This window comes from Pavona decussata, unplaced genomic scaffold (genome assembly GCF_977016875.1).
Source record: "Pavona decussata unplaced genomic scaffold, jaPavDecu1.1 SCAFFOLD_166, whole genome shotgun sequence".
Taxonomy (NCBI): Eukaryota; Metazoa; Cnidaria; class Anthozoa; order Scleractinia; family Agariciidae; genus Pavona; species Pavona decussata.
The window spans coordinates 1,053,117-1,125,205 of record NW_028145577.1 but is presented as its reverse complement, the minus strand read 5'-3'; the positions used below and the strand labels follow the sequence as shown (position 1 = coordinate 1,125,205).

The following is a 72,089-nucleotide window of genomic DNA, read 5'->3' as shown; positions in this document are numbered from 1 at the left end:
ACATGCACAGACTGGTGACAGTTACCATTCACTCGGGATCACGCAACATGAGCTTGGTGACTAAACTTCTGCTCTCCAGTCAAAGCAGACCGCGTTAGATGTTAGAAGAAAACTGTTTGGAGAAGAACATGCACACACCGCTGATAGTTACCATTCACTCGGGATCACGCAACATAAGCTTGCTGACTGCACCTCTGCTCTCCAGTCAAAGCAGACCGCGTTAGATGTTAGAAGAAACCTGTTTGGAGAAGAACATGCACACACTGCTGATAGTTACCATTTACTCGGGATCACGCAAAATGGGCTTGGTGACCACACCTCTGCTCTCCAGTTACAGCAGCACGCGTTAGATGTTAGAAAAAAACAGTTTTGAGAAGCACTGACAATTACCATTCACTGGAGATCACGCAACATTGGCTTAGTGATTACACTTTTGCTCTCAAGTGAAATCAGCACGCGTTAGATGTTAGAAGAAATCTGTTTGGGGAAGAAAATGCAAGGACAGGTGATAGTTACCATTCACTCGGGATTACGCAAAATGAGCTTGATGACTACACTTCCGCTCTCCAGTCACAGCAGCACGTGATAGATGTTACAAGAAACCTGTTTGGAGAAGACCATGCAAAGACAGCTGACAGTTACCATTCATTCGGGAACACACAGCATGAGCCTGGTGACTACACGTCTTCTCTCCTGTCAGACCAGCACGCGTTAGATGTTAGAAGAAAACTGTTTGGAGAAGAACACGGAAGGTAAAGATGATAGTTACCATTCACTAGCAGTCACACGATTTCAGCTTGGAGACTACACCTTTTCTCTCCAGTCGTCTCAGCCCACGTTGGATGTTAGAAGAAAACTGTTTGGAGAAGAACACGAAAGGACAGCTGATAGTTACTATTCACTCGGAATCACACAATATCAGCTAGATGACTACACCTCTGCTCTCCAGTTGTTCTAGTACACGTCAGATGTTAGAAAAAAAGTGTGTGGAGAAAATCATGAAAAGACGGCTGACGGTTATCTGGAACTGTGGTTAGTACAACTTTTGTCAGATCTAAATTCGCGAACAGTGAACTATAACTAAGAGATATAACTTTACGTTATGTTGTTGTTTTACAAACTTCTCGCCATTCTGATGTAAAAACGAAGTCAATTGTGTGTTTCTCACACCCGTTTTCTCGTGCCAAACGCCACTTACTTGTATTTGCTTTGGATTTGAATGCACCGTACCGAAAAAGATGACAACTGGTACATTTATCCATAATTCTTAGCAAAGGAAAAGTCTAAACACGATTAAAACGCAAATAAAAAAGATACTAAAACAGCTACAAATCTCAAACGCAGTTTTCACAATTTCAGTTAGTAGAAGGAGGAATGTCCCCCAAAAATGTGGCTTGCTATGTGCATGTTGACCTCGGCGCGGGAATGGCGCGACGAAGAGTTTCGTCGTGCCATTTGCGGCGCCCCTCGGACTGACTGGCTGCGCTAAGCTTGCAAGGTATATTGGTTAAAGTGTACATCCGCCAACTTTTTCTGTACGGTGGATTGGTTCCTATTGCTGCTTGCTTGTGCAGTGATTAGAGCAGAGTAACTACTATGGTTTTCTTCTACACTTATTTAAAAACCGTTGTCTGTGAGGCGGAGGCGGCTGTATGCGCAGGTTGTGTGACAGATCCTGTATGGTTTAGCTTTTCGAACACTTTTCGGCCGGTTACATGCGTTGGGCTGGCCCGGTTAGCCTGCTCGACATCTCGGCATGTCTGTTATAATTAATCACAACAAATTATACGAGAATTGAGCGTTCCCTTAAATAATCGGGTTGGGAGTTTTCTATGTAATCGCCTAACGGGCAGCATTTTTTCACCACAAATTTTCGCACTACAACGACATTTATCATCGAAAATACATATGTTAATTTAAATGTGACAAATGAAGGAACAGCTATTTGTGTGTAAAAAATAATCAGCCAAAGTGATTAATAAACAAAAGTAAAATTAAGTCATGCAATCGCGGCAAACCGAGCAAGCCCGGCTCATGTAATCGGCCTCCTAATATACCTTAATTGACAGTGGTTTGTTTTAAATTTTTCAGAGTAGCCGGTAAAGTTTCCTAGAACTTTTCCCTTACGTTTTTCTTATCCTTATTTTAGCCAGCTTTATCACTAAGTTTGTGCTTGTTTTTGCAGAACTTATTGTATAAAAATGTCGACCAAATGGTGTAAAATTCAGGCTGGATGTATGAGGTACACATTTCAAAAGCGGTTGGAAGATGTAAAGACAGGGGAGGCCATCGCAGTGAGGGAGTAAACTTGAACAGTTGCAAAAAAAACAAAAACAAAACAAAACAAACAAAAAAGGAATAAGAAAAGCAAAAAGCACAATTAGGTTTCAACATTACAGGATTCGACTCCTTGAACTACGAGAGAACTGCACCAATAATATCGCACAGATAGCGGGCTGATACCCCGTTCAAATTTCTTTTCAGGCTTCAATTAATATCGCAGCTGTTCAAGTTGTGTACCTACCTACGACAGTGGTCTCTCATCGAAGGTAATTGGCCATTTCCGAGTTGCTGCGAACCTCATTTTCAAAGCGAGGCTAAGTGCAAAGTTATTCATATGAAAATTAGCTTTGTTTGCATATCAATGAAAATTTTCATTTCATAATAGAAACTTTGCACTAAGCCTCGCTTTCAAATGGAGGTCAAAGCAGCTCGGAAATGGCCTTTTGTCTTTACTGGATGGAGTGTACGCACGGGGCTAAATTTTCTTATATTTTCAGTGGATGGTTTTGTCTTTCGTAAGTTTTGTTGTAAAAGTTTTTCTTGTACATAGTCGTGATTAAACTTATATACGCTTATCAAATTTTTACTTGATGTACAAAACTATTAGGACACTTTTTGATACCTCACTGAGACCTGTTTAGTCGAGCCTAACTAAAACTTTAATTTGTGACTGTACAAATTAATTGCTGAATAACATTCATTGGAATATTTGCAAGCTGGTGTTGTTCCACAGACTCAAAATGAACTCCTCCGGTCCCCGCGCTTAGGAGGTTTGTCACGTCTTATGAAACGCGCGACTCACGGCTAATTTAAGGCACTGTTACAATAGGAATTTTTCTTGGAACTTGTCTCGAACTTTTGTCCCGCCGTTGGACCACAAGTTGCACCAAACGTTCCGCAATGCATCATGCACTGAAATGAGCTTGTCTCGCTAAGTTTTTATTACAATCACCATTGCACCAAGTAGAACCGAGTTCTACTTTTGGTCACTGTTTCAGGTAGAAAAAAATTACGAGACATCCTCATTTCAGGGCATATTACACTAGGCAACGATTAGTGCAACTTAGGGCGAGACAATTTTCAAGAAAAATAGCCTTGTGGAACTAGTATTTTCCTGCGTTTGACTGTGGAATTAGCAGGAAAATATGCTCTCATCGGTATCTTTTGTTTGATTAGGTATGTGCACTGGTATGTGTTTTACGTAATTAGTTAGGGTATTTATAGTCGGGTGTGAGGTTAGTTATTTCATCACGGTCTCGCTTATTCAGCGTTCGGGTTATTTTATTATTTTGGGGGGTGTCATTTGTATGTTGTTTTCTTTTTATTGTCTTATTTTGCAGATGTTTTCAACTCTTCTATGTGGATGAATTTTCGGGAAGCTGTTGCTCAGAACGATGTGGCCTTATCTTCGCTTGCGGAATCTTTACCTGGAGTAGTTTTGGCTAGCAGAGCCCCTAGCACGTCAGCCGAGTATACTGCCTCTTACAACCGATGGAAATCCTGGGCGCGGAGTCATTCCTTGATAGCTTTTCTTGCATCACCTTTTGAGTTTGCTCTTTACTTGCGGTTCTTGATGATTGACGCAAAGACAGCGTCCCCTCTGGAGTCTGCCGTCCACAGTATTGCTTGATGCACCAACTGGGTGGTGAGCCGTCTCCTTCAGATCATCCGCTAGTGAAGAATGTTCTTGCTGGTGCGCAGCCAGCATATGCTGGCCCATCGCACCTCCAAGAAGGAGCCAATTACTATATATTTCTCAGCTTGAACATTTAGTTGCTTCTAAGGCCAATCCGATGGCCTCTTTGTATAATATTCGTTCTGTTGTTATTTGTATTTTAGCCTTTGCTGCTTTTCTTCGCTTTGATGAACTGGCTAAGTTAAATCGTTCAGACGTCGTGATTGAGTATAGCTATTTTAAGCTATTTATAGAATTTAGCTGATCAGTATAGGGATGGGGCTTGGGTCGTTATAGCGGCAGCTGGTAAAGCTTCTTGCCCTGTTGCCTTGACCCGTCGTTATTTAGCAAGAGCTAATCTTGCCCAATTTAATTTAGCCCTCTGTTTTGTCAGTTATCAAAAACTAAGTATGGATATAAAGCTAGATGTAAAGGTTTAAGTTACTTTCGTTTAAGAGAACTAGTGTTTGAAGCTTTTAAGGACATTGTATCTGATATTACCACTATTGGTACTCACAGTCTTGGAAGTGGCGGCGCGACTGCTGCCGCCAACGCAGGAATTCCAGATCGCCTTTTTAAAAGACATGGCCGTTGGTCTAGTGAATCGGCCAAGGATGGCTACGTTAAAGATTCTTTGTCTCTTGTTTATCAGTAACTCAGGCTTTAGGCCTTTAGTTTTTTCCTTGGTCTTGCCCGGGGGACCATTGAATATGGGGTACAGCTGGCCTGGGGTTTTCCTCCTAGGAGCAAGTGGACGTACGGGGAGGTTTTTCACCCAGCTGTTGTTCCACAACCCCAGTTCAATCAGGTTTTTTAAGTTTTAGGATTTTGAGCCGTATGTTTCTAGGTTGATTTTGTAGCTTATGTATGTTTATATGCTGTATTTTCTAGCTTTTTCCAGAATAAACCGAACGCTTGGCTTGAAGCGAGCCACACCCAGGGTTGAGTGTGTTTTTGTCTTGGGTCAAACTGAGATTTAGAGGAGAGAGTGCTTTTTCACGCAAGTCGTAACGTGATTATGCAAATAGCCTTGTCGTCTTCGCGCGGTTGAATCAACCCCCATGAAGTTTTTTGGCGACCCTCGTTGTCCCATTTGATCCTATACATACTCGATTGAAGAAACGTTCTCCCGTTCAAAGTGTGAATCGCAAATGATGCGATCTGATAGAATTATGGGATAATCTAATTGGCTTGCGTCTGTTTTGTCCGCAAGAAACATGTAAGATGTAAGCCGTACTGAAAATCCGCACGTGCTTTTATTTCAAACTAGTAATAATCATAGATTAGGGAGTGCGTTTGATGTCACTAGGCTCTATCTCCTCTATCTCCATCCGCCCCTCCAAAATATGCGGGGGATGCCAGATACGAGTCCCAAGATCCACTCATTCAGTCAAAATTGTCCCATATAATCTCCACTCCAATCTGTATTAGAAGTGCGTTCTTTCTACGTTGAATGTGATAAGTTTACAGGTCAAACGATTCCCAGAAAGCTGTTGTGCCTATTGTTCGCGGTTTATACGTTTTTCCGGACAAAGTTTTTCCAGTCGAGTGTATATTGAACAATTATGTCGCTGAGACACAATTCAGCAATTAACACTAAATAATGTTTACAGTGTTTAATTCTCTATCCTTCCACGATTTTTGCTAAGCTCCTTCTAATATCCAAATCAATGGCCTTTCAAGAAGTGAAAAAGCCCCCTTCAGTGTAAATTATACTTAACAATTATTCCACGAGCGCGCGTTGGATATGAGATGATAGATAGGCAAAGAGGCGCGTAGCGCCGAGTTGGCTATAATCATCTCATATCCAACAAGCGCAAGTTGAATAATTGTTTTATTAAAAACAATCAAGAGATATTGCTAGATCTTACTGATTTCGCTGTGTAAAAATAACCAGCAGAAAATTTAATGGTCGCCATTTCTCAGCCACGGTATAATGGCTCATATACCATGGCCGCTAAGCCAATCAAATCCCACGAATTGCATTATACAATGATTCAGTTTTTAATTCTAAAGCAAATATAGGTGTTATAAAACTTTTCAGCTATGCTTATCAATAAGATAACGAGCTTCAGGCTACTTTTCAGTTTAATAGTAAACAGTCTACTTATAATTGGTCCTAGAAGCCAACAATTTTGTTATAAATGGCCAGCGTTTTAATGCAAATATTCCGTAATTTTGATTGGCTTGTAATGTTACACATATCTTTGAAAGACGTAATATTTTACTTATACTTGTGTCTGTTTGATGTTTTCTCCTTTTCCAGTACGTTACAACCAGAATTTTTAATTTGAATCCTGCTTAGGACGCTTGAAATACCTCCGACCACCCCACCCCTCTCTGTCAAATATATTTTCCCGCGCTTTCTTGGATCGGTCGGCCCTAGGCTGCAGGACAAACGAGTCGCGGGAAAACAGGAATTTTAGCGACGGCAACGAAAACACCACAAATTAAACGATTTAATTGGAATCTGTTGATAGGCAAGAACAATTTCTCTACACGAGTGTTTATATATTTAATTACAGTTCTTAACCGTCCTTTCCAAAACAACGACGTGAAATTACCAACTGGCTACTAGTTTTGCGCTGAACGTGTGCACATAACGGTGAAGTTTTCTTTCCGTTTCTTAACTTGAACGTCATTCCTACCAATTTTGGTCTTGGATAGTTCAGGCACATTATAAATTGCGAATACTTTCAATAATGTCAATGTATATTTTTGTCATATCTCTCAGTTAGTTCACACGGTGTTATTGGTCAATTTTGTGGGCCGAATTTCACTGCACGGCCCGTTAAATTTCTCTTGACTTCACCTAGTTTCTTTTCTCGGGGCCCGATTAACCTCAGAGATATAACAAATATCTTGCTAACCTCGTTTTCTGGGTCCGTGCTGTAAGTTACAGATCCTGGTTTTATCCCGTTGATTTATACCCATTCGTGAATAAATAAAAGGGAAAAAACTCGGTCCGTAGCTTACAGTACGGACCTCAAACTCGGTTAGTAAGGGGTATTTCATATGATTTTTTCGTTGGCGTCGCCGTTGTCGTTTCTCAGATTCCCTTATCAGTAGTAGCGCAGTAATTTCAACAACGGCGGAAACACAGGAGTACAGGTGCAATGTTGCCATGCGATAAGCAAGGGGTGCCATACACAGTCCTTTTAAATACGATTACCCGAAAGCGTTATACAGATCATGGTTACTAATTGCTTGTGCTAGCAGTCATTCCAAACGACGCAATGGCGCAAGCATTATCGCCAGCAATTTATAAACGAAGCCATTCCTGTTCTCGTATCGTACAGAAAAATCCTTTTTGTACGCCCTTACCACACCAACAAAACACAGATGCTTGACTGAAAGTCTCTTGCGCGAGTCTCGTAGTCTTTCTCCGCCTTTACATTCGCGCGAGACGATTTTCGCGTGCACTCGCGAGTTGCGCTCGCTCTTCTATCCCTGAGAAAAAAATAATTGTAACTATTAGTAGTCTTAAAATATACAGACACTACTTTTACATTACTTACAATTCTATACAGGTGGGTCCAGGTTTAAACTCGTCTTGTACCATAAATGCAAAACATCGTGTGCTCACGATATCCTTTTTAGGTTTGTTATGCTTGGACTTGAAGAATATTGCTGTAGGACATTTACGAAACAACCACAAGTTAAAATAAAGTTCACTTTGCTTGTTGCTTCAATGCGACTCCCGATCTCTATGACTACAGGACAGGCAAAGTGGCTACTTTGATGAAAAACAATTTAAGATACTCGAACATAGCCCGCGTTTTGACAAACGAAAGGGGTTATGTGTGTCAAAGGTTGGTTTAACTTTCCAGCATTACCCAAAGCTCGTAAATAAAGCGCTTTACACTAACAGTTTACGAGCTGGGTTGTTGGGTTGATATGCCGACACAAAAAGAAACTCAATGAAGAATTCGAAAACGAGTTTCATACACGTTGTTAAAGACTTCTAACACTGTTCATTAAACTCGTTTTTACGCATGAGTGTGTTATAAGAAGCGTCCATAGCGTCAGTTATAAGTGTAAACGTTTGTTAAATTCATCTATGTTTAACATGCGTTTCTTGAACTAGATGGTTCCCCCTAGGCCTGTCCGTTGCTTTTATTTTGAATGTGTTTGGTCATATAATGGATATTATCAACTAATAAATTAATACAAGTCAACGTGACACCCCTAATATCACCAATTTACCTCTCGGTAGTTTTTCTATTGGTTTCTGAATTTCAACATCAACGCCAAAGTGGATGAACTTGCCATCTTTCTGTTTGACATGGGCGTGTCTTGCGGTGGGGTAACGTTAACACTGTTAGCATCTGTGAAAAAGATTGGGGTACAAATACAAATGATTATTTTTCTTTTAGAGAAGAGGCGAATTATTAGACTAAGTTTAATTTAACATTTGACTGAGGTAGCCTCATCAAGCTAGCTGAACAGGAGCACTGTTCCTACCATTCCTAAATAAATACCCAAATAAAAACTTCTTACATGATAACTGGCAATGACTGTGCCAAACTAGAGCTTATCTGGAGCAATTTCGATTGTATAAAGAAACGTCTCTAATGATAGTCGTGAACTGAAGACCGGCAATGTAATTCGTGCCTGCACAGCTTGCGGTCTGTTGTGCAGTTGACCAGTTTGTCCGCTGAAAATGAGGTTTTCAAACATGGCAATGGTAGGTTTCAAACACTGAGTAAAATTTCCATCCCATGCGTAAAAACGGTGTTTATTGAGGCTCTACGTTTTGGTAGCATTAGCGCTCAGGGGCTAGGTTTCTTACAAAATTAGACTGCAAGCAGTCCCTTTCTGGATAGTAGGGAGGTCGCGCAAAATAGCGCGAAAAACCTGGAGCGAACGAGCAGACGGGGGCTTGGGGAGAGGCGGGAAAAAAGCCTCTCCCCAAGTTTCTTCTCGTTTATTTCTTCTCGCTCCAGTCTCGCTGCGCTGTGAGTGCGCCCTCTCGGTCCCCTCTCGACTAACCAGAAAGATACTGCTTGCAGTCTATTTCAAAAAGCTTCATCCTCATTTTAACTCCAGAAATTCCACTATTTCACGTCGTAAGCTCTGCCTATTTCACAAGGGAATATCGTTATGCCTTTTTTGCCTGGTGTCAAAAAACCAAGCCTTAAACACAGATGGCCTTCTCAGTTGAAGTTGAGCTCCAACCAATGTGAGAAATCTAACTGTGCTCTCAAACTACCTTTGACTGAGACAGTGAAGAAAGCATTGAGGTAAATATGCGCATCCTTTAGCCCAATCTGAGCAATTCTCAAAACAAGCCGATGGAATCCTTCTTCATATGGTATCCTAGGTAACAAAGTTCCTCCTTCAGCTACGAGTAAAAACAACAACTGTTTCAAATTGAGAACACAAAGATCAATTGCAAGATTCACCTGGACTACAGATTATACAGTGTAATGAATAGGGTACTTACATACTTCTACCCACTAGCAAAAGGTCAGTTTGTGCGTGACCTCAGAGAGAACTATCAATAAAATTTTCAATTTATACCAGGAAATGAAATTACAGTCACTGAACTTAAAAAAAAAAGGAAAAACTGAAACCCAAATAAAAAAGTCCTGTACACCATCTTGTCCAACTGATCAACTTTGTTTAACGAGGGTGGCAATTAAAAAGCCTAATGAATTACAAACCGGCGACCCTGGGACTCCAGATTGAATCATTTAAAATTTGATACTGTTTGGGAAATGCTGGAGTACTCAGAGCACGGAGGAAAACTTGCAACAAACTCAACACATATAATAATGATGTTGTGTCCTGGAATCGAACACAGCTCCCATTGTTGGAAGGAGAGTAGTAATTATGGAACTAGCAATAGTCTCCTGCTTAGTAAAACAAAAAAAATAATAATAAAAAAAACATACGGGCCGTGAAGAAATCAAAATGATCAAAGGAAGCTTGCAAAGTAAATTTTGTCTACTTTGGGGCTTTAACCCCAAGAATTTCTTCACCATTTTTTAATTAAAACAATGCCGGATAAGATTTTTTTGTGAGCATATGCTGTTCTAGTAGTAGAATAAAACTGAGGTGAGACTGCGAATGCAGTAATTCCTGGATGCTTTCCATTGCTCGGACCTCAAGCTGGTCATCCTATGTTCGTCTTCAAAATGAGGCACATCATTAATTCAGAATGCACTTATAGAATTTGTACATCCTTCTGTTAAAGGGAAGGGTTCACGGTTCTGCGCATGTCCATGAATCAAAATACTTTTTTACCTTTGCTCGCTATGACCCAAGCCTGTTTAATTTTTGTTGTTGTTTATGAACCATTCGGAAGGGAAATAGTATAGGTAACTCGGGTGGTAATTTATTTAATATATGATTGTGTCATTTTGCATGCTGATAACTTTAGACACATCAACCGTGGCATAAATCCTACAGGTCAACGCTAAATTCAATATCGACAATATGAGTACAATCCACTAGCACTTTCTGTGAATTTCGGTCATCAGTCATTTTGCTTGGACTAATTTTAGAATGTGATTACTGAAGTACATGTGAGTGGGATTTTTAAGGCCATAAAGTTGATAAGAAGGAGAAAAAAGCATTTCGATTCATGCACATGTGCTGAAATGTGAACTAAAATGCATAGTATGGCTCTGTTTACGTGGAGGGCGGGTGCCCCACGTTTTTGCCCCGTGCCATCGCCCATTTCCTTACTAGGGCTAACGCTCAGAGGGAAATTCATAGGTTTACTCAGCACTTTCAGAAACTGCCGGGTCAATTCTCTGATCCATCATTTATGACCCAGGTAGACTCATTCCTTACAGCCGAACCAATACATAGCTCGTCCTTAAAGGCAAAAAATTTCTATTCCTTCCAGTTCTAGAAGGGTGACGCAGTCTAATATGTACACACTTCAGTGCGTTTTGTAAAGAGGTTTATATTTTCTTTGTTCGTGAGCAGGCAGTATCCTGAAGATCCTTATTACTGAAAATCTGTTTGGTTCCAGGAGCGAGCAGCCGAGCACGGTTACGGTCAGACGGACATCACAGGTCATGCTTCATGATTTAAAACATTACAATGGCTTGTGAAAGAAATGTGATGTTATGTTTTAAATGATAGATGTATTCATTCACAAGGTTTAGAACATAACTACTTTTCGAATGGCTGCAATTAATGTTGATTTATGTACTAAAATTCCTGTTCTGAACACTCACCTGGAATTAAAGATGTTCAATTGAAAGCTCAGGTTTTCAAATGGCGTTCATCAGATGGCTGTCACATTTAGCTCGGAGTCTTTGCACTCTGGGAGAAAAATCCATTCGTAATTAAGGGAAATGAAGGGCGGTTCCTCATCGGAACCTGTCATATTTTGTCAAATGGGTCCGACTTTGATCGTGCTTCAAAACCGTGTCACGCCCTCCTCCACACCCTTCCCCTCCGAAAAAACGAAAAAACGACTGAACAACTGTATTACGTCATGCAATCCAACGTGGCGGCGCCCAGGAAATTTAAAAGCGAAAATGAGCGATAATCAAATCCTGTTGTGTCCAACACGGAAATATTATTTCCATTTTTTCCAACAAAATGTAAATTAAGATTGTAGATTCAACAATTTAACGTGGACTTATTTCATCAGTGGAGGTTTCCTTTAAGATTAGTAAGAAAGTTGTTGGTTTTCTGTACATACCGGTCTCACCGCCTTTCAGTGTACGTACGTTTAAAAAAACTCTGTCTAGTAGAAACATGAAACCATGAGACGGAGGTTTGACTTTTGGAGTTGAATGGTCAGTAATTAAACACAACGACTCAGCTTTAACAAAGAAAAGAGCAGAGGCGGCCTCGCGATCAACCTGTGATTTTCCTTCCCTCTCCTCTGATCGCAGAGAAGTGGGACCCTTTCATACGACAGTTGTGTCTACTCATCCTCATAATTTTCCCCTTTTCTTCCATTTATGCGCCCCCAAAACAACAGTCAAGGACCAAACATTCAAGCCGGCCAACTTGAATGCGTATCAAATATGGGCATTTCCCAGAAGATTAAAATTCCTGCACGTAAAAGTAACATAACAGGCCATTACTTACATTGTCAAAGGGTAGGCCTAGTTTGCTTTTTCCACTGGATGTCCATAAGTAACGATTGTTTAAAACCGAGATTAAAGAAATCATTGTTGAGACCTACGCCTAGGGGTTTTCCCGAGATGCCACTGCTTATTTAAACAACATTTATTTACAATGGTAATTGAACTGAGTGGAGTACATTTTGGTTTAAAACCATACGCGTGATTTCAAAATCGAAACGAGCGCGCAGCGCGAGTTTGATTTGAAGTCAAAAGTATGATTTCAGACCAAAATTGCACGACAAAAAGTTGAATTACCACTTTATTACACCTGTTTTGAAATCACAGAGTATCATTGTCTATATTAATATTCTATTTTTGTTACTTCATTTCCATTTTGATGGGCTAAAGAAAGGATGCGATTTAGAGCAACAAATGGTGAAATTAGGAATAAATCGCACTGTTGAGAGCCAATCAGATTGCAAGAATCACCAGTGATTTCAAAATGGGTGTAATAATTTAATTTAATTTAATTTAATTTAATTTAATTTAATTTAATGTGGCATGTCTGGTTGATTGCCTTTCAAAAAAGTTAACCTTCAGTTCCAGTGGACTCCAAAACTGTCGTATATTTTGCATTGGTCTGTCATTCGTATCCGTGCAGTCTTCACACCAAAGGTCTAGAGCGAATGTATAAACAGACAGTGGGACTGGAGAGAGACGCTTAGCGGCTCGCCATCGACTAACAAAAAATTATTGAAAGAAAAAATACGACTGTTTTGTGGTCTACAATTCCAGTTGCCAGTGAAGAGTACCCACACTGTCGTATTTGCAGCCAAGTGCTCATTGTCTCCCTTGCCCGTCAAACACTTCCGCTGTTGGGACTTTAATTATTATTTGCATCCTTGCAGTGCCTTCAAACTACTTTTACTTGGATCAGTCGCGTCGAAGCGCTCTAAAATTACTCTCCTGTTCTTGCTAGTGCTATCGTAGCCCTTGTTTTCAGTGTCCGAAAACCGTGAGCTGAATACTGCGATGAGAAATGAAACAATTTTCTTCCTTCATCTAAAACTTGTTGACCGTACTTTATTTCAAACATGTTTAATCACGAAATGTGCGATAATGTATGCAGTGCATGAACATACAATCTTGGTAATCAAGGTTAAGTCAAAACAATAACAACCGTACTTGCTGAGCCATGGTTAGTTGTAGACTTCATGAGCTGTGGCTACACCATGTTCTAATGGTGCCGTTAATTAAAAGCAAGCTTAGCTAAACACAGTAGCCGTGATTTCTGGAGTTTTCGTTTAAAGCTCGATTTAGTCTACAACCAGATCTATACAAATAATCGGTCCTAAAGGCTTGTTTACACGTACGACGCAAGCATAAGCACAAAAAACCAACGTGTAAACCGAGGGCAACGCAAACACAAGAAAAGAAAAACGTTACTTTTTCTTGTAGCTGCGCTTATGTTTGCGTCGTTGCGTCTCCCGTGTAAACCGGGATAACGCAAGCTTAAGCACAAGACACACTTCCTCGGCGTCCGCCATCTTGGATTTACAATTTTGGCGCCAAAATTTTAATTCACTGCGCCTCAGTGCGTAGGTCACCTCGTGCTTTTGCTTATCGCACGTGTAAACCAACCTTACGGCTGCTAAAATCAGTGAAGATTATAAACCATATTGGATTGAACACATGTACTTTGAAGCCACGTAGCCCGTGTATTAGGGGTTTTTTTGGCGACGTCGGCGTATCGCGAAAAATTTGTTTTCATTATTATTTTGTTTTTACACACCGTCGCGTCCTTCGCAAATGACACTTATAAATTTTCCGATGACATAAATAGTTTGGAATTTTCAGTTTCGATACGCCAGGAAACCGCACTATTGTTAACGGTCTAATTATTACTATTACGCAAATTGCCTGAAGGAGTCACGCTGCATTTCAATTCGCTGCATTATTGGTCGGTAATTTCGGAATGTACTGCTCATAAGAGTTTGCAAGCCATTTGCTTTGAGGTGGAGTAATAAATCGGCGTTTGTAGTGTCCCGCAACATTTTTCTCAAGACTGAAGCCTCTCATTCAGGTATTGTATGTTGTATCTGTAGCTTATAGGCTTATGACGTTACAATTTGCCAGTTTTAGTATAGAATTATTTAGAAACACCCCTTGGCGTAGTCCTTGACGAAGGCTAAATATATCTTTGGTCCGTGCCGCTAGATCCTCGAATGTTTGAAGTTGAATCTTACTCAGTATTTTTGCGACATAAAGAAGGTTCCCAGGGCTGTCACAAAAGGTTTAATTGGAGTTTTGCATCCACTAATGAGGAAAAGTGGGGCTTCCTTGCTCCAAGACAGAACTTAGTGCAGCTTCCGCCCTGACGTCTTCGAACGAAGGCCTTTGAGGTTCGCGCACGATTCGCCGGCAAATATTTTACAGTCCTAAGCACCCAATTGTATGAATCCTAAAAGAGTAGGTGTTTCTCTTTACGTAATTGTTCTGTTGCACAAAATGAAACGGAAGCGCTTGTAAATAAGTTCTTACACAAGCACATAATTTCGTCTTTATCTTGCAAACTTTAGGCCAGTGAAAGTTGCTCATCCGTCGGGAGCTGTGCTATTACGACAAGTTTTGAAACTGTTTAACAACGGTATGTTACGATTGAAATTAATGCAAAGAACTGAAAGACAAGTTCAACTGGAAAGTTGTTTTTCAAGATTACTTAGTTACTTTAAGATGGCCCCGTGTAATCGAACGATGACTTGATTGTTTGCAGTTAACTGTGAATGACCCGGACAAATTCGATTTAAATAATCCGGCTTATTTTACTAGGCTCTCGGTGTGTGTTGTTTCATTAAACGACATTACCGAAAGGTAAGATCTACCCACCCCTCCCTTGTACCTCGTGTATAAGCATGTGCACTCCAATCGGACATCTCGGTACCGTTTAAGTGGTTTCACTAGTCTGAAATAACTTAAATATTGAAATAAGGAATCTCAGTACCCACTCATCTGATTTTGTGATGCACTTTTCACTAGTTTTTTTGAAAAAAAAAATACATTGTCTGGTGTTGATCTGAGAAACAAAGGGAACTTTCACTCACTGTTAGTTTGATATTGGCTACATTCGGAACGATGAATAATAATTAAAATGTATATGTATTGAGATATGGGCAAGAATCTCTTAACTAAAACCATCCTGACCACTCTTAACGATAAACCATATCACTAGAGACCAAAATAAGATTAGAAAATGGTCTTGTTAGGACGTATTTGCACGTCCGATAATCCGCATGAAATTCATGGCGCTCAACAAGAGCCACAGAGCTAATTTAAGATGACCGACTTTCCGCTATTTCGATTTATTTAACGACCGTGTTGTATTCTGAATTGTTTCGGGGCTTTGGATGGTGACTGTTTGTCTGTCGCGGAACAAAACAGTCGAGACTGATTTTTTTTTTTTAGCAAGCAGAGGGAATTTGGAGAAATTATTGTATTTTAACTGATAGTGGGACAATGATTTAGTCAGCAATCAAAGACAATCAAAGTATTACAGTTTAATTTCAATCTATAGTTCGGGTCTCAAGCCAATTTTGGGCGGTTATGCATCACTTCCACTTAAAGAGTTATTATCTCTCAGACATTTGATGGCTTTATGGATTATTTTTCAAATTGGTTGCCTTTTCACTTAGACCTCTCTTTGTTTTACGCTCGCCATGGGTGCCACACAGAGCCGACATGCTGTGAGAAATTGCTGATTGGTTTTATATTGTCTTGAATTTGCAAAATGATCTTAGTCTTCACTTTGTTGTGTTAATTGCTTTCACTAACATTTGGTTGAAATATGAAACGTGGACTAAAAGCGAGGAAAGTTATGATTTGTCAAAATACGCAGTGGACCTTGTCATGGTTTTCAACGGCACCTTCGTAAGGGCGCAAACACGTCTCGGCAACAGGACAATAGATGAACGGGATTATGGTAACTTGATAGATTGCCATAGGAACAGTATAACCTGTTAAAAACAGGTGACCCCTCCTTTTACTTTTTTTTTAACTTTGAAAACCTCGCAGCTGACCTGACGGTGCCATAAATAAATGGTGGTCACCTAGCTTGTATTTAAAAGGTTTTGTATTTTTAGTCAGGTTATGCTTTTCATGGCGAGCTATTAAGTCCACAAAATGACCATGACTTGTTTCCCAATGATTAGATACGGGTTTACCATCATAGGTGTATCAACTGTGGCAGTGTTCATCTCTCAAAATTTAAATGCTGGAAACTGCTGTGAGAGACCTTAAGGTAACAATAATTAAAATCATTCGAAAAGATATTGGAATTCAAACTTAAACTAGACGAATTTTTAATCAACTTTGCTTCAGATATTCAACATTTGTTAGCGACTGACGAGAAGGGTAGAACGGCCAAACTTTTTTGCAAGGTCAAAGTAACATTTAGGAATGCATGATTTCAGTCAATACAGTCAATCAATTTATTTCATTTTATTTTATTTTATTTCATTATCTCGCCAAGAGATAATAGGTTACAATAATGATCAACAACTTAAGGCTGGTTTCCATATGATCGCAGACCTTATTGCGATCTGCGATCATATGGAAACTAGCCTTTACAGAATACAATAAGAACACAATATGGCAGGGAACCCGCAACAGCGCAAGCCAATTACTGCGGACCCAGTACATTAGAAAAATTTAAAATAAACAGACCGGAAGGGAAGAGTTAAACTAGAAGCATACCACGCAAATTTTCGGAGCCGGTTTACCTTCGGGAAGCAATTAGTGGCAAGTCTGTTTGATTGCCTTTAAAAATGGTAACCTTCAGTTCCAGTGGACTGCAAAACTGTCGTACATTTTGCATTGGTCTGTCATTCGTATCCGTGCAGTCTTCACGCGAAAGGTCTGGAGCGAGTGTTTAAACAGAGAGTGGGACTGGAGAGAGACGCTTAGCGGCTTGCGATCGATTAACGAGAAAAAAATTAATAAAAGAAAAATACGACTGTTTTGTGGTCTTCAATTCCAGTTGCCAGTAAAGAATACCCACACTGTCGTATTTGCAGCCAAGTGCTCATTGTCTCCCTTGCCCGTCAAACACTTTTTCTGTTGGGACTTTTATTATTATTTGCATCCTTGCAGTGCCTTCAAACAACTTTTACCAAGAGAGGATGCTTTTACTTAGATCAGTCGCGTCGAAGCGCTCTAAAATTACTCTCCTGTTCTTGCTAGTGCTATCGTAGCCCTTATTTTCAGTGTCCGAAAACCGTGAGCTGAATATATTAAAAATTATAAAGTTAAAAATTTTTCTTCCTTCATCTAAAATTTGTTGACCGTACTTTATTTCAAACATGTTTAATCACGAAATGTGCGATAATGTATGCAGTGCATCAACATACAATCTTGGTAACCAAGGTTAAGTCAAAACAATAACCGTACTTGCTAAGCCTAACTTCATGAGCTGCGGCTACGCCATGTTCTAATGATGCCTTTAATTAAGACCAAGCTTAGCTAAACCCAGTAGGCATGATTTCTGGAGTTCTCGTTTAAAGCTCGATTTAGTCTACAACCAGATCTATATAAATAATCGGCCCTAGAGGCTTGTTTACACGTACGAAGCAAGCATAAGCACAAAAAACCAACGTGTAAACCGAGGGCAACGCCAACACAAGAAAAGGAAATCGTTCCTTTTTCTTGTAGCTGCGCTTATGTTTGCGTCGTTGCGTCTCCCGTGTAAACCGGGGTAACGCAAGCTTAAGCACAAGACACACTTCCTCGGCGTCCGCCATCTTGGATTTACAATTTTGGCGCCAAAATTTTAATTCACTGCGCCTCAGTGCGTAGGTCACCTCGTGCTTTTGCTTATCGCACGTGTAAACCAACCTTACGGCTGCTAAAATCAGTGAAGATTATAAACCATATTGGATTGAACACATGTACTTTGAAGCCACGTAGCCCGTGTATTAGGGGTTTTTTTGGCGACGTCGGCGTATCGCAAAAATTTGTTTTCATTATTATTTTGTTTATACACACCCTCGCGTCCATCGCAAATGACACTTATAAATTTTCCGATGACATAAATAGTTTGGAATTTTCAGTTTCGATACGCCAGGAAACTGCACTATTGTCAAGAGTCTAACTATTACGCAAATTGCCTAAAGGGGTCACGCTGCTATTCAATTCGCTGCATTATTTGTCGGTAATTTCGGAATGTACTGCTCATAAGATTTTGCAAGCCATTTGCTTTGAGGTGGAGTAATAAATCGGCGTTTGTAGTGTCCCGCAACATTTTTCTCAAGACTGAAGCATTTCATTCAGGTATTGTATGTTGTATCTGTAGCTTATAGGCTTATGACGTTACAATTTGCCAGTTTTAGTATAGAATTATTTAGAAACACTCCTTGGCGTAGTCCTTGACGAAGGCTAAATATATCTTTGGTCCGTGCCGCTAGATCCTCGAATGTTTGAAGTTGAATCTTACTCAGTATTTTTGCGACATAAAGAAGGTTCCCAGGGCTGTCACAAAAGGTTTAATTGGAGTTTTGCATCCACTAATGAGGAAAAGTGGGGCTTCCTTGCTCCAAGACAGAACTTAGTGCAGCTTCCGCCCTGACGTCTTCGAACGAAGGCCTTTGAGGTTCGCGCACGATTCGCCGGCAAATATTTTACAGTCCTAAGCACCCAATTGTATGAATCCTAAAAGAGTAGGTGTTTCTCTTTACGTAATTGTTCTGTTGCACAAAATGAAACGGAAGCGCTTGTAAATAAGTTCTTACACGAGCACATAATTTCGTCTTTATCTTGCAAACTTTAGGCCAGTGAAAGTTGCTCATCCGTCGGGAGCTGTGCTATCACGACAAGTTTTGAAACTGTTTAACAACGGTATGTTACGATTGAAATTAATGCAAAGAACTGAAAGACAAGTTCAACTGGATAGTTGTTTTTCAAGATTACTGAGTTACTTTAAGATGGCCCCGTGTAATCGAACGATGACTTGATTGTTTGCAGTTAACTGTGAATGACACGGACAAATTCGATTTAAATAATCCGGCTTATTTTTCTAAGCTCTCGGTGTGTGTTGTTTCATTAAACGACATTACCGAAAGGTAAGATCTACCCACCCCTCCCTTGTACAACGCGTATAAGCATGTGCACCGTTTAAGAGGTTTCACTAGTCTGAAATAACTTAAAGATTGAATTAGGGAATCTCAGTACCCACTTATCTGACATAGTGATGCACTTTTCACTAGCTTTTTGGGAAAAAAAAATCCATTGTCTGGTGTTGATCTGAGAAACGAAGGGAACTTTGACTCATTGTTGGTTTGATGTTGGCTACATTAGGAACTATGAATAACAATTAAAATGTATATGTATTGAGATATGGGCTTAACTAAAAACATCCTGACCACTCTTAACGATAAGTCATATCACTAGAGACCAAAAAAAGACGCGAGAATGCTCTTGTTAGCACGTATTTGCACGTCCGATAATCCGCATGAAATTCATGGCGCTAAACAAGAGCCACGGAGCTAATTTTAGCTGACCGCTATTTCGATTTAGTTAATGACTGTGTTGTATTCTGAATTGTTTCGGGGCTTTGGATGGTGACTATTGATCTGCCGCGGAAACAAACAGTCGAGACTGTTTTTTTTTTTTTAACAAGCAGAGGGAGTTTGGAGAATTTTAGTGTATTTTAAAATAGTAGGACAATGATTTAGTCAGCAAATATAGACAATCAAAATATTACAGTTTCATTTCAATCTATACTTCGAGTCTCAAGCACAATTTCGGGCGGTTATGCATCACTTCCATTTAAAGAGTTATTATTTCTCAGACATTTGATAGCTTTATGGATTTTTTTTCAAATCGGGTGTCTTTTCACTTAGAAGGGAAGAGTTAAACTAGAAGCAGACCACGCAGATTTTTCGAGCCGGTTTACCTTCGGGAAGCAATCAGTGGCAAGTCTGTTTGATTGCCTTTAAAAATAGTAACCTTCAGTTCCAGTGGACTGCAAAACTGTCGTATATTTTGCATTGGTCTGTCATTTGTATCCGTGCAGTGTTCACACGAAAGGTCTGGAGCGAGTGTTTAAACAGAGAGTGGGACTGGAGAGAGATGCTTAGCGGCTTGCGATCGATTAACGACAAAAAATTAATAAAAGAAAAATACGACTGTTTTGTGGTCTACAACTCCAGTTGCCAGTGGAGAGTACCCGCACTGTGGTATTTGCAGCCAAGTGCTCATTGTCTCCAGTGCTCGTCAAACTCTTTCTCTCGGTTGGGATTTTTATTATTCTTAGCATCCTGACAGTGCCTTCAAATAAATTTTACTTGGATCCGTCGCGTCGAAGCGCTCTAAAATTACTCTCTAATCATTTTTGTTCTTGCTAGTGCTATCGTAGACCTCATTTTCAGTGTCCGAAAACCGTGAGCTGAATACTGCGATGAGACATTTTTCTTCCTTCATCTAAAATTTGTTGACCGTACTTTACTTCAAACATGTTTAATCACGAAATGCGCGATAATGTATGCACGGCATAAACATACAATCATGGCAACTAATCTGAATTCAAAACAATAACCGGACACCGACTTGCTAATCCACGGTTAGTTGTGGACTTCATGAGCTGCGGCTACCCCATGTTCTAATAATTCCGTTAAGACCAAGCTTTGCTAAGCTCCGTAGCCGTGATTTCTGGAGTCCTCCCTTAAAGCTCGATTCAGTTTTACAACGAGATCTATAAATATAACCGGCCCTAAAGGCTGGTTTACACGTACAACGCAAGCATAAGCACAAGAAACCAACGTGTAACCGGGCACGACGCAAGCATAAGCGCAAGCATAAACGCAAGCACAAGAAAAGGAAATCGTTCCTTTTACTTGTACTTTCGCTTGTGTTTGCGTCGTCACGTCGCCTGTGTTAATCGGGATAACGCAAGCTTAAGCACAAGAGAAGAACAAGCAACAACATCTCCTTGTCACTGAATACTTCCTCGGCGTCCGCCATCTTGGATTTAAAATTTTGGCGTCAAAAGTTTAATTCACTGCGCCTGCGTATGTGACCTCGTGCTTATGCTTATCGCACGTGTAAACCAGCCTTAAGGCTGCTAAAATCAGTGTGAAGATTGTAAATCATATTGGATTGAACACACGTACTTTGAACCCACGTAGCCCGTGTATTGGAGGTTTCTTCCACGCCGGCGTTTCGCGAAGATTTGTGTTCATTATTATTTTGTTTTTACACATCGTGGCGTACATCACAAATGACACTTATAAATTGTCCGCTGACGTAAATAGTTTGGAATTTTCAGTTTCGATACGCCAGGAAACCCCACTACTGTGAAGGGTCTAATTATTACGCAAATTGCCTAACATGCCCTGAAGGAGTCACGCTGTATTTTGTCGGTATTTTCGGTGCAAGTCATTTGCTTTAAGGTGGAGTAATAAACCGCCGTTTATGGTGTCCCCCAACAACTTTCTCAAGACTGAAGCCGTTCATTCAGGTAATCCAGCTATTGTATGTTGTATGTATAGCTTAAAGGTTTATGACGGTACAACTTGCCAGTTTTAGTACAGAATTATTTAGAAAACACCCTGGCGAAGTCTTTTACGAAGCCGCTAAATTTATCTTTGATCCATGCCGCTAGATACTCGAATGTTTGAAATGGAATCTTACTCAGTATTTTTGCGGCATAAAGAAGGTTCCCAGGGCTGTCACAAAAGGTTTAATTGGAGTTTTGTATCCTTTAATGAGGAAAAGTGGGGCTTCATGGCTCCAAGACAAAACTGGCAGCTTCCGCCCTGTCGTCTTCGAACGTCGCCCGACCTTCGAGGAATTAAAATGCTGTCGAAGCGAAGTTTCAAGGAGAGGAAGGCCTTTGAACTTTGCGCATGATTCTCCGGCAAATATTTTGCAATCCTAAGCGCCCAGTTGTACCAATCCTGAAAGAGTAGGTGTTTCTTTTTATGTAATTATTCTGTTGCTCAAATTTAACGGAGGTTCTTGTAAATAAGTGCTTACATGCGTACATAATTTCGTCTTTATATTGCAAACTTAGACTGAGAATTGCTCCTCCGTTGGAAGCTGCGTTATTACGACAAGTTTTGAAACTGTTTAACAACGGTACGTTATGATTGAAAATAATGCAAGGGACTGAAAGACAAGTTTAACTGGAAAGTTGTTTTTCAAGATTACTGAGTTAGTTTTAGATGGCCCCGTGTAATCGAACGATGACTTGGATTGTTTGCAGCAAACTGTAAATGACACGGCAAATTTGATTTGAATGATCCGGCTTATTTTACTAGGCTCTCGGTGTGTGTTGTTTCATTATATGGCCTTCCCGAATGGTAAGATCTAACCCCTCCCCAACCCCCCCCCCCCCCCTCCTTTGTACAACGTGTATAAGCAAGTACACTCCCATCGGACATTCGAGTACCGTTTAAGTGGTTTCTCTTGTCTGAAATCACTTAAAGATTGAAGCGGGGTATCTCATCACCCACTTACATGACATGGTGATGGCCTTTTTACTAATTTTTTGATAAAGGAGAAGACTGTCTGGTGTTGATCTGAAATACAAAGGGAACTTTGACTCATGTTTGTTGGTTTGATATTGGCTACACCTGGGACTATGAATAATTTAAATGTGTATGTGTTGAGTTATGGGCAAGAGCCTCTTAACTAAGACCATCCTGACCACTCTTAACGTTACTTATATCATTAGAGACTAAAATAAGATGAAAAAGTGCTCTTGTAGAACTTTTTTCCCCGTCCGATACTCTGCATCGATGGCACTAAACAAGAGCCACAGAGCTAATTTTAGCTGACTGGCATGGCTTTCCGCTATTTCTATTTATTTAATGACTGTGTTGTATTCTGAATTGTTTCGGGGCTTTGGGTTGAGACTGTTTATCTGACGCAGAACAAAACAGTCGAGACTGTTTTTTTTTTAACAAGCAGACGAAATTTGGAGAAATTTAGTGTTTTTTAAAATAGCGGGACAGTAATTAAGTCAGCTAATGAAGACAATCAAAAGATTATAGTTTTAATTTCAATCTATACTTCGAGTCTTAAGCACAGTTCCCGGTGGTTATGCATCACTTCCACTTCCACTTATCCTCTCAGACATTTGACAGCTTTATGGATTTTTTTTCAAATCGGGTGCCTTTTCACTTAGACCTCTCTTTGTTTTACGCTCGCTATGCGTGCAGCACAGAGCCGACATGCTGTGAGAAAATGCTGATTGGTTTTGTATTAATCACGTTAATTTTGAATTCGCAGAAAGATCTTAGTCTTTACTTTGTTATTCAAATTGCTTTCACTAGCATTTGGTTGAAATTTGTAAAAAGGCACGCTATTTGTTACAATACGCAGTAGACCTTGTCATGGTTTCAAACGCCACCTTTGAAACGGCGCAAACACGTCTCGGCAATATCACCTTAGATGAACGGGATAATGGTAACTTGATAGGTTACCATAGCAACAGTATAACCTGTTAAAAACAGGTGGCTAAGAACGCCTCCATATCACTTTTTTTAAACTTTGCAAAACTTGCAGCTGATCACGGTGCCATAAATAAATGGGGTTCACCTAGCTTGTTTTTAAATTGTAACCACTTAAATCTAGAAAAAGGCTTTTTTTAATCAGGTTATGCTTTTCATGGTAGGCTATTAAGTCCAGAAAATGACCAGGACTTGTTTGCCAATGATCAGGTGTTCGTTTGATACCATTATTGTTGTATCAACTGATAAAATGTGGCAGTGTTCATCTCTCAAAAATAATTTGCGGAAACTGCTGTGAGAGACCTTAACGTAACAACAATTAATATCATTCGAAAAAATCTTGGAATTCATACCTAAACTAGACGAATTTTTAATCAACTTGGCAACAGATATTCAAAATGTGTTAGCGACTGACGAGAAGGGCAGAAAGGCCAAACTTTTTTGCAAGATCAAAGTAATATATAGAAATGCATGCTTTCAGACAATCTACGGTGCGCTTGACCAGTGATTTAAAGGTCTGAATCGAGTCTGGCGCGCGGTTTGAATGAACAATTCAAAATGCCAAAAAAGTGGGTATTTGTCACAATTTGTTCTCTGGTATCATTGGTTTCAGTTAATTCAAGTCCAGTTGGATTCCTGAGTATCATTTGTAACACATGTTGATACGAGATGGCGTTGAGACCTTATCGAGACGATGAATTAAATTACTTCAAGTTTTCATCCCTCGTTTTAAATGAATTCCCCAAAGCGTTACGCCAGACTTTCAAAACCATGTGGGACAATACCTTTGGACATCGCGCTGGATTCCAGCTCTGGGATGACTCTCTTGCTGTGAGAAAACTGTTTGTGTCCACAGAGGGTGGTACAACCAGAGTTCCTACACACCTGTCTTACAATGAATGGGATTGCACTGCCTTATTCCAGGCCACCTTGTTTGCGCAGTCCTTCGCCTTACTTGATAGCTCAGGTCGCCGCAAAACACTCAGTGATTTGTACGTAAAGCCTCGTGGTGTACCTCATGGACGTTTTCATGTATCCGTGGTGAGCTCGGTTGGAAACAATGCTGAAACCTTTGCACTTGCGGTTGATCAACTTCGACTGCTGAGAAATTCATTTTGCCATTTGCCAAGCTCAGAGATGGACAAAATAACATTTGATCAACGTGTGCAACATGCTAAAGATACGTTCAAAGCTCTTGGAGTTACGACGGTTGTGATTGATGCCATTGGAAGTTTGACCGAGTCGGACTTTCCAACAAATGAAGTCCATAAATTGGAACAAGGTATCATAAAAGAGTTTCGAAAGTACATCATGTTTCTGGAGGGTATAACCACTGACATCGACGATTTGAAAGCATTGGCAGCTGACATTAAGCTGAATCAGAAAGGCCTCACAGCAAGTAAAAGAGACATCGCAATGTTGGAACAAAAGATTGACGAGCTAATATTGGCGAAAGATAAACGCGATGCTCAGTTGAAGACTTCAGGTAAGGACCTTCCAGTCTCATAATATAGGCGTCAGAGGTAAAAAAAAACCTTCAAGGAATATTTTGATGGAAAACTTAACTCTTAGTCTAAGCTCGTTCCAAACCTTGTAATTTTTTACGGGAAAAATCCTAAAAACGAGGCTCAGGGACACAGGTAAACGTTACCTTGGTTACTTATACCTGTACAAAACGGAAACCTCCTTATCATGGACAATGCACTTTCCCCTAGTGATCAAAACGCAAAAACTCTTTCCTCTCGTTCTTTGCCTCTTACAGACGAGCACAACATATACGCCTACGAGCCTGGGAACTGGTTTGGCCACTCTTACCATTGAAACGGGACATTTTGATTATGACGTCGCTTGACTACAATAATCTAATCTCTCATGAATTTTTCATTCTAATTAGAGATAGTGTTATATCCTCCACATTCTATTTTCCAAAATTTAAGTTGGAAAAGGAAAACTAAATGCCTCCTTGTAGTTGTAGTCAAATGACAGAACCATGAAACTTTTACCCTTTACTGAGCCTGACATAACAGGAATGACTTTCAAATCTTTTTCCTATTGCGGATGCTGTTTTTGCTCAGTTTAAGAACAGAATTAACGAAATATCTTTGGTTTGCTTTTTATATTACATGACTGGTGTCAGAAATTAACCCTAGTTAGTCAAAAGATCGCGGACCAGTAAATGAGTAAAGAGAGTCGTGCAAGGAAGCCACAGAGAAAGAGAAAGGGAGAGACCGGGTTTTAAACAAAACTGCCATAAAACTTTTTTTTTTGTCTGTAAAGGTGCAAAAGCATCGCTAACAAGATCTTGCCTTCCTCCAATGGTTCCTAATTTCACTGGCCGTCAAAGAGAGTGTCAGGAGATCGTTGGTCACGTTACTTCCGAATCGACCAGAATCGTGTCAGTCTGGGGTTCACCGGGGTTCGGTAAAACGTCGGTTGCGATTAAAGTGGGACATGATCTCAAAGATCAAGGACTGCCCGTCTATTTTCTCTCATTGCGAGGACGTCAGTCAAAAGAAGATATAACATCAAACCTTCTTAGTATCGTCAGGCAATTTGCCACAAATGATCAATCATCGGTTCAGCGTTTATCCCTGGATGACGAGCTTTGCCAACGTGTTGGCGAGATTTTAGATCCCTTCGTAGTTATTCTTGATAACGCTGATGACATATTAGAAAGTGGCTTGCCGAAAGTGAAGGAAGACGTCATTCAACTTCTGGAAGAAATTCTTCGGCGAAATGAAAAGGTGACATTCATTGTAACAACAAGGGAGTCCTTCCAATTTATGAACTTGAATTTTCAAGGCCATGAGTCGGTAAGAATACGACCTCTGAATGAAGCTTCTTCTCAATCCCTAGTTCACGCATTGCTTCCAGCTGTTAACAACTCCGACTGCAGACAAATTACGCAAATTTGTGGACATGTACCTTTGGCCATAAGGCTGTTATGTTCCTTAATTTCCGGACAAAGTGCTCAACTAAGTCCGTTTCTTAAAGATTTTATGGAGGCTTCAACAGAAAGCATCTTGGAGATGTTAGACAACCCAGATTATCCGACCAATCAACGACTGCAATTTCTTTTTGACTCCTCTTTCCAGAGACTCTCCGCAAAAGAAAAAGAGGCGCTAGTTTCCCTATGCATTCTTCCTTCAAATTTCACTTTCGAGGTCGCTGAAGCTGCTTTAGCAGAGACAAGAATTGTCGATGCCAAAAAGATATTACAAAGCCTCCTGAGGAAATCCCTTCTCGATTCAAGTGCAAACCTCGAGTCATTCTCAATGCACAAGCTCATTCAATCGTTTGCAAGAGAGAAGGGGGAACAAGAAATGAAAGAAACGGTTCTAAACTCAAAATCCCGCGTCAATGCGTTTTACGTTTCCCTCTTCAAGAAGCTGAACGACAAGTTTCTTACTGGTCACTCCATGGAAGCATTTATAGAATTCTACGAAGACAAACATATTATTCTTACAAGCCTTTTAGAGGGTATTTTGGATCCCAAGACAGCTTCGAGTGTTTTTCAAGTATTGGTTAAGGCGGAGATCTTTCTAGTCTCCTTATTTTGGAGTAGTACTGAGCACAATAACTTATATGACATTTTCGACAAAGCTTTAAAGGCTTCAGATAACCTTGGCGAACGTGTGTACCACAGGCAATTACTTGTTTCCAGGTGTTTTGTAGATGTAGTGAATTTGAATGCTAGCAGAAATATGAAGCAGCTTTCTGTCGCGAAAAACATGCAAACCTCCTGCAGTTCAGTTTTGGCGGAAGAGGGCAAACGTTTGTGCTACTTAGGAATCTGCCAAATTGTTATCGGAGAGACAAAAGATGGAATTCACTGTTTACGTGAGGCCTTTCCTTTAATGAATGGAACTCCTGAGCATATCATTCTCAGAGCTGTTGTTTTCCAGATCCTTGCTTCTTTCTACAAATTTGAAACGAACGCGTCAAACTCAGCTGAGTTTTTCAGAATGGCACAGAACGAATGCAGAACGGCTGGAGACACACAGCTACTTGTCATTTCCCCACTGGAAAAACAAGGAAAAGCAAAGACCGAAAATGAAGCGAACCCTCAAAGGAACACCAGTGTTTCTCCTAATCAGCCACTTCAATTAGAAGTCATCTTTCTTGTCAGCGAAGCAACAAAGAATTTTATTGATACTGATGCGAAGACGTATTTAGCTAATGCTGTGTTCCAAATACTAAACGAAGTCGAAAAGCAGGAACTAATGTCTCCCGGTCTGTTCAATTTTCATCGCATTGTTACCGAACTCATAGTGCATTGTATCCAAACAGAAGACCAAGAAAAACTGTACAAAGAAAGAATCAGTTTTTATCAAACAGCACTGAAGCAATATAATCCCAGCAAAGAATGTCCGTCCGAACGTAAAGACACCACTGCAAATTCTTATCAAGTACATAGTGAAGCACTTGCTAAGTGTTATTTGGATCTTGGTGAGTTTCACCACCACAAAAAAAACTATCTGGAGGCACTAACGGAAAAGTTTAATTCTCTAGCCATAACACTAGAGCTATTTGGAAAAGAACACGCAAGCTCAACAAACAATTACTATTCACTCGGAAACACGCAACTTAAACTTGGTTACTACACTTCTGCTCTCCAGTCACACCAGCACGCGTTAGATGTTAGAAGAAAACTCTTTGGAGAAGAACATGCATACACCGCTGATAGTTACTATTCACTCGGAATCACGCAACACATGCTTGGTGACTACACTTCTGCTCTCCAGTCAAAGCAGCACGCGTTAGATGTTAAAAGAAACCTGTTTGGAGAAGAACAGGCACACACCGCTGATACTTACCATTCACTCGGGATCACGCAACATAAGCTTGCTGACTACACTTCTGCTCTCCAGACAAAGCAGCACGCGTTAGATGTTAGAAGAAACCTGTTTGGAGAAGAACATGCACAGACTGGTGACAGTTATTATTCACTCGGGATCACGCAAAATAAGCTTGGTGACTACAATTCTGCCCTCCAGTCACACCAGCATGCGTTAGATGTTAGAAGAAAATTGTTTGGAGAAGAACATGCAGACACCGCTGATAGTTACCATTCACTCGGGATCACGCAACATGAGCTTGGTGACTACCCTTCTGCTTTCCAGTCAAAGCAGCATGCATTAGACATTAGAAGAAAACTGTTTGGAGAAGAACATGCAGACACCGCTGATAGTTACCATTCACTCGAGATCACGCAACATAAGCTTGCTGACTACACTTCTGCTCTCCAGTAAAAGCAGCATGCGTTAGTTGTTAGAAGGAACCTGTTTGGAGAAGAACATGCACACACCGCTGACAGTTACCATTCACTCCAGATCACGCAACATGGGCTTAGTGATTACACTTTTGCTCTCAAGTGAAATCAGCACGCGTTAGATGTTAGAAGAAATCTGTTTGGAGAACATCATGCGCAGACTGGTGACAGTTACCATTCACTCGGGATCACACAACATGAGCTTGGTGACTACACTTCTGCTCTCCAGTCAAAGCAGACCGCGTTAGATGTTAGAAGAAACCTGTTTGGAGAAGAACATGCACAGACTGGTGACAGTTATTATTCACTCGGGATCACGCAAAATAAGCTTGGTGACTACAATTCTGCCCTCCAGTCACACCAGCATGCGTTAGATGTTAGAAGAAAATTGTTTGGAGAAGAACATGCAGACACCGCGATTAGTTACCATTCACTCGGGATCACGCAACATAAGCTTGCTGACTACACTTCTGCTCTCCAGTCAAAGCACCACGCGTTAGATGTTAGAAGAAAACTGTTTGGACAACAACATGCACAGACTGGTGACAGTTACTATTCACTCGGGATCACGCAAAATGAGCTTGGTGACTACACTTCTGCCCTCCAGTCACACCAGCACGCGTTAGATGTTAGAAGAAAATTGTTTGGAGAAGAACATGCAGACACCGCTGATAGTTACCATTCACTCGGGATCACGCAACATAAGCTTGCTGACTACACTTCTGCTCTCCAGTCAAAGCAGACCGCGTTAGATGTTAGAAGAAACCTGTTTGGAGAAAAACATGCACAGACTGGTGACAGTTATTATTCACTCGGGATCACGCAAAATGGGCTTGGTGACTACACTTCTGCCCTCCAGTCACACCAGCACGCGTTAGATGTTAGAAGAAACCTGTTTGAAGAAGAACATGCAGACACCGCTGATAGTTACCATTCACTCGGGATCACGCAACATAAGCTTGCTGACTACACTTCTGCCCTCCAGTCACACCAGCACGCGTTAGATATTAGAAGAAAACTGTTTGGAGAAGAACATGCACACACCGCTGATAGTTACCATTCACTCGGGATCACGCAACATAAGCTTGCTGACTACACTTCTGCCCTTCAGTCACACATGCACGCGTTAGATGTTAGAAAAAAACTGTTTGGAGAAGAACATGCAAAGACCGCTGATAGTTACCATTCATTCGGGATCACGCAACATGAGCTTGGTGACTACACTTCTGCCCTCCAGTCACACCAGCATGCGTTAGATGTTAGAAGAAAATTGTTTGGAGAAGAACATGCAGACACCGCTGATAGTTACCATTCACTCGGGATCACGCAACATGAGCTTGGTGACTACCCTTCTGCTTTCCAGTCAAAGCAGCATGCATTAGACATTAGAAGAAAACTGTTTGGAGAAGAACATGCAGACACCGCTGATAGTTACCATTCACTCGAGATCACGCAACATAAGCTTGCTGACTACACTTCTGCTCTCCAGTAAAAGCAGCATGCGTTAGTTGTTAGAAGGAACCTGTTTGGAGAAGAACATGCACACACCGCTGACAGTTACCATTCACTCCAGATCACGCAACATGGGCTTAGTGATTACACTTTTGCTCTCAAGTGAAATCAGCACGCGTTAGATGTTAGAAGAAATCTGTTTGGAGAACATCATGCGCAGACTGGTGACAGTTACCATTCACTCGGGATCACACAACATGAGCTTGGTGACTACACTTCTGCTCTCCAGTCAAAGCAGACCGCGTTAGATGTTAGAAGAAACCTGTTTGGAGAAGAACATGCACAGACTGGTGACAGTTATTATTCACTCGGGATCACGCAAAATAAGCTTGGTGACTACAATTCTGCCCTCCAGTCACACCAGCATGCGTTAGATGTTAGAAGAAAATTGTTTGGAGAAGAACATGCAGACACCGCGATTAGTTACCATTCACTCGGGATCACGCAACATAAGCTTGCTGACTACACTTCTGCTCTCCAGTCAAAGCACCACGCGTTAGATGTTAGAAGAAAACTGTTTGGACAACAACATGCACAGACTGGTGACAGTTACTATTCACTCGGGATCACGCAAAATGAGCTTGGTGACTACACTTCTGCCCTCCAGTCACACCAGCACGCGTTAGATGTTAGAAGAAAATTGTTTGGAGAAGAACATGCACACACCGCTGATAGTTACCATTCACTCGGGATCACGCAACATAAGCTTGCTGACTACACTTCTGCCCTTCAGTCACACATGCACGCGTTAGATGTTAGAAAAAAACTGTTTGGAGAAGAACATGCAAAGACCGCTGATAGTTACCATTCATTCGGGATCACGCAACATGAGCTTGGTGACTACACTTCTGCCCTCCAGTCACACCAGCATGCGTTAGATGTTAGAAGAAAATTGTTTGGAGAAGAACATGCAGACACCGCTGATAGTTACCATTCACTCGGGATCACGCAACATGAGCTTGGTGACTACCCTTCTGCTTTCCAGTCAAAGCAGCATGCATTAGACATTAGAAGAAAACTGTTTGGAGAAGAACATGCAGACACCGCTGATAGTTACCATTCACTCGAGATCACGCAACATAAGCTTGCTGACTACACTTCTGCTCTCCAGTAAAAGCAGCATGCGTTAGTTGTTAGAAGGAACCTGTTTGGAGAAGAACATGCACACACCGCTGACAGTTACCATTCACTCCAGATCACGCAACATGGGCTTAGTGATTACACTTTTGCTCTCAAGTGAAATCAGCACGCGTTAGATGTTAGAAGAAATCTGTTTGGAGAACATCATGCGCAGACTGGTGACAGTTACCATTCGCTCGGGATCACACAACATGAGCTTGGTGACTACACTTCTGCTCTCCAGTCAAAGCAGACCGCGTTAGATGTTAGAAGAAACCTGTTTGGAGAAGAACATGCACAGACTGGTGACAGTTATTATTCACTCGGGATCACGCAAAATAAGCTTGGTGACTACAATTCTGCCCTCCAGTCACACCAGCATGCGTTAGATGTTAGAAGAAAATTGTTTGGAGAAGAACATGCAGACACCGCGATTAGTTACCATTCACTCGGGATCACGCAACATAAGCTTGCTGACTACACTTCTGCTCTCCAGTCAAAGCACCACGCGTTAGATGTTAGAAGAAAACTGTTTGGACAACAACATGCACAGACTGGTGACAGTTACTATTCACTCGGGATCACGCAAAATGAGCTTGGTGACTACACTTCTGCCCTCCAGTCACACCAGCACGCGTTAGATGTTAGAAGAAAATTGTTTGGAGAAGAACATGCACACACCGCTGATAGTTACCATTCACTCGGGATCACGCAACATAAGCTTGCTGACTACACTTCTGCCCTTCAGTCACACATGCACGCGTTAGATGTTAGAAAAAAACTGTTTGGAGAAGAACATGCAAAGACCGCTGATAGTTACCATTCATTCGGGATCACGCAACATGAGCTTGGTGACTACACTTCTGCCCTCCAGTCACACCAGCATGCGTTAGATGTTAGAAGAAAATTGTTTGGAGAAGAACATGCAGACACCGCTGATAGTTACCATTCACTCGGGATCACGCAACATGAGCTTGGTGACTACCCTTCTGCTTTCCAGTCAAAGCAGCATGCATTAGACATTAGAAGAAAACTGTTTGGAGAAGAACATGCAGACACCGCTGATAGTTACCATTCACTCGAGATCACGCAACATAAGCTTGCTGACTACACTTCTGCTCTCCAGTAAAAGCAGCATGCGTTAGTTGTTAGAAGGAACCTGTTTGGAGAAGAACATGCACACACCGCTGACAGTTACCATTCACTCCAGATCACGCAACATGGGCTTAGTGATTACACTTTTGCTCTCAAGTGAAATCAGCACGCGTTAGATGTTAGAAGAAATCTGTTTGGAGAACATCATGCGCAGACTGGTGACAGTTACCATTCACTCGGGATCACACAACATGAGCTTGGTGACTACACTTCTGCTCTCCAGTCAAAGCAGACCGCATTAGATGTTAGAAGAAACCTGTTTGGAGAAGAACATGCACAGACTGCTGACAGTTATTATTCACTCGGGATCACGCAAAATAAGCTTGGTGACTACAATTCTGCCCTCCAGTCACACCAGCATGCGTTAGATGTTAGAAGAAAATTGTTTGGAGAAGAACATGCAGACACCGCGATTAGTTACCATTCACTCGGGATCACGCAACATAAGCTTGCTGACTACACTTCTGCTCTCCAGTCAAAGCACCACGCGTTAGATGTTAGAAGAAAACTGTTTGGACAACAACATGCACAGACTGGTGACAGTTACTATTCACTCGGGATCACGCAAAATGAGCTTGGTGACTACACTTCTGCCCTCCAGTCACACCAGCACGCGTTAGATGTTAGAAGAAAATTGTTTGGAGAAGAACATGCAGACACCGCTGATAGTTACCATTCACTCGGGATCACGCAACATAAGCTTGCTGACTACACTTCTGCTCTCCAGTCAAAGCAGACCGCGTTAGATGTTAGAAGAAACCTGTTTGGAGAAAAACATGCACAGACTGGTGACAGTTATTATTCACTCGGGATCACGCAAAATGGGCTTGGTGACTACACTTCTGCCCTCCAGTCACACCAGCACGCGTTAGATGTTAGAAGAAACCTGTTTGAAGAAGAACATGCAGACACCGCTGATGGTTACCATTCACTCGGGATCACGCAACATAAGCTTGCTGACTACACTTCTGCCCTCCAGTCACACCAGCACGCGTTAGATATTAGAAGAAAACTGTTTGGAGAAGAACATGCACACACCGCTGATAGTTACCATTCACTCGGGATCACGCAACATAAGCTTGCTGACTACACTTCTGCCCTTCAGTCACACATGCACGCGTTAGATGTTAGAAAAAAACTGTTTGGAGAAGAACATGCAAAGACCGCTGATAGTTACCATTCATTCGGGATCACGCAACATGAGCTTGGTGACTACACTTCTGCTCTCCAGTCACACCAGCACGCGTTAGACGTTAAAAGAAACCTGTTTAGAGAAGAACATCCACACACCGCTGATAGTTACCATTCACTCGGGATCACGCAACATGAGCTTGGTGACTTCACTTCTGCTCTCCAGTCAAAGCAGACCGTGTTAGACGTTTGAAGAAACCTGTTTGGAGAAGAACATGCACGCACTGCTGATAGTTACCTTTCACTCGGGATCACGTAAAATGAGCTTGGTGACTACACTTCTGTCCTCCAGTGACACCAGCACACGTTAGATGTTAGAAGAAACCTGTTTGGAGAAAAACATGCACGCACTGCTGATAGTTACCACTCACTCGAGATCACGCAACATGGGCTTGGTGATTACACTTCTGCTCTCAAGTGAAATCAGTACGCGTTACATGTTCGAAGAAATCTGTTTGGAGAAGAACATGCAAGGAGAGGTGATAGTTACCATTTACTCGGGACCACGCAATATGAGCTTGGTGACTACACTTCTCCTCTCCAGTCACACCATTACGCGTTAGATGTTAGAAGAAAACTGTTTGGAGAAAAATGCACACACCGCTGATAGTTACCATTCACTTGGGATCACGCGACATAAGCTTGCTGACTACTCTTCTCCTCTCCAGTCAAAGCAGCACGCGTTAGATGTTACAAGAAAACTGTTTGGAGAAGAACATGCACACACCGCTGATAGTTACCGTTCACTCGGGATCACGCAACATGAGCTTGGTGACTACACTTCTGCTCTCCAGCCACAGCAGAACGCGTTAGATGTTACAAGAAAACTGTTTGGAGAAGAACATGCACACACCGCTGATAGTTACCGTTCACTCGGGATCACGCAACATGAGCTTGGTGACTACACTTCTGCTCTCCAGCCACAGCAGAACGCGTTAGATGTTACAAGAAAACTGTTTGGAGAAGAACATGCACACACCGCTGATAGTTACCGTTCACTCGGGATCACGCAACATGAGCTTGGTGACTACACTTCTGCTCTCCAGCCACAGCAGAACGCGTTAGATGTTACAAGAAAACTGTTTGGAGAAGAACATGCACACACCGCTGATAGTTACCGTTCACTCGGGATCACGCAACATGAGCTTGGTGACTACACTTCTGCTCTCCAGCCACAGCAGAACGCGTTAGATGTTACAAGAAAACTGTTTGGAGAAGAACATGCAAACACCGCTAATAGTTATCATTCACACGAGATCACGCAACATGCTCTTGGTGACCACACCTCTGCTTTCAAGTCAAAGCAGCACGCATTAGACATTAGAAGAAAACTGTTTGGAAAAGAACATGCACACACCGCCTATAGTTACCATTCACTCGAGATCACGCAACATAAGCTTGCTGACTACACCTCTGCTCTCCAGTCACACCAGCACGCGTTAGATGTTAGAAGAAAACTGTTTGGAGAAGAACATGCATACACCGCTGACAGTTACCATTCACTCGAGATCACGCAACATGGGCTTATTGATTACACTTCTGCTCTCAAGTGAAATCAGCACGCGTTAGAATTTAGGAAGAAACCTGTTTGGAGAAGAACATGCAAGGACAGGTGATGGTTACCATTCACTCGGGATGACGCAACATGAGCTTGGTGACTACACATTTGCTGTCCAGTCACAGCAGTACGCGTTAGATTTTATAAGAAACTTGTTTAGAGAAGAACATGCAAGGACAGCTGATAGTTATCATTCACTCGGGATCACGCAAATTTAGTTTGGTGACTACACTTTCGCTCTCCAGTCACAGCTTCACGTGTTAGATATTACAAGAAGAATATGCAAAGACAGCTAACAGTTACCATTCACTCGGGAACACACAGCATGAGCCTGGTGAGTAGTCTACACGTCTTCTCTCCTGTCAGACCAGCACGCGTTAGATGTTAGAAGAAAACTGTTTGGAGAAGAACACGGAAGGTACAAATGATAGTTACCATTCACTAGGAGTCACACAATTTCAGCTTGGTGACTACACCTTTGCTCTCTAGTCGTCTCAACCCACGTTGGATGTTAGAAGAAAACTGTTTGGAGAAGAACACGGAAGGACAGCTGATAGTTACTATTCACTAGGAATCACACAATATTAGCTAGATGACTACACCTCTGCTCTCCAGTTGTTCCAGCACACGTCAGATGTTAGAAAAAAAGTGTTTGGAGACAATCATGCAAAGACGGCTGAACGTTATCTGGAACTGTGGTTAGTACAACTTTTGTCAGATCTAAATTCGCGAACAGTGAACTATAACTAAGAGATATAACTTTACGTTATGTTTATTTTTTACAAACTTTCTGCCATTCTGATGTAAAAAAGGAAGTCAATTTTGTGTTTCTCACACCCGTTTTCTCGTGCCTAACGCCGCTTACTTGTATTTTCTTTGGATTTGAATGCACCATACCGAAAAAGATGACAACTGGTACATTTATCCATAATTCTTAGCAAAGGAAAAGTCTAAACACGATTAAAACGCAAATAAAAAAGATACTTAAACAGCTACTACAAATCTCAAACGCAGTTTTCACAATTTCAGTTAGTAGAAGGAGGAATGTCCCCCAAAAATGTGGCTTGCTATGTGCATGTTGTTCCCGGCGCGGGAATGGCGCGACGAAGAGTTTTGTCGTGCAATTTCCGGCGCCCTTCGGACTGACTGGCTGCACTAAGCTTGCAAGATATATTGGTTAAAGTGTACATCCGCCATCTTTTTCTGTACGGTGGATTGGTTCCTATTGTTGCTTGCTTGTGCAGTGATTGGAGCAGAGTAACTACTATGGTTTTCTTCTACACTTATTTAAAAACCGTTGTCTGTGAGGCGGAGGCGGCTGTATGCGCAGGTGTTGTGACAGATCCTGTATGGTTCAGCTTTTCGAACACTTTTCGGCCGGTTACATGCGCCGGGCTGGCCCGGTTAGCCTGCTCGACATCTCGGCATGTCTGTTATAATTAATCACAACAAATTATACGAGAATTGAGCGTTCCCCTAAATAATCGGGTTGAGAGTTTTCTATGTAATCGCCTAACGGGCAGCATTTTTTCACCACAAATTTTCGCACTACAACGACATTTTTCATCGAAAATACATATGTTAATTTAAATGTGACAAATGAAGGAACAGCTTTTTGTGTGTGAAAAATAATCAGCCAAAGTGATTAATTAACAAACGTAAAATTAAGAGATGCAATCGCGGCAAACCGAACAAGCCCGGCTCATGTAATCGGCCTCCTAATATACCTTAATTGACAGTGGTTTGTTTTAAATTTTTCAGAGTAGCCGGTAAAGTTTCCTAGAACTTTTCCCTTACGTTTTTCTTATCCTTATTTTAGCCAGCTTTATCACTAAGTTTGTGCTTGTTTTTGCAGAACTTATTGTATAAAGATGTCGACCAAATGGTGTAAAATTCAGGCTGGATATATGAGGTACACATTTAAAAAGCGGTTGGAAGATGTAAAGACAGGGGAGGCCATCGCAGTGAGGGAGGGAACTTGAACAGTTGCAAAAAAAAAACAAACAAACAAACAAAACAAAAAAAAGGAATAAGAAAAGCAAAAAGCACAATTAGGTTTCAACATTACAAGATTCGACTCCTTGAACTACGAGAGAACTGCACCAATAATATCGCACGGATAGCGGGCTGATACCCCGTTCAAATTTCTTTTCAGGCTTCAATTAATATCGCAGCTGTTCAAGTTGTGTACCTACCAACGACTGTGGTCTCTCGTCGAAGGTAATTGGCCATTTCCGAGTTGCTGCAAACCTCATTTTCAAAGCGAGGCTAAGTGCAAAGTTATTCATACGAAAATTAGCTTTGTTTGCATATGAATGAAAACTTTCATTTCATAATAGAAACTTTGCACTAAGCCACGCTTTCAAATGGAGGTCAAAGCAGCTCGGAAATGGCCTTTTGTCTTTACTGGATGGAGTGTACGCACGGGGCTAAATTTTCTTATATTTTCAGTGGATGGTTTTGTCTTTCGTAAGTTTTGTTGTAAAAGTTTTCCTTGTACATAGTCGTGATTAAACTTATATACGCTTATCAAATTTTTACTTGATGTACAAAACTATTAGGATACTTTTTGATACCTCACTGAGACCTGTTCAGTCGAGCCCAGGGACTCGTCAAATTTTCGTATCTGAATCATCCAACAAAAGTTGACGTCACATCCAGTCAAATTTGCGCCCCGGCGAAGTCGAATGATGGCGTCCGGGTCAGGCATGATTTCTTCGGATTTTTGAGCCATCAGTATCAGGAATTGTGAACTGTGGATATGAAAGATGTTGTAAAGATATTGCTTCGACTTCATGAGCAAGGGTTTTCCAAGGAAGTGATTTTTTCTATTGTTTTGACGGAAAATACGAGACAGCTAAGCGTCGTGTCATGGCGAAAATTTCACACTCTCAAAGCGAGTGGCGTTCAGACTTTTGGCTCTTGTGGCTTCTGATCGTTCGAAAGCTGAAATTTTAATACCCTATCCCGTGTGAAAAATAATGGAGGAGACATCGTCAGTCATAGTTTGCAGTGTTAACATCGGGAACCTAATTATCTCTCGACGTGAAATGTTGGAAGCCTGTATCATTGAAGCTGTTCGTTGTAACGGACTCGTAATCTTCGAGGTGAGTAAATGTAGTTATTTTCATTTCCAGTTCTTTTCTGCCGACGTGAATACCTTTACATGTGGGCTTTAGAGTAGTAAGTCGGTTTTGTGCTTTGTAGTTCTTTCATAAAGACGCAAGTGAGGTTTGATAAATAAATAGTACAGTAATTCTCTTATCTGAAATGCGTTCATATCATGTAGGGGCTTGAGTAAGAAAATGTATCTGCGTGGCCTGGTTCATATTGCTAGTGTGAGACAGTTGTTAAAGTTATTGATGTCAAGCCATCTTAAACAATAAATTAAATAGCATTAAATTGCGAATGGCATTTCTGAAGTATTGAAATAAACAACAACCCCTTCTAGCTTAACTTTATCTGCAATCTCACCACTGGCATGGTGCTCATGGGTGAAGGCTTTTTGTTAAAAACTGGATCATGGTATAATGTAATTTGAACGATTTGATTGGCATAGCTGCCATGGTATATGAGCCATTATACCATGCCCTAGGAATAGAGACCATTAATTGTCTTCTAATTGTTCTTGCATAGCGAAATCAGCAAAATCTACCAATATTTTTTGATTGTTTTTATATAAAACAATTATTCCACTCATGCTTGTTGGATATGAAATGATTATAGCCAACTCGGCGCTATGTGCCTCGTTGGCTGTCTATCATCTCATATCCAACACGCGCTTGTGGAATAATTGTTAATTATACATTTGTACTATAATTATGCACGTGACGTCAAATTGTAGTAAGAACAAACAGTATGCGATAAGCCACAGACAAGTGGCATGAGTGATGTTCTTACCTTGTTTTGATGTCTCTTTGGGTTATCAAAGGACACATAGAAAGTTAAATGGACTTTGAAAACTCTTTATGGCTGACAAATTATGTCATTATTTATTTACCAGTTATTTCAGTTATGTTACTTAGTTGGTGCCAAATATTTAAGGGTGGGGAATTGTCTTTTTCTCTGTGTCCAAGGTTGGGAAGAGAACATAAAGAAAAAAAAAATATTGCAAAATATTCCTGGAGGTTATCTAGCAGCAGAAATTGACCCATACGTTAAGTTCTATTATAACCCACCCATCAATTTTCGTGTGATTTTATTGGCTACAAATTCACAGGACGGTTATCACGCAATAACCCCCGCCTGCGTCAATATTTGCCCTCCTATTATTTCCATTGAAAAGAAAACAAAGCCAGCGGAAAAAAGCCAGCTCAAGAAATTCACCTTTTCATCTTTATCACTTTACAAGGAAGAAAAAACAAACTCATTTTGTAGATGTCCAGTCATGTTTACAGCTAAAAGCTGGTCGCAAATTCTGTTCCGGAAAGTACAAAAATGTCAACTAAACATGCTGTAAACGTCTTTGAGGGTGTAGAAAGTTACGAGTAGACTTTCAGATTTAGTCCTACTCATATTGAGTCAGTTTGTCAAGTTTTCATCCAATCACAGGGAAAATAAAGTTCCTGTAAACCAATCGAATGTAATTGTTTACATCAATCACACGCATCTGCCATCAGATCAGCACTGGCTTTTTTACGAGCGGTTTTCGCACGATGTAAAAATTAATGGGAGGATTAAAATAAATAAACCCCTTTCTGGCTTGCTGGTATGTCGGCTGATAATGTCCTTGGCTGAGAGATTGTCCTCAAAATTTCACATTTGCCCTCGAAGCTTCGCTTCTCGGCCAAACATTCATTTTTCGGACAATCTCTCAGCCTCAGACATTATCAGCCGACATACCAGCCGCCTGAAGGGGTTTATTTACTAAATAACATTGTCTCCTTTGAACCAGTGAAATTCAAAGTTCATTTTGACAAGGAATAATATTGAGTTCTGTTCAATTCATTGAAAAATCAAAAGTTCAATAACTACACAACAGTTCAAAAACCACACATCAGTTCAGTGACAGTAGACCTCAATTGAAAGAATAACTATAGGTGAAAGGTTTTTTTTTATTCCAATAAGGCAGATAAAAGGAGAGGGGAGGGGAGAGGGTTTTACGGGAGCATGGTCCATATTTAGAGTAGGCAGAAAGTGCAAGTGAAACTAATAAGTATCTATGTATTATAAATAATGGTAACAGGCTTGCATGCATTTAAATCTATTGCTCACTCATCCATTGTTTGTTTTTGTAATCATATTTGGCAACAGCTGCCCAATAATGTAGCTTTTTCTTGTACATAGTTCCACTTCCTTCTTGTCAATGATGCAGATTAGTGGCCCATTGGTAAATTTGTAAAAATCTAGAAGTCCTATGGTTCATTGAAAATCAACAAGTCAAATAACCATAGCAACAGTTCAAAAAACACATGCTAGTTCAGTGACAGTAGACCTTAAATGTAAGAAAAGCAATAGGTGATGTGTTTTCAACTTTCTCTCCTTCATGCTTGTCAAGGATGCAAATGAGAGGCCTACTTGTAAATTTCATATTAGTTCAATTCAAAGAACGCTTAAAAATTCAATCACCACACCAAAACAACAAACCTCCCACCCCAACACCCTCACAAAAAAAGACAGAAGATTATATATTAAATGTATATATACAGAGCTGTCATTAAGAGCCGTAACCCGTAACACCTGTTACGGCTGAATACCTTTGAAAGAACCTTGATGTTACAGCTGATCTTGATGGTTGAAGGGTTATTTTACTCAGAAATTATATTGTATAAAAAGCCCTAACCCATGAGCACCATGCAAGTGGTGAGAGTGCAGATGAAGTAAAGGGTGAAAGGGTTGTTTCTTTCAATACTTCACAAATGTCATTTGCAATGCTATTTAATTTATTGTTTAAGATGGTTTGACATCAATAACTTTAACAACTGTCTCACACTAGCAACATGAACCAGGCCACACAGATACATTTCCTTACTCAAGCCCCTCCTCAAGCCCACACTTGCAGGACAACATGATATAAATGCATTTCAGATAAGAGAACAAGATGCCCTTAATCAGCATTACACGGAATGCTTTATGTAGCCCCATTTATTCCCCATGATATGTTTCGCAGATATTTAAAAACTATCCTCCCTTCTAATAAGATTAAATTTAAAGATACAGTTTTTTCGCTTATTTTTATAGTCAACTGTATCCTCCCTTCACAACTGAAATAATTGAATGGTTTTATTCAGAGAGACTGTGTGATATTTTATAGATGTGTTACTGGGAATCATACTCGGAATAACTCTGCAATAACGTCATGACTCCGCTGAAGTGGTCTGGCTTACTTCGCTTTGAATTATTTGATCTGTTTGTAAAAGCGTAGTTTCTTCGCTGTGAACTCTCCCAATTTCCACCGTTTCAACTTTCGAGTACTACCTAGAAGTTATTATTTCGATTTACTGCTCGAAAAACGTTTGTTTTCTTTCTGAAGACGGCAGATCAGAGTCCTTAATTCAGACATGTGGCCGCCATTGAATGAAAACAACTTTTCCAAATGATGATCTGCTTTGACGTCACACAAGTAGAGATGAGTGGGTCCCCTCCCTCGTGATATATGCGCCGATAATGGATTTTGATTGGGCCGCTTTTGTTTAAGACAATCAAAACAATAGATCCCTTCTGGGAGAGGGAAGAATTTAATCTAGGTTTAATGAATAAATCAAATGATGATTTGACGTCACAAAGGAAGGAATGAGTGGGTCCCCTCTCTCGTGATATGTGCATGAAAAATAGATTTTGATTGGGCCGCTTCTGTTGAAGACAATCAGAATAATACATCCCAACCAGGGGAAGACATATTTTAAATCATAAATTAATGTGCACATTTGTGGCTACGACGACGATACCCGACCCAAACCTAGACACGGCCTGCCCTGCGGGCATTCCGTGCAATTACTGTACTATTTATTTATTACACCTCACTTGCGTCTTTATGAAAGAACTACAAAGCACAAAACCGACTTATTACTCTAAGGCCCACATGTAACGGTACTCACGTCGGCAGAAAAGAACTGGAAATGAAGATAACTACATTTACTCACCTCGAAGATTACGAGTCCGTTACAACGAACAGCTTCAATGATACAGGCTTCCAATACTTCACGTCGAGAGATAATTAGGTTCCCGATGTTAACACTACAAACTATGACTGACGATGTCTCCTCTATTATGTTGCATACGGGATAGGGTATTAAAATTTCAGCTTTCGAACGATCAGAAGCCACAAGAGCCAAAAGTCTGAACGCCACTCGTTTTGAGAGTGTGAAATTTTTGCCATGACACAACGCTTAGCTGTCTCGTATTTCCCGTCAAAAAAAAAGAAAAAATTACTCCTTTGGAAGACCGTTGCTCGTGAAGTCGAAGCAATATCTTTAGAACATCTTTTATATCCACAGTTCACAATTCCTGATACTGATGGCTCAAAAATCCGAAGAAATCCGGTGAGGGTAAAAGGCGGAAAGAGTTTGCGGAATGGCATGTGGTATGGCGTGCGGAATGGCATAATTATGCGAAATACGAGATATGCGGAATGACTTAAAGAAATAAATTAACTGAACAGCGCGTCCTGTTTTCGCGCCAATTTTATAAGAGCAGCAGTTTTCTCGATGTTGCGGGCTATTAAACAACCAAACAACAGATCGAGGATTAGAAAATAAAGGCCTGGGATAGAACATGTCTGATCGTTGGATAGGAAGTGAGAGTGAAGAAATCGATGAAGTTTCGCATTCTAGGAACTAAGAATAAATTAAATTTCTGGTTGACAAAAAGAAGGTGGCAGCGAGTAGCCTGGACAAAAAGCAACAGCAGACTTGAGAAATAATATCAGTCCAAGGCCAAAACTGTTATGTGAGAAATTTTAAATTTAATCTCGGTCATTTTTATCAGACTCTTTGACGGTTACATAAGGTAACGAATAAACAATTTGTACAACTCATGGGAAAAATATGTTCTACTTTTTCTCACCTTACATTTTCGTCGAGCTACGAGTACGCAAGACACTGTTGAGCTGCTGACCTAGCTAGCTATTCAATACGGCGATTCATGTAGTTCAGTTACGCGTTATCGAACTAACCATATCCGTATTTAATTAAGGTCTATCACTGAGTGCCAGACGTCCCAACCTAACTTCAAATTTAAAAGCGAAAAAGCCCTAGAGCAAAAAAGCAGATGACAAGTATGGTGTCTAACCTCATCACGGTTTTCGACGCCATTTTGACGAGAAGGCAAACAGGCTTGAAATAACAGTGTTTGTATGGAAATCCGATGTCAAATAATTTTCATAAAACATCGCTTCTGAAAAATTCATGAATTGGAAACTTTTGGCACTAGGAAGAGGATTTTAAATAAAAAAAATTGGAGGGATGTAATTGTGCCAGAAAGCGTCCAGTCGTGTTTTGAATTTTCCATACGTTTCCCTGTATTTTTTTTCCCGCAAACTATTTTTAGAAGCAGTTCACGGCGGCTCGCTATACAGACAAACGCATGGAAAGTTCAAAACACGACCGGACGCTTTCTGGCACAGCTATATTCCTTCAATTTCTTTTCTTAAAATCCTTTTTCTAGTGCCAAAAGTTTCTTATTCATGAATTTTTCTGAAGCAATGTTTTATGAAAATTATTTGACATCGGATTTCCATACAAACACTGTTATTTCAAGGCTGTTTGCCTACCCGTCAAAATGGCGTCGAAAACCGTGATAAGGCCTATTATCGACACTGGTTGAAAGGTTGTGAAACTATTCTTATCACAAATGCATTTTGGTCAAATTGTTCTTGTCCGTTCTTCAAACCCTTCCGATCTCAATATTAATCAGCCCTAATTTTCCCGCTCATGATAAATGAATCATCGAGCATACAGGGCATGAGAATTGATCTTTTACCGAGGGTTTAAAAAAGAACAATGTTTATTATTTGCCCTCGGTAAAGGATCAATCTTTGTTCTGATAAGACTTCACGCTGCCACGTTATTTTTGTCAACCGAAGTCGCAAGGAGAAAAATGAACATGAAATTTAATTTACTACGGATTTACTCATAGTTCCTTGAATGCTAAAAATATAAACAGTTTTCATCGCTTTCTTTACCCTCACTTCTTCCAAATCAACGATCAGACGATCTAAATCCTCGAATTGTTGTTATATTCAGCAAGAGTCCGCAGCATCAAAAAAGCTGCTGCTCTTATAAAATTGGCGCGAAAACATGACGCGCTCCTCAGTTAATTTATTTCCCGCGTAAATCGTATTTCGCATAATTATGCCATTCCGCACGCCATGCCACATGCCATTCCGCAAACTCATTCCGTCTTTTACCCTCACCGGAAGAAATCATGCCTGACCCGGACGCCATCATTCGACTTCGCCGAGACAGGCTGCTGGGCGCCAATTTGACCGGATGTGACGTCAACTTTTGTTGGATGATTCTGATACAAAAAAAGTGCCAGGCTCCCCCCCGCCCCTGGTCGAGCCTAACTAGAACTTTAATTTGTGACTGTACAAATTAATTGCTGAATAACATTCATTGGAATATTTGCAAGCTGGTGTTGCTCCACAGACTCAAAATGAACTCCTCCGGTCCCCGCGCTCAGGAGGTTTGTCACGTCTTATGAAACGCACGACTCACGGCTAATTTAAGGCACTGTTACAATAGGAATTTTTCTTGGAACTTGTCTCGAAATTTTGTCCCGCCGTTGGACCACAAGTTGCACCAAACGTTCCGCAATGCATCATGCACTGAAATGAGCTTGTCTCGCCAAGTTTTTATTACAATCACCATTGCACCAAGTAGAACCGAGTTCTACTTTTGGTCACTGTTTCAGGTAGAAAAAAATTACGAGACATCCTCATTTCAGGGCATGTTACACTAGGCAACGATTAGTGCAACTTAGGGTGAGACAATTTTCAAGAAAAATAGCCTTGTGGAACTAGTACTTTCCTGCGTTTGACTGTGGAATTAGCAGGAAAATATGCTCTCATCGGTATCTTTTGTTTGATTAGGTATGTGCACTGGTATGTGTTTTACGTAATTAGTTAGGGTATTTATAGTCGGGTGTGAGGTTAGTTATTTCATCACGGTCTCGCTTATTCAGCGTTCGGGTTATTTTATTATTTTTGGGGGTGTCACTTGTGTGTTGTTTTCTTTTTATTGTCTTATTTTGCAGATGTTTTCAACTCTTCTATGTGGATGAATTTTCGGGAAGCTGTTGCTCAGAACGTTGTTGCCTTATCTTCGCTTGCGGAATCTTTACCTGGAGTAGTTTTGGCTAGCAGAGCCCCTAGCACGTCAGCCGAGTATACTGCCTCTTACAACCGATGGAAATCCTGGGCGCGGAGTCATTCCTTGATAGCTTTTCTTGCATCACCTTTTGAGTTTGCTCTTTACTTGCGGTTCTTGATGATTGACGCAAAGACAGCGTCCCCTCTGGAGTCTGCCGTCCACAGTATTGCTTGGATGCACAAACTGGGTGGTGAGCCGTCTCCTTCAGATCATCCGCTAGTGAAGAATGTTCTTGCTGGTGCGCAGCCAGCGTATGCTGGCCCATCGCACTTCCAAGAAGGAGCCAGTTACTATATATTTCTCAGCTTGAACATTTAGTTGCTTCTAAGGCCGATCCGATGGCCTCTTTGTATAATATTCGTTCTGTTGTTATTTGTATTTTAGCTTTTGCTGCTTTTCTTCGCTTTGATGAAGTGGCTAAGTTAAATCGTTCAGACGTCGTGATTGAGTATATCTATTTTAAGCTATTTATAGAATTTAGCTGATCAGTATAGGGATGGGGCTTGGGTCGTTATAGCGGCATCTGGTAAAGCTTCTTGCCCTGTTGCCTTGACCCGTCGTTATTTAGAAAGAGCTCATCTTGCCCCATTTAATTTAGCCCTCTGTTTTGTCAGTTATCAAAAACTAAGTATGGATATAAAGCTAGATGTAAAGGTTTAAGTTACTCTCGTTTAAGAGAACTAGTGTTTGAAGATTTTAAGGACATTGTATCTGATATTACCACTATTGGTACTCACAGTCTTGGAAGTGGCGGCGCGACTGCTGCCGCCAACGCAGGAATTCCAGATCACCTTTTTAAAAGACATGACCGTTGGTCTAGTGAATCGGCCAAGGATGGCTACGTTAAAGACTCTTTGTCTTCTCGTTTATCAGTAACTCAGGCTTTAGGCCTTTAGTTTTTTCCTTGGTCTTGCCCGGGGGACCATTGAATATGGGGTACAGCTGGCCTGGGGTTTTCCTCCTAGGAGCAAGTGGACGTACGGGGAGGTTTTTCACCCAGCTGTTGTTCCACAACCCCAGTTCAATTAGGTTTTTTAAGTTTTAGGATTTTGAGCTGTATGTTTCTCGGTTGATTTTGTAGCTTATGTATGTTTATATGCTGTATTTTCTAGCTTTTTCCAGAATAAACCGAACGCTTGGCTTGAAGCGAGCCACACCCAGGGTTGAGTGTGTTTTCGTCTTGGGTCAAACTGAGATTTAGAGGACAGAGTGCTTTTTCACGCAAGTCTTAACGTGATTATGCAAATAGCCTTGTGGTCTTCGCGCGGTTGAATCAACCCCCATGAAGTTTTTTGGCGACCCTCGTTGTCGCATTTGATCCTATACATACTCGATTGAAGAAACGTTCTCCCGTTCAAAGTGTGAATCGCAAATGATGCGATCTGATAGAATTATGGGATAATCTAATTGGCTTGCGTCTGTTTTGTAAGATGTAAGCCGTACTGAAAAACCGCACGAGCTTTTATTATGCACACTAGTAATATTCAAAGATTAGGGAGTGCGTTTCATGTAACTAGGCTCTATCTCCTCTAGAGCCTAGTTACATCAAACGCACTCCCTAATCTTTGATTATTACTAGTGTGCATAATAAAAGCACGTGCGGTTTTTCATACAGAAAAATCCTTTTTGCACGCCCTTACCACACCAACAAAACCCAGATGCTTGACTAAAAGTCTCTTGCGCGAGTCTCGTAGTCTTTCTCCGCCTTCACATTCGCGCGAGACGATTTTCGCGTTCACTCGCGAGTTGCGTTCGCTCTTCTATCCCTGAGAAAAAATAATTGTAACTATTAGTAGTCTTAAAATATACAGACACTAATTTTACATTACTTACAATTCTATACAGGTGGGTCCAGGTTTAAACTCGTCTTGTACCATAAATGCAAAACATCGTGTGCTCACGATATCCTTTTTAGGTTTGTTATGCTTGGACTTGAAGAATATTGCTGTAGGACATTTACGAAACAACCACAAGTTAAAATAAAGTTCACTTTGCTTGGTGGTTCAATGCGACTCCCGATCTCTATGACTACAGGACAGGCAAAGTGGCTACTTTGATGAAAAACAATTTAAGATACTCGAACATAGCCCGCGTTTTGACAAACGAAAGGGGTTATGTGTGTCAAAGGTTGGTTTAACTTTCCAGCATTACCCAAAGCTCGTAAATAAAGCGCTTTACACTAACACTTTACGAGCTGGGTTGTTGGGTTGATATGCCGACACAAAAAGAAACTCAATGAAGAATTCGAAAACGAGTTTCATACACGTTGTTAAAGACTTCTAACACTGTTCATTAAACTCGTTTTTACGCATGAGTGTGTTATAAGAAGCGTCCATAGCGTCAGTTATAAGTGTAAACGTTTGTTAAATTCATCTATGTTTAACATGCGTTTCTTGAACCAGACGGTTCCCCTAGGCCTGTCCGTTGCTTTTATTTTGAATGAGTTTGGTCATATAATGGATATTATCAACTAATAAATTAATACAAGTCAACGTGACACCCCTAATATCACCAATTTACCTCTCGGCAGTTTTTCTATTGGTTTCTGAATTTCAACATCAACGCCAAAGTGGATGAACTTGCCATCTTTTTTGTTTGACATGGGCGTGTCTTGCGGTGGGGTAACGTTAACACTGTTAGCATCTGTGAAAAAGATTGGGGTACAAATACAAATGATTATGCCTCTTTTAGAGAAGAGGCGAATTCTTAGACTAAGTTTAATTTAACATTTGACTGAGGTAGCCTCATCAAGCTAGCTGAACAGGAGCACTGTTCCTACCATTCCTAAATAAATACCCAAATAAAAACTTCTCACATGATAACTGGCAATGACTGTGCCAAACTAGAGCTTATCTGGAGCAATTTCGATTGTATAAAGAAACGTCTCTAATGATAGTCGTGAACTGAAGACCGGCAATATAATACGTGCCTGCACAGCTTGCGGTCTGTTATGCAGTTGACCAGTTTGTCCGCTGAAAATGAGGTTTTCAAACATGGCAATGGTTGGTTTCAAACACTGAGTAAAATTTCCATTTCATGCGTAAAAACGGTGTTTATTGAGGCTCTACGTTTTGGTAGCATTAGCGCTCAGGGGCTAGGTTTACTAGGTTTCTTACAAAATTAGACTGCAAGCAGTCCCTTTCTGGATAGTAGGGAGGTCGCGCAAAATAGCGCGAAAAAACTGGAGCGAACGAGCATAGGGGGGCTTGGGGAGAGGCGGGAAAAAAGCCTCTCCCCAAGTTTCTTCTCGTTTATTTCTTCTCGCTCCAGTCTCGCTGCGCTGTGAGTGCGCCCTCTCGGTTTTCTCTCGACTAACCAGAAAGATACTGCTTGCAGTCTATTACAAAATGCTATTACAAAATGCTTCATCCTCATTTTAACTTCAGAAATTCCACTATTTCACGTTGTAAGCTCTGCCTATTTCACAAGGGAATATCGTTATGCCTTTTTTGCCTGGTGTCAAAAAACCAAGCCTTAAACACAGATGGCCTTCTCAGTTGAAGTTAAGCTCCAACCAATGTGAGAAATCTAACTGTGCTCTCAAACTACCTTTGACTGAGACAGTGAAGAGAGCATTGAGGTAAATATGCGCATCCTTTAGCCCAATCTGAGCAATTCTCACAACAAGCCGATGGAATCCTTCTTCATATGGTATCCTAGGTAACAAAGTTCCTCCTTCAGCTACGAGTAAAAACAACAACTGTTTCAAATTGAGAACACAAAGATCAATTGCAAGATTCACCTAGACTACAGATTATACAGTGTAATGAATAGGGTACTTACATACTTCTACCCACTAGCAAAAGGTCAGTTTGTGCGTGACCTCAGAGAGAACTATCAATAAAATTTTCAATTTATACCAGGAAATGAAATTACAGTCACTGAACTTAAAAAAAAAAAAAGGAAAAACTGAAACCCAAATATAAAAGTCCTGTACACCATCTTGTCCAACTGATCAACTTTGTTTAACGAGAGTGGCAATTAAAAAGCCTAATGAATTACAAACCGGCGACCCTGGGACTCCAGATTGAATCATTTAAAATTTGATACTGTTTGGGAAATGCTGGAGTACTCAGAGCACAGAGGAAAACTTGCAACAAACTCAACACATACAATAATGATGTTGTGTCCTGGAATCGAACACAGCTCCCATTGTTGGAGGGAGAGTGCTAATTATGGAACTAGCAATAGTCTCCTGCTGAGTAAAAAAAAAATAGTAATAAAAAAAAACATAGGGGCCGTGAAGAAATCAAAATGATCAAAGGAAGCTTGCAAAGTAAATTTCGTTTACTTTGGGGCTTTAACTCCAAGAATTTCTTCACCATTTTTTAATTAAAACAATGCCGGATAAGATTTTTGTGTGAGCATATGCTGTTCTAGTAGTAGAATAAAACTGAGGTGAGACTGCGAATGCAGTGATTCCTGGATGCTTTCCATTGTTCGGACCTCAAGCTGGTCATCCTATGTTCGTCTTCAAAATGAGGCACATCATTAATTCAGAATGCACTTATAGAATTTGTACATCCTTCTGTTAAAGGGAAGGGTTCACGGTTCTGCGCATGTCCATGAATCAAAATACTTTTTTGCCTTTGCTCGCTATGACCCAAGCCTGTTTAATTTTTTTTTGTTGTTTATGAACCATTCGGAAGGGAAATAGTATAGGTAACTCGGGTGGTAATTTATTTAATATATGATTGTGTCATTTTGCATGCTGATAACTTTAGACACATCAACCGTGGCATAAATCCTACAGGTCAACGCTAAATTCAATATCGACAATATGAGTACAATCCACTAGCACTTTCTGTGAATTTCGGTCATCAGTCATTTTGCTTGGACTAATTTTAGAATGTGATTACTGAAGTACATGTGAGTGGGATTTTTAAGGCCATAAAGTTGATAAGAAAGAGAAAAAAGCATTTAGATTCATGCACATGTGCTGAAATGTGAACTAAAATGCATAGTATGGCTCTGTTTACGTGGAGGGCGGGTGCCCCACGTTTTTGCCCCGTGCCATCGCCCATTTCCTTACTAGGGCTAACGCTCAGATGGAAATTCATAGGTTTACTCAGCACTTTCAGAAACTGCCGGGTCAATTCTCTGATCCATCATTTATGACCCAGGTAGACTAATTCCTGACAGCCGAGCCAATACATAGCTCGTCCTTAAAGGCAAAAAATTTCTATTCCTTCCAGTTCTAGAAGGGTGACGCAGTCTAATATGTAAACACTCCAGTGCCTTTTGTAAAGAGGCTTATATTTTCTTTGTTCGTGAGCAGGCAGTATCCTGAAGATCCTTATTACTGAAAATCTGTTTGGTTCCAGGAGCGAGCAGCCGAGCACGGTTACGGTCAGACGGACATCACAGGTCATGCTTCATGATTTAAAACATTACAATGGCTTGTGAAAGAAATGTGATGTTATGTTTTAAATGATAGATGTATTCATTCACAAGGTTTAGAACATAACTACTTTTCAAATGGCTGCAATTAATGTTGATTTATGTACTAAAATTCCTGTTCTGAACACTCACCTGGAATTAAAGATGTTCAATTGAAAGCTCAGGTTTTCAAATGGCGTTCATCAGATGGCTGTCACATTTAGCTCGGAGTCTTTGCACTCTGGGAGAAAAATCCATTCGTAATTAAGGGAAATGAAGGGCGGTTCCTCATCAGAACCTGTCATATTTTGTCAAATGGGTCCGACTTTGATCGTGCTTCAAAACCGTGTCACGCCCTAAAAATTAGATACGATTATCGTCTATTTTCGCTTTTACATTTCCCGCGCGCCGCCATTTTAGATTTTGTAACGTCATACGGCGGACGCTATTGTCAGTGAGCAGAAGTGCATTTGTGTAAAACGACTGAACAACTGTATTACGTCATGCAATCCAACGTGGCGGCGCCCAGGAAATTTAAAAGCGAAAATGAGCGATAATCAAATCCTTTTGTGTCCAACACAGAAATATTATTTCCATTTTTTCCAACAAAATTTTAATTAAGATTGTAGTTTCAACAATTTAACGTAAACTTATTTCATCAGTGGAGGTTTCCTTTAAGATTAGTAAGAAAGTTGTTGGTTTTCTGTACATACCGGTCTCACCGCCTTTCAGTGTACGTACGTTTAAAAAAACTCTGTCTTGTAGAAACATGAAACCATGAGACGGAGGTTTGACTTTTGGAGTTGAATGGTAATTAAACACAACGACCTCAGCTTTAACAAAGAAAAGAGCAGAGGCGGCTTCGCGATCAACCTGTGATTTTCCTTCCCTCTCCTCTGATCGCAGAGAAGTGGGACCCTTTCATACGACAATTGTGTCTACTCATCCTCATAATTTTCCCCTTTTCTTCCATTTATGCGCCCCCAAAACAACAGTCAAGTACCAAAAATTCAGGCCGGCCAACTTAAATGCGTATCAAATATGAGCATTTCCCAGAAGATTGAAATTCCTGCACGTAAAAGTAACATAACAGGCCATTAGTAACATTCCCAAAGGGTATGCCTTGTTTGCTTTTTCCACTGGATGTCCATAGGTAACGATTGTTTAAAACAGAGATTAAAGAAATCATTGTTGAGACCTACGCCTAGGGGTTTTCCCGAGATGCCACTGCTTATTTAAACAACATTTATTTATAATGGTAATTGAATTGAGTGGAGTGCATTTTGGTTTAAAACCATACGCGTGATTTCAAAATCGAAACGAGCGCGCAGCGCGAGTTTGATTTGAAGTCAAAAGTATGATTTCAGACCAAAATTGCACGACAAAAAGTTGAATTACCACTTTATTACACTTGTTTTGAAATCACAGAATATCATTGTCAATATTAATATTCTATTTTTGTTACTTCATTTCCATTTTGATGGGCTAAAGAAAGGATACGATTTAGAGCAACAAATGGCGAAATTGGGAATAAATCGCACTGTTAAGAGCCAATCAGATTGCAAGGATCACCAGTGATTTCAAAATGGGTGTAATTATTTGATTTAATTTAATTTAATTTCATTTCATTTCATTTCATTTCATTTCATTTCATTTCATTTCATTTCATTTCATTTCATTTCATGTGGCAAGTCTGGTTGATTGCCTTTAAAAAAAGTTAACCTTTAATTCCACTGGACTCCAAAACTGTCGTATATTTTGCATTGGTCTGTCATTCGTATCCGTGCAGACTTCACACGAAAGGTCTAGAGCGAAAGTATAAACAGACAGTGGGACTGGAGAGAGACGCTTAGCGGCTCGCCATCGACTAACAAAAAAAATTAATAAAAGAAAAATACGACTGTTCTGTGGTCTATAATTCCAGTTGCCAGTAAAGAATACCCACACTGTCGTATTTGCAGCCAAGTGCTCGTTGTCTCCCTTGACCGTCAAACACGTTCTCTGTTGGGACTTATTATTGGGGATTATTATTATGGGGATATGGGGATTATTATTTGCATCCTTGCAGTGCCTTCAAACTACTTTTACTTTGATCAGTCGCGTCGAAGGGCTCTAAAATTACACTCCTGTTCTTACTAGTGCTATCGTAGCCCTTATTTTCAGTGTCCGAAAACCGTGAGCTGAATACTGCGATGAGAAATTAAAAATTTTTCTTCCTTCATCTAAAACTTAATGACCGTACTTTATTTCAAACATGTTTTATCACGAAATGTGCGATAATGTATGCAGTGCATGAATATACAATCTTGGTAACCAAGGTTAAGTCAAAACAATAACCGTACTTGCTAAGCCATGGTTAGTTGTAAACTTCATGAGCTGTGGCTACAGCATGTTCTAATGGTGCCGTTAATTAAGACCAAGCTTAGCTAAACACAGTAGGCGTAATTTCTGGAGTTCTCGTTTAAAGCTCGATTTAGTCTACACCCAGATCTATACAAATAATCGGCCCTAGAGGCTTGTTTACACGTACGACGCAAGCATAAGCACAAAAAACCGACGTGTAAACCAAGGGCAACGCCAACACAAGAAAGGGAAATCGTTCCTTTTTCTTGTGGCTGCGCTTATGTTTGCGTCGTTGCGTCTCCCGTGTAAACCGGGGTAACGCAAGCTTAAGCACAAGACACACTTTCTCGGCGTCCGCCATCTTTGATTTACAATTTTGGCGCCAAAATTTTAATTCACTGCGCCTCAGTGCGTAAGTCACCTCGTGCTTTTCCTTATCGCACGTGTAAAGCAACCTTAGGGCTGCTAAAATCAGTGAAGATTATAAACCATATTGGATTGAACACATGTACTTTGAAGCCACGTAGCCCGCGTATAAGGGGTTTTTTTGGCGACGTCGGCGTATCGCGAAAATTTGTTTTCATTATTATTTTGTTTTTACATACCGTCGCGTCCATCGCAAATGACACTTATAAATTTTCGATGACATAAATAGTTTGGAATTTTCAGTTTCGATACGCCAGGAAACCGCACTATTGTCAAGAGTCTAACTATTACGCAAATTGCCTGAAGGAGTCACGTTGCATTTCAATTCGCTGCATTATTTGTCGGTAATTTCAGAATGTACTGCTCATAAGAGTTTGCAAGCCATTTGCCTTGAGGTGGAGTACTAAATCGGCGTTTGTAGTGTCCCGCTACATTTTTCTCAAGACTGAAGCCTTTCATTCAGGTATTGTATGTTGTATATATAGCTTATAGGCTTATGACGTTACAATTTGCCAGTTTTAGTATAGAATTATTTAGGAACACTCCTTGGCGTAGTCCTTGACGAAGGCTAAATTGATCTTTGGTCCGTGCCGCTAGATCCTCGAATGTTTGAAGTTGAATCTTACTCAGTATTTTTGCGACATAAAGAGGGCTCCCAAGGCTGCCACAAAAGGTTTAATTGGAGTTTTGCATCCTCTAATGAGGAAAAGTGGGGCTTCATTGCTCCAAGACAGAACTCAGTGCAGCTTCCGCCCTGTCACGTCTTCGAACGAAGGCCTTTGAGGTTCGCGCACGATTCGCCGGCAAATATTTTACAGTCCTAAGCACCCAATTGTATGAATCCTAAAAGAGTAGGTGTTTCTCTTTACATAATTATTCTGTTGCACAAAATGAAACGGAAGCTCTTGTAAATAAGTGCTTACACGAGCACATAATTTCGTCTTTATCTTGAAAACTTAGCCTGAGAATTGCTCATCCGTCCGGAGCTGTGTTATTACGACAAGTTTTGAAACTGTTTAACAACGATATGTTACGACTGAAATTAATGCAAAGAACTGAAAGACAAGTTTAACTGGATAGTTGTTTTTCAAGATTACTGAGTTACTTTAAGATGGCCCCGTGTAATCGAACGATGACTTGATTGTTTGCAGTTAACTGTAAATGACACGGCAGGGCCGTACGTAGGATTTTTTGTCTGCGGGGGCAAACTCCGCACACCCATCCACAGAGGTCTCCTGTATACAGACAGGGTTTCGAGTTGGACGTTTTTGTTTTACCCGTACACAGAAGGTTATTGCCTCTGAGATCTTTAAAGTCTTAAATTTTCAGGATTTATTATGGCATAAACACCCTGTTTAGCTCGAAATTGCCTCCAAGGTCCGTACTACACAATGATGACTTATATACCATCTTAAACTCAAGCTATACTGTGAACAGCAGATCGTCCAAATCCACTACAAATACTTAGGAGTAGCGCGGGCTTTTACAACATGCGCGAGGGAGTCGCGTAGGCTTGTCACTCTTTATTTATACAATTCTACCACGGACAGCCCAAATTACAAAATCATTATCTTCACAAGAAAACTTGTACTGGCCTTTGCCTCGAAAGATTTTCCAAAATAATTATTTGGAATTCACATTGAAGAGAGATGTTTCAGTCAATTAGTGGATTCTATTGTGATTTTGGACCAATATAGCTACAAGAAATAGCTCAGCAAACTCAAACTCTATCGTAGGAAAAAAAATAAGATCTCCTAGAGGGGGCAGCTGCCCCCTCTGCCCCCGCGCTATGTACGGCCCTGAACGGTAAAATTCGATTTAAATAATCCGGCTTATTTTTCTAGGCTCTCGGTGTGTGTTGTTTCATTAAACGACATTACCGAAAGGTAAGATCTACCCACCCCTCCCTTGTACAACGCGTATAAGCATGTGCACTCCCATCGGACATCTTGGTACCGTTTAAGTGGTTTAACTAGTCTGAAATAACTTAAAAATTGAAGCAGGGAATCTCAGTACCCACTCATCTGACATTGTGATGCACTTTTCAATAACTTTTTGAAAAAAAAAATAACAATGCATTGTCTGGTGTGGATCTGAGAAACAAAGGGAACTTTGACTCATTGTTAGTTTGATATTGGCTACATTCGGAACTATGAATAATAATTAAAATGTATATGTATTGAGATATGGGCAAGAATCTCTTAACTAAAACCGTCCTGACCACTCTTAACGATAAATCATATCACTAGAGACCAAAATAAGATGAGAAAATGCTCTTCTTAGGACGTATTTGCACGTCCGATAATCTGCATGAAATTCATGGCGCTCAACAAGAGCCACAGAGCTAATTTTAGCTGACCGACTTTCCGCTATTTCGATTTATTTAACGACTGTGTTGTATTCTGAATTGTTTCGGGGCTTTGGTTGCTGACTGTTGATCTGTTGCGGAACTAAACCGTCGGGACCGTTTTTTTTTTAGCAAGCAGAGGGTATTTGGAGAAATTTAGTGTATTTTAAAATAGTGAGACAATGATTTAGTCAGCAAATAAAGACAATCAAACTATTACAGTTTAATTTCAATCTATACTTCGAGTCTCAAGCACAATTTCGGGCGGTTATGCATCACTTCCACTTAAAGAGTTATTATCTCTCACACATTTGATGGCTTTATGGATTTTTTTTCAAATCGGGTGCCTTTTCACTTAGACCCTTTCTTTCTTTTACGCCTGCCATGGGTGCCACACAGAGCCGACATGCTGCAAGAAAATACTTCACCAATGTGAAGTCAAAACAATTACCGGAATTGCTAAGCCATGGTTCATTTGTGGACTTCATAAGCTGCCGCTACGCCATGTTCTAATGATTCCGTCAATTAAGACCAAGCTTAGCTAAACACAGTAGCCGTGATTTCTGGAGTTTTCGTTTAAAGCTCGATTTAGTCTACAACCAGATTTATATAAAAAATCGACCCTAAAGGCTTGTTTACACGTACGGCGCAAGCATAAGCACAAAAAACCGACGTGTGAACCGAGGGCAACGCAAACACAAGAAAAGGAAATCGTTACTTTTTCTTGTGGCTGCGCTTATGTTTGCGTCGTTGCGAAACCCGTGTAAACCGGGATAGCGCAAGCCTAAGCACAAGACACACTTCCACAGCGTCCGCCATCTTGCATTTACAATTTTGGCGCCAAAATTCTAATTCACTGCGCCTCAGTGCGTAAGTCACCTCGTGCTTTTGCTAATTGCACGTGTAAAGCAACCTTAGGGCTGCTAAAATCAGTGAAGATTATAAACCATATTGGATTGAACACATGTACTTTGAAGCCACGTAGCCCGTGTATTAGAGGTTTTTCTAGCGACGTCGGCGTATCGCGAAAACTTGTTTTCATTATTATTTTGTTTTTACATACCGTCGCGTCCATCGCAAATGACACTTATAAATTTTCCGATGACATAAATAGTTTGGAATTTTCAGTTTCGATACGCCAGGAAACCGCACTATTGTCAAGAGTCTAACTATTACGCAAATTGCCTAAAGGAGTCACGCTGCTATTCAATTCGCTGCATTATTTGTCGGTAATTTCGGAATGTACTGCTCATAAGAGTTTGCAAGCCATTTGCTTTGAGGTGGAGTAATAAATCGGCGTTTGTAGTGTCCCGCAACATTTTTCTCAAGACTGAAGCATTTCATTCAGGTATTGTATGTTGTATCTATAGCTTATAGGCTTATGACGTTACAATTTGCCAGTTTTAGTATAAAATTATTTAGAAACACTCCTTGGCGTAGTCCTTGACGAAGGCTAAATTGATCTTTGGTCCGTGCCGCTAGATCCTCGAATGTTTGAAGTTGAATCTTACTCAGTATTTTTGCGACATAAAGAAGGTTCCCAGGGCTGTCACGAAAGGTTTAATTGGAGTTTTGCATCCACTAATGAGGAAAAGTGGGGCTTCATTGCTCCAAGACAGAACTTAGTGCAGCTTCCGCCCTGACGTCTTCGAACGAAGGCCTTTGAGGTTCGCGCACGATTCGCCGGCAAATATTTTACAGTCCTAAGCACCCAATTGTATGAATCCTAAAAGAGTAGGTGTTTCTGTTTACGTAATTGTTCTGTTGCATAAAATGAAACGGAAGCTCTTGTAAATAAGTGCTTACACGAGCACATAATTTCGTCTTTATCTTGCAAACGTTAGGCCAGTGAAAGTTTGCTCATCCGTCGGGAGCCGTGCCATTACGACAAGTTTTGAAACTGTTTAACAACGATATGTTACGATTGAATTTAATGCAAAGAACTGAAAGACAAATTCAACTGGTTAGTTGTTTTTCAAGATTACCGAGTTACTTTAAGATGGCCCCGTGTAATCGAACGATGACTTGATTGTTTGCAGTTAACTGTGAATGACCCGGACAAATTCGATTTAAATAATCCGGCTTATTTTACTAGGCTCTCGGTGTGTGTTGTTTCATTAAACGACATTACCGAAAGGTAAGATCTACCTACCCCTCTCTTGTACAACGCGTATAAGCATGTGCACTCCCATCGGACATCTCGGTACCGTTTAAGTGGTTTCACTAGTCTGAAATAACTTAAAAATTGAAGCAGGGAATCTCAGTACCCACTCATCTGACATTGTGATGCATTTTTCACTAGTTTTTTGGAAAAAAAAAATACATTGTCTGGTGTTGATCTGAGAAACAAAGGGAACTTTCACTCACAGTTAGTTTGGTATTGGCTACATTAGGAACTATGAATAATAATTAAAATGTATATGTATTGAGTTATGGGAAAGAATCTCTTAACTAAAACCATCCTGACCACTCTTAACGATAAATCAAATCACTAGAGACCAAAATAAGATGAGAAAATGCTCTTCTTAGGACGTATTTGCACGTCCGATAATCTGCATGAAATTCATGGCGCTAAACAAGAGCCACAGAGCTAATTTTAGCTGACCGACTTTCCGCTATTTCGATTTAGTTAATGACTGTGTTGTATTCTGAATTGTTTCGGGGCCTTGGATGGTGACTGTTGATCTGTCGCGGAACAAAACAGTCGAGACTGTTTTTTTTTTTTAGCAAACAGAGGGAATTTGGAGAAATTTAGTGTATTTTAACTGATGGTGGGACAATGATTTAGTCAGCAAATAAAGACAATCAAAATATTACAGTTTAATTTCAATCTATACTTCGAGTCTCAAGCACAATTTCGGGCGGTTATGCATCACTTCCACTTAAAGAGTTATTATCTCACAGACATTTGATAGCTTTATGGATTTTTTTTTCAAATCGGGTGCCTTTTCACTTAGACCTCTCTTTGTTTTACGCTCGCCATGGGTGCCACACAGAGCCGACATGCTGTGAGAAATTGCTGATTGGTTTTGTATTGGTCACGTTAATCTTGAATTTGCAAAATGATCTTAGTCTTCACTTTGTTGTGTTAATTGCTTTCACTAACATTTGCTTGAAATGTGAAACGTGGACTAAAGGCGAGGAAAGTTATGATTTGTCAAAATACGCAGTGGACCTTGTCAAGGTTTTCAACGGCACCTTCGTAAGGGCGCAAACAACGTCTCGGCAACAGGACAATAGATGAACGGGATTATGGTAACTTGATAGATTGCCATAGGAACAGTATAACCTGTTAAAAACAAGTGGCTAAGAACCCCTCCTTCTACTTTTTTTAAACTTTGAAAACCTTGCAGCTGACTTGACGGTGCCATAAATAAATGGTTGTCACCTATATTAGCTTGTACTTAAAAGGTTTTGTTTTTTTTTTAAGCAGGTTATGCTTTTCATGGTGAGCTATTAAGTCCAAAAAATGACCATGACTTGTTTCCCAATGATTAGATACGGGTTTGATACCATTATAGGTGTATCAACTAATAAAATGTAGCAGTGTTTATCTCTTAAAATATAAATGCTGGAAACGGCTGTGAGAGACCTTAAGGTAACAATAATTAAAATCATTCGAAAAGATATTGGAATTCAAACCTAAACTAGACGAATTTTTAATCAACTTGGCTTCAGATATTCAACATTTGTTAGCGACTGACGAGAAGGGTAGAAAGGCCAAACTTTTTTGCAAGGTCAAAGTAATATTTAGGAATGCATGCTTTCAGACAATCTAAGGGGCGCTGGACCAGTGATTTAAAGGTCTAAACCGAGACTTGCGCGTCAGTTTTAATAAATAATTTAAAATGCCAAGCAATTGGGTATTTGTAACAATTTATTCTCTGTTATCATTTGTTTTAGTTAATTCAAGACCAGTTGGATCCCTGAGTATCATTTGTAACACATGTTGATACGAGATGGTGCTGCGGCCTTATAGAGACGAAGAATTGAATTACTTCAAGTTTTCATCCCTCGTTTTAAATGAATTCCCCAAAGCGTTACGTCAGACTTTCAAAACCATGTGGGACAACACCTTTGGACATCGCCCTGGATTCCAGCTCTGGGGTGACTTCCTTCCTGTGAGAAATCTGTTTGTGTCCACAGAGGGTGGTACAACCAAAGTTCCTACACACCAGTCGTACAAAGAATGGGATTGCACCGCCTTATTCCAGGCCACCATGTTTGCTCAATCCTTCGCCTTACCAGATAGCTCAGGTCGCCACAGAACACTCAGTTATTTGTACGTAAAGTCCCGTGGTGTACTTTTCGGAAGTTTTCATGTATCCTCCGTGCATACCCCACCGGTTGAAGGCTTTCAAGTGCGAACCATTGAAATAGAGGGCGAGAAAGCGAGGGAGAGAGAGAGGGAGAGAGAGAGCTAAAGGTACGGGCACTTTGGTAACATTTTTGGGCACTATTGTAACCTGGGTAGGGCACTTTTGTAACCACAGAGCACTTTCGTAACATTTTAGGGCACTTTGGTAACAGTATAGGGCACTTTTGTAACTTCGTAACAGGGACTTTTTTTAGGGCACTTCGGTAACTAAATGGAGCACTTTGGTAACTTCTAAGGTACTTTTGTAACGGGGTTATTTCGCGTCCTTTGGGTACATGATTAACCCTTTACAACCCAATGGTGATAACCAACAATTTTCTCCTCATCAAATCAGTGCACTATAGAAGAAAAATGTAACGAAAATGGAAGACATTATTACCGAAAGATAAATTATGTTGATGTTTAACCAATTTCTCCAAATCAGTACTCAACAAAATATAAGGAGATAAGTAAGGAGAGTTTGTATAGTGATGCTGGGGCGTAAAAGATCACGAGTTAGCACAAGCGATAGAATTAATGATATAAGGTTTTCTAGCCCTTTTTGTTCACAAAATACTTCATTTTAAAATAAAGAACAGTAGTAGTTTTATGTCTCTCTTTGAAAACAAACAGTAGTTACGGAAGCTGGGCAAAGTGGAAATAAATTAATAATGCCTTCAAAACTGGATTATTTTGTACTAAGCCTTTCACTTAATTGCAAGCGTGATTAATCTACATTTTCTCCTTACAACACCAGTCAGTGTCAAGCAGACAGGTACGGAGAATAAAGAAATTTATCACCTGGAATTTTTTTTCTAGGTTACCATACCTGACACTTCGAAGAACGTATGGCAGTCAGTAAGGGGAAATAACATTTAGATCTTGGGAATGTGAGGCAATAATGGAGTTAACAGGCCTGTGCGACTCATGTGCATGTTTTAGCCTAAATAAAAGTTTTGCCCTCACGGGTATATCTTTAAGAGAACACCCTTTTCTCTATGAAATGAGCCTAGCCCCCTGTTAATTTTCTTTTAGCGCTGGATTTTCTTCTTTTTTAACGCCATTTATGATTTTAAGGATTTGCGCGATAGTCTCTGAACAAAGCCATGTGCTTTACTGTTGCATGTTTTGTATTTTGATCTCAAATTAAGGTCACTTTGACCTCTGGTTGTTTCTGTTCAGCGACTGTCGTCCTTATGCCGTTCGTGGCATTTGGTTCAGGCTTGGTATGGCGCAGTTCAGTGCGTCTGGTGACAGTATAGCTTCTCTTTTTATTGTTTTGTAAGGATAGGATTTGAACCGTTTAACAATTATTACATTACATTATCTTGCAGTTTTTGTATTAACGGGCCGGGTACTTCCTTTTGTTGCAAGATGTTGTGTTTCTTGTCACGGTTACTTGTCTCTTGACTCTTCCTATAGCATTGTAGCTTCTTAGAAAGCTATGCAATGCATTAAATTGAGGGCTAAAGGCCGCTTTAGTAACGGTTGTGTTTTTGTTATCGCTCTGCTCCGCCATGAAACTGGGAAGTTTGTGTTGAGGGAACTTTGTATTTTCCTCCTGTGTTTTGATTACGCCATAGAATGGTAAGGCAATATTCTTCTGTGTTGATCCGGCCAGGGGATGCTACGAGTCCTTCGGCCGTTAGTAAATTCTGTGGCATTTTAGGCCATGGTCAGGCAATATGGTAATAATGGGGTTGACAGGCCTGCGCGACTTACACGTGCGTGCCTTAGCCTTAACCAGAGTTTTGTCCTCACGAGTATATCTTTTAGGGAACACCCTTTCCTGTATGAAATGAGCGGTTTTCCCTTGTAAATTTCTTTGAGCGATGGATTTCTTCTATTAAATGCCATTAATTGAGTAGTATTTGTTTCAAGGCCTACTCTGGGACCTTAAGTCGCCTAAAGTCGCCTAAAGTCGCCTTAAGTCGCCTTAAATACCTCCGGCAGGGGGTATGTCATATTAAATTGAGGGGGGTGATTGCCATATCTTTTAGGGATTAATATTTGTGGTTTGATACCCCTTAGGGTGTCAAAAGCTAAAATTACTTCCATTGGATACATTGTGGTAGCTCTTAGGGTAATGAGCCAAAAAATGTCTGGCAGCAAGTGTCAATCAACTGATTTGGTACCTCTTAAATAAAATGAAAAAAAAAATTGTTCAGATCAAGCCCACAAAACAGAATTCTGATACCTTTTAGGGCTTCTTTTCAAATTTTTTGAGTTTATGGGACCCTAACCCCCCCCCCCCCCCCCCCCCCCCGCCGGCCCGGGGCCCTGCCGATCTTTTAAAAATCGCTTAGGTTAGAAAAAGCTCAAACTTCCACCAGAGGATAAACTTCCCCATTTCAATAAAAACAAATATGAATTTGTTGTCCATAATAGTGTGTTCATTGGATTACTGATCTCTGTCAGTGACTCAACTGATGGTCATAATATTATATATACTTCCATCAACCATCCCCCCACACAAATGTGAGAACTTAAAAGCTGGGGTTCGAGGACCCTTTCTAAAAGTAAAAGACCTGGTTGTTACACATTTTAACAGAAACCCTAAATTAATGGTCCAAGAATCTTCTTTCACTGGCATGTCTCCAATACTCTTGCACCCCAAGAGGCCTTCTTGGCAGTTTGCCATATTTATGCGATAAACTGCCACCTACGAATAAGCACCCACTTCGAATAAGCGCCAACCCTGAAAGCCCAAAAAGTGAATGAGAGCCTGCCCTCAAATAAGAGCCCACCCCACCCCCTCCCAACAAAATACATGTCTGTACTAGCCCAGCATGAAGTAAGATCACTGTCAGTTGTGTTCCAAAATTGGTTTTAGATACGATACTCAAAGAACTTTTATATTGTTTATGTTAGATTTTGCACTTTTTGTGTCTTGTTCAAGCGAAATAAACTTGTCAGCCCCCATTATCCCTTGTCTTGTTATTCTCTAAAAATGCCCTGGCGTGCTGAAAATTAAGTGCCCAGGGCGGTTAATCGAATAAATACGGTATTAACACATGTGTTTTAAAGCAGGTATGAATTAAGCAATGGATTCAAACTGAGCTGAGGCTTAAGTTATGTGCAATTACTGAGGCATGGAAAGGAAAACATGAGCAGAATTGTGGAAACCTTTTCCTGCGTGAACTTTTTATTGGAATATTTTGATAACACAAATAAATAACATGAGCTTTTCTTTTCTGATAAAAGGATAATAATTTTTTCTAACTAGGTCCTAAATAAAAATCAAGAGTCAATGTCTCTTATCAAGAATTGATAAACTTTACAATTATCCACTTTAAGTCACTTACCGATTGGAAAACTTATCAGGTGCCATCGAACGGTACATAAATGCAAGAAAGGATAACTTCTGGATATTGACGTGCCAAATCCATTCGCGATGAGTGTCTTTTTCACAACAAACATTTGACTTAGCATTTGTAAACAAACGAAGAGGCTGAAATGTGCCAGGCGTCCACACTAGCTAAAGCTCGTTCTCATGTCATACATACATTGAATTCAGTTTCTTGCCGCAAATCTTCATTGCCAAAATGTTTCCTGTAATTGACCATTAAGTAGAAATGCAATTCTACGGACACCTTTTCCACTGCGACTGGAAATAATTTCAAAACCTCTTAAAATAAATCCAGGAATTCACCAACCTCGCTCCCAGGGCCTCTCCTCTTCATGTCCTCTCTCCGCTCCGTGGGTTGAGAAAAGATAACATCGGCCTAAGGGAGGTGACGTCATCGGGTTATTCTTCGGAGCAGCCACGATCCGAGATCCGATTATACCGGAAATTGACCTGCATTCACTCTCTTTCAGTAGTAATGGCGGACGACGTCGGTGAATAGAATACAGAGTTCTTTCTACTTTCGTTTCTCGGCGTCTGAACACTGATCTCAAGGATTTTACGCTCAATTTGTGGAAGAAACGTGGAACCATGAAAACAGTCAAGATTTGCTCAGGTAACATCGACCTACGGGAGGTTAACATCGACCTAAGGGAGGTACGTTTAATAGCAACACGTTTGTATCGTATGTTTTATACTGGCACAATCGTACACATGGAAAGCTTATTTGCAAGCATTAAAACTTACAATCTTGCAGGGGCTTTTCTAATCGTTGACCTGAGTGTCATTTCATTTATTACCAACTCATAACATCCACCTTCAGGAAGTAAACATCTACCTAAGGGAGGTTATGATTTTTATAGCACCATGCAAGTAGGTATTATAATAAGGAACGATTGACTTGAAAAAAGCTTACCAATCTTAAGGGGCTTTTGCATTTCGTGTACATGCCGTTTTAGAATAAATTTATTTATAAAGAATTATTATTATAATTATTATTATTATTATTATTATTATTATTATTATTATTATTATTATTATTATTATTATTATTATTATTATTATTATTTGAAAAGCCTTTTAATCTCACTAGAATGAGATTAATGAGAGTTTTCTCATTTTTTTATTTACACTCATAACATGGAATATTTAACAATTATTCCACGAGCGCGTGTTGGATATGAGATGATGGATAGCCAACAAGGTGCGTAGCGCCGAGTTGGCTATTATCATCTCATATCCAACAAGCATGAGTGGAATAATTTTTTTATTAAAAACAATCACAAAATATTGCTAGATTTTGCAGATTCCACTTTGTAAGTAACAATTAGAAGACAATTTAATGGTCTCTTTTTCTCGGGCATGGTATAATGGCTCATATACCATGGCCGCTAAGCCAATCAAATCGCTCTAATAGACCTTTTTACCGATACGGCGGCCATTTTGAATAACTTAGTTTTGCTGAATATTATGGGGTGCCCAGGGGGCAAAAACTGAAGCGAAACAACGCGTTATCTTGGTTAGTGTACGGGTCTTCTCCGATTCTCGTTAGCGGGACAACTTTTCCACGTACATAACAAAACTTACAGTCAACCCAGGTCACGCCTGAACGATATTTTTTAAATTTGAACGGAGTTTTGAAAATTACATGTCAGTTTTGAAAATCGCCAACAAAATTTCAGTGTTCCCGTATAAATTTCCCTAGCTTATTGACGGTATAAAGCTATAAATTTTTCATTACATTGCAAAACTGAATATTTCAAGAATAATAATTGTTTCCCAAGTATTTTGAATCTTTTTTTCAGTTAACGCGTCTTTTTCGGAACGATTTCCAGAGAAATGTCCAACATTCCATTCACACGTCGGATATTTAATACAAAGAGAAATTCGAATGTTCACTTCATTCTTGGAAATACTGTTCACGCGTGACCTGGATTGACTGTAAGACAATCTGATATGTTGTTGTACTCAACATCAGTGACATGTCCGCTTTCACATATATTTTTTCCCTCCTTCGCGGATTTCATGTCATTGTTTTTCGACAAGTACGCGTCACGTCACATCATCATGTCAGGAAAATAATAGCTTCCCTTCAGCCAATTGTCCAGTTTCTCCGCGAAACGAAGCGAAATTCCATCAATAAAGAGCTTTTCCTTTCTTCTTGCTGCAATTTGGACATCGTCGTTGTTCTTTAGTGCTACACAATGGCAAATGTAGCCGAGGAGCATAGTAAACTTTCAATAACAAGTCGGGCTTACGAGTATCATTCGCGATAGCAATGCCACGATTTCTCAAATATTTTCGCAGTTTCTCGACGTTCCATACCTTTAGCTCTTCCATACTAAACTCTTTTGGGTTTTCATCCGGTTGATCAGCCATGACTAAATGGTGATTAGAAAGTATAAACAGCGCTGTCAAATGACAACAATATTAAAGCGCGTTCAGTCACGCAAGCATTCTTTGCCCCCTGGGCATCCCATAATATACTGTAAAATTAAGTTATTCGAAATGGCCGCCGTATCGGTAAAAAGGTCTATTGCATTATACAATGATCCAGTTTTTAATAAAAGATATTATTATCAATATTATTTTTTGGCAACACACTGACCTACGCTGGGCCATTTATATTCATCTAATGAAACACTTTCACAGCCATAAAGATTTGCTGTGAGAGGTGTTATGGGTTAAAATAGAAAAATTGCAGGTGCATTAAAATAGCATAATAGCTGTTATGATGATTAAAGGCAATTGTTTTCTTGTTGTTGTTGTTGTTGTTGTTGTCATTTTTTCTTGGTTGACCCCATCAACCTCTAATTTCCCCATCAAATTTTGCTAGAAGTGACTGTTTATGACTGTTGAAATGATAGATCATTTTTAAAAATATAACCCTTAATATGTCAGAATTTATTTCAATTTAATTTGTGATCACTTGCAAGAGGGTTGACTGTTTGACTGCTTACTACAGTACATTAACAATATTGGTTTTATTTTATTTCTTTTCAGAATGCAATACTTAAACTGTGCAGACCACTGAAGAAACTGCTACTTCAAAGAAACCTATGACTCATTAATTCCTCAAAAGACATTGTGTACAACAGATGTTGTTGAACTGTTATTGTCAAGCTTGACCTCTCGTCATGTGGCAAAATTATGTAAAATTTGGTATTTCAAGTTTGCAGGATTAATTGATGGAGGATCTCCCATATAATGATGGATTGGATGCAAATGGTCATAATTTTGTTCCTCTCTGGCAGGAAGTTGTGTAGATTGGTATATATGTACCACTTAGAGTGCAAAGATACAAAATGACCAACAGTTTTTAGTAATGTTTAATTGGAAGAAAGATTCTTAGTCCTTTCTACAACTTAAGGACGGTGCCTACTATTGTTACTGCGCATACGTTCTGCGCATCTGGAGATACTCGGGTTTCCTATGGGTGGTGCCTACTATTACAGGGATATTTTTGCGCACTTTAAAACTATGCGGAGAGAGCAGAACTTAGCAAGTGTTTTTGGTATCCAAAAAAAAAATTGGGGGGAAACCATGCATTTTTCAGAGATAATAAAGCTTCAATTTGGAAAAAAGCACCATACATCGCTTTGTATTTTGCTGCTTTTTAGAATAATTCTTGCTTAGTTATCTCTAAAAAATGCGTGGTTACCCCCAATTTCCTTGTTGGATTTCAATACCCACTACCAAGATCTGCTTAATTTCCCGCATAGTGATAAACCGTGCTAAAATACTTTGCTATTAGTAGGCACCCTCCTTAAGCAGTTGTGAAAAGAAATCCCAAAAAATAACTGAGGGTCTTTCTTCTACTTAATCCTGATATTGAAATGCATCTTTCAAATATCCATATTCAATTACAGTTATGGTTGCTAACCTTTATGGCTATTGAGTCAAAAAGATATGACATAAAGAGCTATTATTTTGTAAGTCAACAAATCTGTACCTCAAGTAAAGGTCAAAATGAAATTGAGCCATGCCATGAACCTTTAAGTGTGCTTTTCAAAAGATCCAAATGACCACCCCTAAATGTTTTCATTTTCATGTTTTAAGCTCATGACGTGTCATTTGTTATCAAGTAAGCTCTATGCTTGTAAATACGAGTGGAACTTTGTCATGAGTTGGAGAACAAGTCAAATTTGAACAAAAAATCAATGCCTTGTTTGTGTACCATGCCTGGGAAGAAGGGAATTGAATTTGGCTGGGGTAGAGAAATTGAACTGAATTTACACTGTACCTTTGGCATGGGAGAATTTGGACTTTTCTCTTTTTTTTTCTCTTCCGTTTGAAAACAATAATTATTGAACAACTGAGACAATATAATATATAATGCTCTTTATTCATAATAATAGTACAAGAGAGTGCATGGTAATAAGTAATTAATCGATATTGAGATGCCGAAGCCGGGGGCTTATATGGCACAATATTATTCATACAGGAGATTGGTGAAAATGGTGCAATTACTTTACAGTTTACAAATAAATAAATAAATAAATAAATAAATAAATAAATAGATAAATATTAATGTTAATAATAGTGGTAATAATAATAATAATAACTTAAATGAAAACAATTAAATAAATAACAAATAAAATATTAAATTAAGCTAAGCCATGTATACGAGAGTTCAAAAGGACATGAATTCACAATTTGATTGGAAGTAATTTCTAAGTTTTTGTCTACAATTCGAGATAGTAAGCGAATTGCCTATTAAATCAAGAGGGTTGTCATTCCAAATTTGAGGGCCTTTTGCACGAAGTGCAAAGGCCCCTTAAGATTCATAACCTTTCTTCAAGTCAATTCTTCCCTATTATAATACATACTTGCATGGTACTATAAACATCATAACCTCCCTCAGGTAGATGTTTGCCTACTGTATACGTAGGTGGAATTGTTATCACTTGGTAAAAATAAAATGAAATTCAAGTCAGTGATAAAAAAGCTTCTTATGATCCCAAGTTTCCCTGCTGAAGAGTAAGATTCTATGCCTATGAATTGAGTACACAATGTCTTTTGTGGAATTAATGAGTCATAGGTGTACTGCAGTAAGCAATGAGGGAGTAATGTTCAATCGTCTTTTAAGGTTTCTTAATAATCATAACATTCTCTCTGACAATCAGTATGGTTTTCCTAAGCATCACTCCACCACTAGCGCTTATGCTCTTGCTTGTTTATATGACAAAATCTCTTCTGCCATTGACAATAAGGAATGCACAGTTGGTAATTTTATAGACTTGTCCAAGGCCTTTGACACCGTTGATCATAACATTTTGATTTCAAAATTAGAGCATTATGGTGTTCGTGGCACTTCACTTAGAGGGTTCGAAAGCTATCTTAAAGGCAATAGACAACAATATGTGGAATTTAATGGTGTCAGTTCGGAGTCTTGCAGAATTAAGTGCGGGGTGACTCAGGGTTCTATACTAGGTCCCCTACTCTTTCTACTCTTTATAAATGATCTGTGTAATGTGTCAAAGGTCATGAATTTTATTTTTTTTGCAGATGATACAAACATATTTTTCTCCCACAAAGATTTAAACTTGCTTCCTGGAATCTTGAATTCTGAAATGCTTAAATTAACTCAATGGTGTCGAGCAAACGAGCTGTCCATTAACTTTAAAAAATCAAATTTTATGGTTTTTAGTCCACCCCAAAGGAGGAAAACACTTGATATATCTATTCAATTGACAACAATGCAATTGAACGTGTGAAAGAGACAGTATTTTTAGGTGTTATCCTCGATGAGCATTTGTCATGGAAGTCTCACATTCTTAGTGTTTCTAGAAAAATATCAAAATCAATAGGTATTATTAATTTTACAAGTCTAGTTTTTGCCTTCCCAAAACCTCCTTATGCTCCTTGCACTATAGTCTAGTTTACCCTTAAACATATCGACATATCAGTCTAATTTAAATTGGATTATTGTTCTGCAAAAGAAGATAATCAGAATACTATATTAAGTTTCTTTTGATGCTCATACTGGTCTTCTTTTTAAAGAACAGGAGATTTTTAAAATTCTCTGACATTTATTTATACCAAATAGGTAAATTTATGTATCTTTTTAAAAGAAGCTTACTTCCAAATTATTTTCGTGATATGTTTACTCTTGCAAGCCAGATACATTCTTATAAATATACAAGAAATTCCACCCTTTTCTATATACCTTATTGTCAAACCAATCTTCGAAAATTCTCAATTCGGTTTCAAGGTCCTACTGTACGTTTTTCAACTCGCTTAGTCGTGAAATTCAAAACAGTGAAAGTATCAGTTTGCTTGGCAAAAGACTTAGAAAACTCCTTCTTTCTTAGCTAAATTGACTCCTAGCTAAGCTACACACCTTTTCTTGTTTTTTTCTTCTTTTAAAAAAAATTTTATTGGAATTTTCATTCAGTACCATTAACTTTTATTGTTTATCCTATAGTTCCAGGAAGCCGATAGTTAATAAGCCCCAGGCTTCCATATAGGCTTCCTAGCCTTTAACACATTTCATCTTGTAAATAGTTTAGTAGGAATATTGCAGTGTATCATCTTTAATGTATTTATGTTGTATTTTTTGGTTAATGGCAAATAAAAAATGAAGCAGTCAAACAGTCAACCCTCTTGTATGGTGGCCGATGTTTGCCATTCATATTTTTCGTTGTTTTGTCAAGATTTTGCACAAAATATTTGATATAAATCAAAATTAAATCAATAAAAAATCAAATTGACTAATCAAAGTTAAGTCAAAATTAAATTAGTAGAATAAAGAAATGCAACAAAAACCGATTTGTAAAGCGAAACAACTTTAATAACAAAGTGTAAACAAAATAGAAAGTTGATTGATGTTGAAAATAATTGTCTGAGGCAAATGAAAATAAAATTTCTCTTCTGTTTCAAAACGAAAGCGAAATGCAACACATGTGTCAAATAATTTTTAAAACAAAAACAAAACAAAAAGTAAAACGCAAAACAAAAGCAAAACAAAAAGTAAAACGCAAGTCAATTTAATCTCTCCATGGCCTATCGTTGCCATAGCCCACAAGGCTTTGCGATGGTATAAAGAGGTGAGAGACTGGGAAATAGTCTAAGGATGGAACAAAATGGCTTCCAATGTTCGAAATCCTGCCTGGCGATCAGACATAAAACTAAGAGAAGATATGGAGAAATATGTCAGTCAAGGTTTGCGGCGAGATGAAATCTTAGACTTTCTCATACGAGACTTTCCACAGTATGCGTGGAGTTTAATCTCTCCATGGCCTATCGTTGCCATAGCCCACAAGGCTTTGCGTTTTTCCAGAAGCAAGATGGCCGCCGCATGGAAGAATTTCAAAACAGCAATGAAGGAGAAAAGAACCGGTAAGAAGGGTGGTCTGAGCAATGACATACTGGCAAAACAAGAGGTTGTAATCCAACGGCTAAGTGCAGAAGTGTCAGGTAAAGCGCAAAAGTATTCACGAATAGGACCGAGAGAGTTTGTACCATATGATTACGACGAGGTGACGTTGGCTAACATCAAGATTGCATGCAAAAAACATTTCGCCTCAAGAATTGGCGATGAAATGCTGTGTGATGTCTTGGCAGGAGAGCAAGGTCCATCGTGCTCTTCGTTGGACCAAATACCCGATATGAGAGTTGTTCATATTCGGTTTATCGACCCGGTTCAGTCTAGTGAACATGAAGCTGCCGTGCACGTGCAAGGAATTAAAAGAAGACAAGAAACACAACCCAAGAGTGAGCCTTCACCAAGAAAGAAAAAGTCATGTATCAGCGAAATGGTACCTAAAAGTCTCTCTGTTGTTGAGATGCTCAAGCTCGGGAATGTCATCCATGACAAATCAACAGAGATTATACATTTGTACACTTTCGACGTCAACCAAATGAGCTGGTCTGGGAATCCAGAAGAAGTCGAATTTACTATCGAAAAGGAGCCCTTTGGCATTGGAGGCTTCAGGAAAGCATTTCAAGCTACCAGCAAAACGACAGGTTTTCAAAATTGTAAATGGGTCGTAAAGAAATATCTGCCAGCTGCTGTTGAGAATATTGAAGCAATCAAGCAAACTCTAGAGCAGCATACGAAAAAAGTCGTTCAAATGCACATGTTAGCTAAAAATATTGCTGCTAAATTACAAAATGAACTTTCCAAGGAGGATGCTTTGGAGTTGTATGGGGAAACCCAAAAGTACAAAAAAAACTATATGGGTAAAATGGAAGGGGGAGAATTTGTAACCATCGAAGAATTTATTGAGGGAGAGTTTACCAAGTATATAAACAACAATGCGGAATTGAGTTCC

General features: G+C 39.9%; 2 protein-coding genes, 1 long non-coding RNA gene and 3 pseudogenes across 5 annotated transcripts in view; 4 read left to right on the top strand and 2 right to left on the bottom strand.

Moving 5' to 3' along the window:
* Window positions 1-986, top strand: part of LOC146464312 (uncharacterized) — an 11,759-nt pseudogene extending 10,773 nt beyond the window's left edge. The window contains exon 2 of the transcript XR_014868537.1: window positions 1-986. This exon is cut by the window's left edge and continues 4,153 nt beyond it. The product of XR_014868537.1 is annotated as an uncharacterized LOC146464312 (transcript).
* Window positions 987-7,472: 6,486 nt separating this feature from the next.
* On the bottom strand, window positions 7,473-10,447 carry LOC146464311 (axin interactor, dorsalization-associated protein-like; annotated as a pseudogene).
* A 10,950-nt stretch (window positions 10,448-21,397) lies between these two features.
* On the top strand, window positions 21,398-37,276 carry LOC146464310 (uncharacterized; annotated as a pseudogene). Its single transcript, XR_014868543.1, has 5 exons — window positions 21,398-21,502; window positions 24,112-24,984; window positions 25,776-34,221; window positions 34,346-36,003; window positions 37,161-37,276. The product of XR_014868543.1 is annotated as an uncharacterized LOC146464310 (transcript).
* Window positions 37,277-47,444: 10,168 nt separating this feature from the next.
* LOC146464309 (axin interactor, dorsalization-associated protein-like) lies at window positions 47,445-49,940 on the bottom strand. The gene is made up of 4 exons (XM_085130023.1): window positions 49,907-49,940; window positions 49,165-49,296; window positions 48,132-48,258; window positions 47,445-47,562 (listed from the first exon to the last, which is right to left on the bottom strand). Exons 1-4 carry the CDS (start codon window positions 49,938-49,940, stop codon window positions 47,445-47,447), a joined length of 411 nt encoding a protein of 136 aa, XP_084986149.1.
* A 14,419-nt stretch (window positions 49,941-64,359) lies between these two features.
* LOC146464308 (uncharacterized) lies at window positions 64,360-67,805 on the top strand. Its single transcript, XR_014868547.1, has 2 exons — window positions 64,360-64,470; window positions 66,817-67,805. It is a non-coding gene; the product is annotated as an uncharacterized LOC146464308 (long non-coding RNA).
* A 2,630-nt stretch (window positions 67,806-70,435) lies between these two features.
* LOC146464307 (uncharacterized) overlaps window positions 70,436-72,089 on the top strand; it is a 2,942-nt gene continuing 1,288 nt past the window's right edge. The window contains exon 1 of the mRNA XM_085129993.1: window positions 70,436-72,089. This exon is cut by the window's right edge and continues 514 nt beyond it. Coding sequence (XP_084986119.1) covers window positions 70,899-72,089 — 1,191 coding nt within the window. The 5' untranslated portion in view covers window positions 70,436-70,898.

What these genes read in the sequence shown, in the direction of transcription:
- LOC146464309 (XM_085130023.1), bottom strand. Translation starts at nt 49,940, where the DNA reads ATGGTGAAGAAATTCTTGGAGTTAAAGCCCCAAA. An exon ending in CTTCACTGTCTCAGTCAAAG is followed by an intron (nt 48,259 to 49,164) that starts GTAGTTTGAGAG and finishes TCTTTTTCACAG; the next exon opens with ATGCTAACAGTGTTAACGTT. An exon ending in GAAAAACTGCCGAGAGGTAA is followed by an intron (nt 47,563 to 48,131) that starts ATTGGTGATATT and finishes TAAATGTCCTAC; the next exon opens with AGCAATATTCTTCAAGTCCA.